This window comes from Fistularia commersonii, chromosome 30, assembly GCF_037954325.1.
Source record: "Fistularia commersonii isolate RoL2024-O1a breed Wild chromosome 30, RoL_Fcom_v1.0, whole genome shotgun sequence".
Lineage (NCBI taxonomy): Eukaryota > Metazoa > Chordata > Actinopteri > Syngnathiformes > Fistulariidae > Fistularia > Fistularia commersonii.
The window spans coordinates 10476788-10548876 of NC_141313.1; the positions used below are offsets into that span (position 1 = coordinate 10476788).

At 37.8% G+C, this 72089-nt stretch overlaps 3 protein-coding genes across 3 annotated transcripts in view; 1 reads left to right on the plus strand and 2 right to left on the minus strand.

The window, feature by feature from the left end:
- Nucleotides 1–4630: 4630 nt before the first annotated feature.
- Nucleotides 4631–14656, plus strand: LOC147216397 (gonadotropin-releasing hormone II receptor-like). Its single transcript, XM_086177774.1, has 4 exons — nt 4631–4846; nt 6010–6536; nt 12531–12726; nt 14022–14656. The coding sequence occupies exons 2-4, from the start codon at nt 6021–6023 to the stop codon at nt 14366–14368; spliced, it is 1059 nt and encodes a 352-aa protein (XP_086033900.1). The 5' UTR covers nt 4631–4846; nt 6010–6020; the 3' UTR covers nt 14369–14656.
- A 9408-nt stretch (nt 14657–24064) lies between these two features.
- On the minus strand, nt 24065–50573 carry LOC147216398 (immunoglobulin superfamily DCC subclass member 3-like). Its single transcript, XM_086177753.1, has 14 exons — nt 50459–50573; nt 44521–44826; nt 42324–42468; nt 39521–39651; nt 39098–39235; nt 38653–38811; nt 29752–29917; nt 28718–28968; nt 28379–28543; nt 26882–27070; nt 26157–26270; nt 25009–25135; nt 24754–24868; nt 24065–24142 (listed from the first exon to the last, which is right to left on the minus strand). Exons 1-14 carry the CDS (start codon nt 50505–50507, stop codon nt 24065–24067), a joined length of 2133 nt encoding a protein of 710 aa, XP_086033879.1. The 5' UTR covers nt 50508–50573.
- Nucleotides 50574–65018: 14445 nt separating this feature from the next.
- oprd1a (opioid receptor, delta 1a) overlaps nt 65019–72089 on the minus strand; it is a 15979-nt gene continuing 8908 nt past the window's right edge. The window contains exons 2-3 of the mRNA XM_086177823.1: nt 69535–69890; nt 65019–68078 (exon numbers count right to left, since the gene is read on the minus strand). Of these exons, the coding sequence (XP_086033949.1) occupies nt 67549–68078; nt 69535–69890 (886 nt within the window). The 3' untranslated portion in view covers nt 65019–67548. The remainder of the gene's footprint in view (nt 68079–69534; nt 69891–72089) is intronic.

The window sequence follows — 72089 nt, forward strand, 5'->3', positions numbered from 1 at the left end:
AGAATTATCAACTGATGTTTTTGCAACCGTATTATGTAATGTATAATTCTTCTAGTCCTCCATCTAATGGTGTTCCATCCATTCATCCATCCATCCATCTTCTCCTGCTTATTTGGGGTTGGGTCGTGGGGGCAGCAGCTAAAGCAGAGAGGCCCAGACTACACTTTCTCTGGCAACTTGGTCCAGCTCTTCTAGTGGGATCCCATGGTGTTGCGAGGCCAGCTGGGACACATAGTCTCTCCAGCATGTCCTTGGTCTTCCTCGTGGCCTCCTCCCAGATGGAAATGCCCGGAATACCTCCGGCGTCCAGGAGGCATCCTAACCAGATTTTGAGCCACCTCATCTGACTCCTCTCTATGCGGAGGAGCGGCAACTCCACTCTGAGCTCCTCCTGGATAGCCGAACTTCTCATCCTCTCTCTGAGGGAGAGTCTGGCTTTACTGCCGAGAAAACTCATTTTGGCCACTTGTACCTGCAATCTCGTTCTTTTGGTCACTACCCACAGCTTGTGACCATAGGTAGGAGCGTAAATCGACCAGTAAATTGAGAGCTTCACCTTCTGGCTCAGCTCCTTCTTCACCACGACAGACTGGTGCACACCATTGCAGACGCTGCACCGATCTGCCTGTTGATCTCTTGCTCCATCCTTCCCTCACTTGTGAAAAAGATACTTGAGGTCCTCGACTTGGGGCAGGACCTCTTCCCCGACTGGGAGTGGGCACTCCACCTGTTTCCGGTTGAACACAATAGTCTCGGATTTGGAGGTGCTAATCCTGATCCCGGCCGCTTCAAATTTGGCTGGGAATTCGGCTCCAGTGAAAGCTGGAGATCTTGGCCTGATGAAGCCAAAAGAACCACATCATCTGGAAAAAGGAGAGACTCATTTCTGTGACCACCAAATCAGATCCCCTCGATGCTGTGGCTGCACCTAGAAATTCTGTCCATAAAAGTTATGAACAGAATTGGTAACAAAGTGCAGCCCTGGCGGAGTCCAGCTATCGCTGGGGAAAGTCAGACTCACAACTAGCAATGTGTATCGAGCTCCGACAACGGTCATACAGGGACCGAACACCCTGTATAATAGGGTATTATTCCCAGAGCACCCAACACAGAATTGCCCGTGGGACATGGTCGAATGCCCCCTCCATATCCACAAAACACACGTAGACTGGTTAGGCACTTTGAATGCCCCCTTGAGGACCCTTCTGAGGGTATAAAACTGGTCCACTGTTTCACAACCAGGACAAAAATCACTATGCTCCTCCTGGATACGGGCTTCAGCGACCCAGTGGATCCTTCTCTCCTGCACTGCTGAAAAAAACCTTACCAGGGAGGCTGAGGAGTGTGATCCCCCCTAGTTGGAGCGCACTCTCCGATCCCCCTCTTTGAAAGGGGGATCATCACCCCAGTCTGCCAGTCCACTGGCACTGTCCCTGATGTCCATGCAATGCTGGAGAAGCGTGTCAGCCAGGACAGACCTACAGCATCCATACCCTCAAGGAACCCAAGGCGGATCTCATCCACCCCCGGGGCTCTGCTATTGAAGAAGTTTTTGACTGCTTCAACAACTTCAGCCCCAGAAGTAGGTGTGTCCGCTCCAGAGTCCCCCGGCTCTGCTTCCTCAACGGAAGGTGTTTCGACGGGATTGAGGAGGTTTAAGAAGTATTCCTTCCACCGATCTACAATGTCTTGAGTTGAAGTCAGCAGTGCCCCGCTCCTATTATAAACAGTGTTGACGGAGCACTGCTTCCCCCCCCCCGAGCTGCCAGATGGTGGAACAGAATCTCCTTGAAGCCCGCCAGAAGTTGCTCTCCATGATCTCACCAAACTCCTCTCTCACTCAACTTTTTTCCTCGGTGACCACCGACCATGTCGCTTGGCCTGCCAGGACCTGTCAGCTGCCTCCAGAGCCCCACAGGCTAAAAAGGCTCATTCAGTTTAATCACATTCCTTACCCCTGGGGTTCAAGGGTTGCTGCCCTAACAGGCACTGACTCAATGTCTCCTGCTTCCCTTCGGACGTGGTTGTAGTTCTGCCAGAGGTGGGAGTTCAAACTTGGCACTAGGAGCACTTAGAGCGCTTTCAAGCAGCCCCTTCAGGGACCCCAAGAAGGATAGGTAAAATGAAGTGCTGTTACCACCAGAGGTGACATTCCTTGTTCCAAAAGCCAGCTTCTGTAGTCGGGGGTAGGCCTTCCAAGGTCCCCTGCTCTGGCCACCACTCAGCTCACGCTGCAAATAACCCCATAAGCCCTTCCTATGGGTGGTCTGCCCATGTCATTCCTTTGGGCTGTGCCTTGCCGAGCCCCATAGGTGCAGGCCCAGGTGCTCGCCATCGAGCCCCACCCCTGGGCCTGGCTCGGGGGGAACGGTCACCTGCTTCCAGGCTGGGTAAAATTGGGTGTACATGTGACACATGGAATTTGTGCCAACCACAATTTTTGAAATCAATTAGTCTACTCACAATTCTTGTTTACCAACAACACACACATTAGAGTAACAAACCCCGTTCTACTCAGCTCAGTGGCCATCCCTGTCTTTAGCACTTACACATTGGGAACTCCCCACAATCTGTCAGAACTGAAGAAGCCTCTTGGGTGTTTCTGTAATGGCTCTTAAGTCAGGTCAGGTATAATTTCTATAGTGCCAAATTCCAACACCGTAGTCTTATGAATCTTTAAATGTAGAGTAGGTCTAGACGTCACTATTATTAAAATTATTTATAGACCCTGGACTGGTTGCCAGTCAATCACAGGGCCACATATACAGACAAACAAAAATGTACTCACTCATTGGGGGCATTTTTTTTCCCAAATTTTCCTACAATTAACCTACTGCATGTTTTTGGACTCTTGGAGGTAAACCGGAGGACCCAGAATAAACCCATGCAAACACGGGGAGAACATGCAAAACTCCACACAGAAATGTCCCCTCGTTGGAATCGAACAAGTGGAACTGAGAATATTTACTACTGTTGTCTTGTCTACATAGGACAATATATCTTTAGAAGTTTAGTGGAATACATGGTTCAAAGATATTTTGATGGCAAAACTGGGAACTACACAAGGTTCGGCAGAGGTCATAACATTTATAACTGCAAGGTGAATGGTGATTTAATCATATCTCAAATGCTAGAATCTGATAATATCAGGGTCAGAAGTCATGTATAAAGAAAGAAAGTGAAAAATAAAAGAAATGACAATACATTTATAGCCACATCACACTTGAAAGGGTTAAAAACTTATTTCCTCATATTTTGGGGTTATTGGCTAAGGTTCCCTGAATATATTTGTAAAAATTGTTTACAACTTTGTTGAACCTTTTTAATTTGTAGTTTTCTTTCTATTTTGCTGAACTAATTGGCAGGGATGGTTAAAAGTAATTTTCATGTAATTTTCAGTCTGTGTCATCCAGTTTCAAATTTAAAGTAATGATTTTCAGAACGGTGGCACAGTGAGCAACAGGGGAGCGTTTCTGTGTGGAGTTTACATGTTTCCCCCCACGTATGCGTGGATTTCCTCTTGTTACTCTGGTTTCCTTCCTTCGGTCCAACATGCAAAAGGTTACTTGGAAACCCTAAATTGCCCAAGCATGTGAATGAGGGAGCAAACGATTGTATGTCTCTATGTGTAGCCCTCTGATTGAAACAGGGTGGATCCTGCTTCTCACCCAATGACAGACCCTTTGACTGCAGAATAACTGGTAAAGATAATGAATAAATAAGTTTACTTTACAATTTACCAATATCCCGTTTCAAGAGTTAAACACATTTATTCATATTTTAGGGTATATTAGATCGGAAGGTTATTTTAATCAAAATAAATGCTGCTTTTTGACATCTTCACATATGTTTGGTGGAAGTTACCAATACGTAATTGAGAGGCTACCGGTCCAGGATGAACCCCGCCCGTTGCCCAGTGACAGCTGGGATAAGCTCCACTTCCCCACCCTGACTGCAGGGTAAGCAGTACAGATAATGAATGAATTAATTTTTCATAACTGAAGGTTTGCACTTTCGTTTCAGAGGACATTGTCTTATTGTCACAATTGGAGTTCGATTCTCTCCTTGAAGACATTGCTCCCGTCTTCTGAGGCTTCTTTCGTTCTAACAGATTGTGGGCAAATTCCGTTGTATAACTGCTGGAGTTTGGGTTGGGTCTTGGTCTAACTTGAAAGGTTTCATTGTGTCAATGGGTGAGTTGTTGTGCAGCATGGATCATGTGAAGTGTGCACTATTCTTTTTGCTTTATAAAAGCACAACATATTAAAAGAAACAGTTGTAATAATATTTAAATCCTCTGTGACATCTACTCTATTTTAGATAAACTGCCCATCAATACAGAACATGCCATTGCAGATATATTAATAATTTATTGTAGCAACATCTATATCCTCCAGGGTAGAATTGTACAACAGGCTATAATTTAGTCAAACTAACCATATACACAGGTATATATATACCTGTATATATAGAGAGAGAAAGAGAGAGCGAGAGAGAGAAATCCACATAAGCTGCATTTTTTTTTTTCAAGAAAGATGCTGATCCACGCATTCGTGGAATTTCCCCAGGATCATCCCTGTTTTAGTCACAAAGAAAAAAAAAAACGTGGGTGCAACACCATGCACGTCACCTTGGTAGGTTAGCGTAGGTTTACAACTCCTTGTTCACACTGAATAAATTGACTGGGGAACGTGTGTCTGCAGGCGTGCCGGATAAATAAGTAGCAGCACGTTAAAATCCGGATGAATGAAAGATTAATCAAGAAAAATGTGATTGCATATTGCGAAAAAAGGCGTTTTGGACAGCTCCGCACTGTGATCGGATCGCTTCCACATCCACTTCACCAGTAAGACTTTTATTTTGAATACTTGTGAAACATGCTTGATCGTGTTACAGCGGGAATGCGTGGTCAGTTGACATTATATTGCAGATTATTAAAAAAAAAAAAAACAAAACCAAAAAAACAACAAGAAATAAAAAGCAAAAAAGTGTAGTACTAAATCAGACGTGAGGGTAATATTCCGAACTATTAAATTATTTGTTTTGATTGCTGAAGATTTTGTTTGATTTCGTTGGACAGAAATGTGTGTTTGCAAGATACAGTGTTGCTTGAAGGTTTAAGACGATTGTTCAATTTCTTTGGTGCAGTGGCACTACTTAGATCCTCCAGCAGATGCCACTGTTATAGAAGCGCAATCTTTTTAAGGATCAGATCAGGGAGTTTTTGCGTGAACTTTCCCTTTTTTAATATTCCCACAGACTTAAATCCTCAGCAAATGTTTTATTTAACGACTCCTGAATACTTTCGTTCATCCCTGCATTTCGTCAATGTACAAGACATGTTAGTAATGGGTGATATTATTTTCTTTCATCTCAAAACACTTTACAATATTTCATGTTAAAATCGAAGTCCAATACTCTAAGTTCAATATGTGCTACTAAGTCCAAAATCGATGCTACTTTCCTTATAATTTCTTACAGTGTCTCATGATTTTTTTTTCTGTTCTATTTATAACATGTCCCCATCTTTCTAAGTTTAAAAATGTTTTAAATTACTTGTTTAAATTGGTCCAATTTCTTTTGAAATGTTGACATCTACTTCACCAACAGAGACCAAATAGGCAAGTCAAATAATAATATATATTTTCTTCCTTATTTTCTTCCTACTCTTTTTCTGATTGTAAAACAGTTTTCTTGTAATTACTCTTTGATTAACGATTTAGGCAAATAATTTGTATATCTTGCCATTTTCCCCTGGCTTTAATATTCCTTCTGTCAGTATTTTTTAAGGGATTTTTTTTTCCTAGAATTTACGTAAATGCCATTGTGACATTGTCCAGTTGAGTAACCTTGCACCCAGGCACTAAATGCCTTATTTCCCTGTATCTGTGTTTACCTCACTGACGTTGCAATATTAATGTCATATATTCTAACTGTTTGAAAGAAATTGTTTAATGCCTTTTCAATTTGATTATTACAGCATTCATTTTTTTCCCTCTCTATATTTAGATTCTTTTAGGATGACAGGAAACCTTTCCACGCCTGCATATGCGCCACAGAACAATTCTGCTTTCCCTCTGCTTAACTTTTCTGCTCCAAACTGGGAGGCGCCATCCTTCACTGTGGCTGCACGCTGTCGGGTTGCTGCTATCCTGGTGCTATTTGTCTTTGCTGCTGTCAGTAACCTGTCTGTCCTGATCAGCGTGTGCTGGGGGCGCGGTTATCGCCTGGCTGCACACCTGCGTCCACTTATTGCCAGCTTGGCGTCAGCTGATCTGGTGATGACATTTGTGGTGATGCCTCTGGATGCCATTTGGAACATCACGGTTCAGTGGTACGCTGGAGACATCATGTGTAAGCTGCTTTGTTTCCTGAAGCTCTTTGCCATGCATTCAGTGGCGTTCATACTGGTGGTTGTGAGCCTGGATCGATACTGTGCAATCCTCCATCCTTTGGATTCACTGGATGCTGGGCTCAGGAACAAACGCATGCTGCTGATGGCCTGGACTCTAAGCCTACTGCTGGCGTCACCACAGGTACAGTCAGTTCTGACTCTGAAATACATTAAGGGTTAGCAAACCTTTTAAACCACAACTACTCATGATCCTCTTTTCTTTTCAGGTAATAATATGAAGAACAATCTAGTTTATACGGCACATATATAATGTCAAAGTGGTAAAAGCTGCAGTGGGTAGTCATCACAAAAATTGAAAAAAATCAAGAGAACCAAATTCACACAGTGGTTAAAAATGACACCAAAACATACCTGTTCAATATACGAAACCACTTAGATGAACCAAAGCCATTAATTATGAATAAAATACGTAAGAATTTTAAGAATCAATTTTTCTTTTTTCTGTATTATCTAATGAATAATAGAGAAAACAGACACTTGTATTTAAGATGTTGAACACTGTGTGTGTTAATTTATATCTTCTGATCAACTGTTGCTGTCCCTTCCGTGTTTGAACCAAGGCCTAACCTTCCTTTATAACGTATACATTTTTATTTCTTTGGTCTCAATTTGCGGTTTTATGATCACCTTAAAGTACAATGAATTATACTGCAGTCCCTCCTGTACCACTATTATTTTTATCATTTATGTTGTGGTCTGAACATTTTCTTCCTCCACTAAAGACTGAATGAGCTCAGGAAATGACACTGACTTTTCATACATCCGATACATCAGTGTTACCAGTTTGGAATTGCACATTAACAAATGTCTCGGTGTACGGTTATATTCTATGTGCTTGTCATATCACAAATGGAAAAAGTGTTAAGAAGGGTAGCATGGAGTAAATTAGTCTTTATTTTCCAATTACCACAATGATTTTTGAGCTTTCATCTGATATCTGTTTAGGCCCAGTTTTAAGAAAACTCACATTTTCTTGGTTAGTTTACCAGGTAGGGGTTAAATTCTTCCAAGTAAACCTCCAACAAAATCTCCCAGTGTCATTTTGCTGCTGTTAGAGTAGGTTTTCCAAAGTTTTTTCACATTGCCTCCCCCGCCCCCCAACCAAAATGGTTTGATTTGGATCAAGACTATCTCTTTGGTTATAACTAAAACTTTGCTCCTTTGCACAGTCTGATGCAGCTTTTGCTGGACCAAACTGAAAAATTTGCTGGTCCAAACCCAACAAAATATATATAAATGGACATTGGCATAGTCCAGAGTTAAGTATTATATGCATGTGCATAATAGTTTAATGACGTCAGTGTTTCTGGGCAAAAAGCTGCTTTTCAAAGGTTACTAATAGATGAATTGTACTGAATCAGAGACTATCTTGATGGACCCTTTGTAACTTGCCACCACCTCTGAGAGCAGAGAAGCTAAAAATAGAGCAAGTAGATAGTTGGTGAATCTTGAAACAGACAGCAGGGATAGATAAAATGGCGATGGGGGATTGTGTTTAATGTTCCTCGGTAACAAACCTAGATGCTTGTCATGGTTGAATTCTGATGTGCTTATCAGCAGGGTTTCTCGATAGATCACTGATATTCCCTGAATGTACAATTTTGTTTTCCAGCAGGCGGTGAGAAGGTAACAGTTTTAGACTTTGGACAGGCACTGCACATTCCTACAATGGTATATTCAATTACAACATCTATTAAAAGCTGTCTTTCAGAGAATTAGAACAATTAAAGCAGTGCAATTATCCAACAATAAGTTGCAGATTACATTATACATCCAAATATTTGACTCATGCGGGCAGCACTACAAAAAAACAAAAACAAATGGGGGATGATTATATTATTTTGATTTTGTCATTGTGCCATTCAGTGTATTGCAGCCGCTGAACCCAGTTGCTGCTACATACTGTGATTAATTTCATCAGTCAATCAATTCATACCCATCCCTTGTGTGTGTTTGTGTGTGTTATATGTATGAGCATATACACGGAGGGGACAAAAAACTCAAGTAATCTTAACTGTACTCTGTTTTCTCATAACCTTGATAGGCATGTTCAGTATGCACTCATGAATAATTTATCTGAAGATGAGTCATCTGAGAAGATTTTCTATTGAAACACACCCAATGCATTGCTTGTGCAAGTATTTGTACGAAGGTGTTCATGATACCATCTCATAATTAACTACAGTGCTCTCAGATAAAAACAAGTCATTTCTCTTGGCCTAAATTTATCTACCTTGTAAATCCAAAATCTCATATTGTCTCAGGTCATGGTTCATGAGTACTTAATGACCTGGTCTAATCTCATTCATTTGACATGATAATAGGACTTTGAAAAAATATGGTGGCTGATAGGGATGTTCACTTAACTACCATTAATTTGCCACATCTCAATATTATTAGATATGAATAGTTTTAGATTGAGACAAAATAAAATGCATGAATAAAAAAATATTGCATGTAAAACCAACCAAATCATTTAGACTGGGCTCTAGCAGATGTTAAGACCTATGTAAAATAATATAAGAATTAAAAAATAATCATCCTAAATATGATTAGAGAATCAGAGTAAAGAACCTTTACTCTGATTTTTTTTTCTAGGCAGGAAATAGAAATACTTTCAATTGAATTGCTACTTAAAAAACTAAATCTTTTTCATTTCATTCTTTTATGCTTATCTGCATATAGGAAATTTACTACCATTTATGATGTCTATGTATCAGGAGAAAGAACTGAAGTGGTATCTGAATATAAATACTTTTGCATCTTGAAAGAGATTCCTGCAGTCCTACAAGCCTGTCGAATTTGTGTTGAGCAACACACTGAACCCCTTGCCGCTACTCTGTTGCTGCCAACTGCTTATGGTTCATCCATGATGGGCTAAATGCTGACAAAATAATTTCCCGCAAGGGATTCAAAAAGTATAATAAAAAAAAGTTAGTTACAGGCAGTCACAGTTGTGGCCAGGTCACAATCAATTAACTGGACAAGAGGATATTCTATAACCAGTGGACAATTTTACAAAATCATAACCATTAAAGTTGAGAGAACCGAATAAAGCAAATGTGTGCCTGAATTATTAAAAATTTTAATGGTCCATCTCCTCCACTCAGCCGCTGAGTGGAGGAGATGGGTAATCATCATAAATCACTCATCTTCTGACAAGAGATGCAGCAAGGGGAGACTTTGCTTTGTTCCTGTCAAGAAAAACACACCTGGTCAGCGTGAATTTTCAGTAACAGATGCACAGAAGTGAAATGTTATCCTAGCAAAATCAGAGTTGATAGATTATCTGTCCAAGAAAAGAAATTTAAAAAGGTGGTTAACATCAGTATGCAACATTTGTTGTTTGTCTCACTGCACTTCAGGTCATTTCAATAGTCTTGTGTCCTTTCCTGACCTCACCATCGTACTGCTTCTGGCCTCTTGTTATTTTAATACATGGTTATATGTTTAAATATTTTTAACTGTAAATACTGCTCATATTTTACTCCATGCCTGTTCACTGTACTGGATATGTCTTTTTTTTATACTTTTATCTTGTCCTTTGTACAAACCCCCCCTCTTTTTTTCGTCATCTTCCTGTCAGAGTGGGACTGAGATGAAAAATTGCCTTTTTACAAAGTGTGGTGCATTTGCAGAATATCTTATGAATGTATAATATCCTTGCTAAATAGAAAAAAAAAAGTAGTCAGGCCTGGAAATATTTGGACAGTGACACAATCTTCATGATTTAGTCTCTGCATGCCATCACATTGGATTTGAAGTGAAACAACTTCAACGGAATTTAAGTGCAGACTTTAAGGTTTAATTCAAGGGGTTGAGCAAAAATATAAATATATTTACACAAACACGCCTCATTTCAGAGGCTCAAGTAATCGGACAAATAAATATAGCCCGACGTAAAATGTTACTTTTAAATATTTTGTTGAGAATCCTTTGCAGGCAATGACTGTCTGGAGCCCATGGGCATCACCAAACGTTAGGTGTCCACCTTTGTGATGCTTTGCCTGGCCTTCACTGCAGCTGTCTTCAGTTGTTACTTGTTTGTGGGTCTTTTTGCTTTGTCTTGAGAAAGTGAGATGCATGCTCCATTGGGTTGAGATATTGCGATTAACTTGGCCATTGCAGAGTATTCCACTTCTTTGCTTTAAAAAACTTCTGGGTTTCTTTTGCAATACGTTTTGGATCATTGTCCATCTGTACCAGGGGTAGGCAATTATTTTGGCTGGCGGGCCACATTGCTTATTTCATTTTATGCGCGGCCCAACTAGGTATCATGTAAATTGAACAAAATGAAAATTCCAATTGAAATATTTATATTTTTTGGCGTTTTATTTCAACTTTCAATCATTAATGAGCATATAAATGTACCAACATTATTTTGTATGTAAACATCCATACCAAATTAAACAAAAGAAAAAAAATAGTTTTGAAATTCAATATTGATTGAAAATACTTGTTAAAATATTCAAAGAAAATAGTTTGGCTGGCTGGATAAAAAAGCAAAACGGACTGGATGTGGCCCACTGGCCATAAAATGCCCAGTTCTGATCTGTACTGTGAAGCGCCGTCCAATCACCTTTGCTGCATTTGGCTGAATCTGAGCCGCAAGTCTATCCCTTTACACTTTAGAATTTGTCCGTCTGCTTCTGTCTTTTGTCACATCATCAATAAACACAAGTGAGACAGTGCCACTGGAAGCCATGCATGCCCATGCCATCTCACTGCTTCCATGTTTTACAGAAGATGTGGTGCTTTGGATCATGAGCTCTTCCAATTCTTCTCCAGTTTCTTCTTGCCATCATTCATTCTGGTACAAGTTGATCTTAGTCTCATCTGTCTGAAGAATGCTGTTCCAGAACTGGGTTGACTTCTTCAAGTGTTCTTGTCTGGCCTTTCTATTTTTGAGGCTGATTAACAGTTTGCACCTTGTAGTGAATCCTTTGTATTTCCTCTCATTAGGTCTTCTCTCTGTGGTAGACTTAGATACTGATACGCCTACTTCCTGAGAGTGTTCTTCACTTGATTGGATGTCGGGAAGGGGTTTTTCATCACCATGGAAAGGATTCTGCGATCATCCACCACTGTTGTCATCTGTAGACGTCCTGGCCTTTTTGAGTTCCCAAGCTCCCTTGCACTCTCTTTTTCTCAGAATGTACCAAACTGTTAATTTGGCCACTCCTAACATTTGTGCTATGATGGATTTCTTTTTTTTCTTGTCTTTTTTTCAGCCTTAGGATGGCCTGTTTCACCTCCATTGAGAGCTCCTTTGAACGCATGTTGTGTGTTCAGTGTTATAACAGCCTCCAAATGCAAACGCCACCCCAGGAATGAACTCCAGACCTTTTAACTGCTTAATTTATGACAGGTTACAGCCTTATTTTTTTGCAGCCATCTGAGTCAATTGTCCAAATAATTTTGGTCCATTGAAAAAGAGGCGGCTGTGTATTAAAGAGCTATAATTCCTAAACCCTTGCTCCATTTTGGATTTTGGATATGAATACTCTCAAATTACAGCTGAGAGTCTGCACTTTAAGACCATATTGATTATATAATTGTATCCTAAATATGTTTTTGTAAACAGCTAAAATAACAAAACTTGTGTCACTTTCCAAATATTTCTGGACCTCACTGTATATAAAAGAATGACAAAAGGCATATTTAGCCAAGCAAATATGATACATGATTGGCATAAAAATGTAAAAAGTACACTTATTTTATTTATCAACTCAGGCAGGTTTTTCTAGCAGCTCCATAAAATCACACACCATCCATCCTTTGTGCTACTGGCAGCACTATCATTGAATAAAATCTGGATTAATTCATTATCAGCTCACTTTAGCAATGTCAATTTATGTAAACAGGAAATAACACTATTAAAGATTTTTAAAATTTCTCAATTCTTTATGATCATGCCCTAAGTTACATTAAAACTCTGTTGATGCAAATCATAGGGACTAAAGAATGACTTTGGCTTTGCCTGTTTCTGTCGATTGCTGGACATTAACAGATATCAAGTTTGTTTAATGTCAAAAAAAAACCCCAAAAAGTATGTTGTGTTTTATTATGAATGCATAATATTCATCTGTCATCTTTACCCTTTCTTCATCCTCAGCTGTTTATCTTCCGGGCTGTCAAGGCAGACGGAGGGGACTTCACTCAGTGTGTGACCCATGGAAGTTTCCCTCATCATTGGCAGGAGACAGCATACAACATGTTTCACTTTGTGACTCTTTATGTCATTCCCTTGCTTGTCATGACGTTCTGTTACACCCGCATCCTCATCAAGATCAGTGGATACAAAAGCAAAGGTGTGTGACGCTGAACAGTTATGGCGTATTTAACCCATATTCACCTAATGCTCTAAAGAGAGGCAGCCAATGATTGGGTTATGGTTAGTTTCATACAGCTATTGCCACTTGTAACAAAGCTGAATGACTCATGCACAGTATTTCAAAATTAAGTATTGATCAAGCAAACCAATAACATGGATGTCAATGCTACTGATTGACTTCTGTCCACAACAGAACTGATTCATAGGATGCACACACAAGTATGTACTGTAGATAAAAAAATAATAGCCCAGTTAGTCCATCTGTTTGATCCCCCCTCCCCTCTGGAAAAACAAACAAAAAAAAACAGAAAACTGTACTTTTTGTTTCCACCCAGCATTTTGCATGTTTTTGTACATTTTTGTAAAAATACTGCCAATTTTGTACATACTACGAAGCAATGCCAGCCCAGTAACAAATTTCTTATTCTGAACTTGGACAGTAAAATGATTCTGATTATGACAACACTGAAAACATTAAGGTTGACATCAACCTTGTGCTTCTATAATGCATTCATCCATCTTCTTCCGCTTATCCTGCACACAGGGTCGCGGGGGATGCTGGAGTCTATCCCAGCTGTCATCACATATATAGACAAACAACCACTCACTCAATCATGCATTTGGGGCAATTTTCCAAACCTGCATGTTTTTGGATTGTGGGAGGAAACCCATGCAGACACAGGGAGAATATGCAAACTCCACACAGCAAAATCCCCCTCCTTCGCGGTGTGAGACTGAAGCGCTAACCCCTCCGTCACCCCCACCTCTATAATGCTGTGTTTTATTATCAAGTGCTTTGTGACGGATCATGGCTGGATCCCTGCAATATCCACGGTACATGTCAGCCACTGTTACTTCTACATGGAGATTTAATTGCCTGCTAACATAGCAGCTACAACAGCTCCAAGATGTACAGGCCAGTTAACCCAATAGTATGTAGTCGTCTTTGACATGTTGGGCAATATGTTACATTATCTATGCTTAACTAAGGTTTGGTACCTTAATGCATAGATCTATAAAAATAATTGTAATTTAATATTGAATAATTTATTTTGCCCTCTTTCCGTAAAGTACTGGTTTCACGTCCAACTTTTGATGAAGTGAGAGCAGCATTTTCCCTGCTATCAGGGAAATTTGCAATTATCTGAATTCTTATTGTTTGTCCTGCGGGGAAAAAATATTAACTTAGATGAAATAAGTATATTACATGGTAGATATCATTTCTTTTTTTTTTAACTGCAAAACAAAAACCTGTCTTTTTTTTTTCCACAGATGGTGATCAGTGCCTGAGGCGCAGTGGAACAGATATAATACCGAAAGCACGGATGAAGACCCTCAAGATGACCATCGTAATTGTTAGCTCTTTTGTCGTCTGTTGGACACCGTATTACCTACTTGGTATCTGGTACTGGTTTCAGCCTGCCATGATTAAGCATACCCCTGAATATGTGCACCACATACTGTTTGCTTTTGGCAACTTGAACACATGCTGCGATCCTGTCATCTATGGCTTCTATACAACATCTTTCAGAGCTGACCTTGCTGACGTCGTGGCTTGCTGTTGCCGTCAGCAAAATGGCAATGCGTCACCTCGCCCTGCAGAACATCTTGCAGCTTGAGAGGGTGGAGCTACTAGGGAGATGGACTCTGATCTCTGCTTAAATCCCCTAGGGAACTCAGGATAGACTATAAGTATATAAGCTTTGTTCCTGTATACCCAGTGCCCTTAATGAAGATGTTAGTAATACTACATCATTTCTTACCCTTATCCTTTGTGCTCACACCTTTAGAGCTGGTCCAGATAATCAATTTGTTTCACATAATGCCTGCAACAAGTAGTGCCCCGATTACAATTAATTTGCTTTTCTGATGGACAAAGTAATAATAAGAGACTATAATAACTGCCAATCCGCTGACTTGATTACATGATTTTGTGTTGCCTGTCATTGTCCTCTTGAATTCACAGCTTGAGCTGAACATGATGTACATAACGAAATCTGCACTTTCAGTTCAGTATTATGATTTCTCTTGCCAGTAAACCACTGGGATCCCACTGTGGCAAGGGCTGACATTGTGAAATTATCTCAAATGAAGAACTGTCTTTGTTGTAAGTTTTCTGATCAATAACTCTTACTCATTTTAATTTTTTTCATTGTTCTAGTTTAGAGTTTTCAAGATTTTTACGGTGTAGTCAGATCAAAGGAGGAATGATGTCACTTTTGGTAGTGTTCCTCTTTTTTTTAGAATAAATTACTGAAGTGATAAATGCCTTTTTTTATATTCTCCATTCCAGAACCTTTCTGTCTTTGAGTTACATCAGACATAGGCATATATGTTGTCATTTGTAAGTTTGTCAAAGAAACTATAATTGCCTCCTCCTCTACTGAAATAATTTGCATAGAAGGCAATTTCAGATAAAAGATGGAAATAGTGTAACAGAATGTAAATTCAGTCTGAAATTAGGCAAAAGCTGAGTATAAAATACATCTGACCAGACCCAATATGTGTCCGTAGCAAAATCAGTAAATTGCCATTCCCCCACAATCTTGGCTATGTGCAGTAAATTCAACATTACATTCAGGTTGCACACCAGGCGAGCTCTAGATCTATTATAATGTTCTAATTCTGAGCCTTCTCTGAATTCCAATTTTTATCTGACAGTGACCAACTTCAACACTGTGATGGGTGGACTCAAATCCTATTTATTTTTATTTTGTTATGTTACCAGCCTTGGATGATATGGGATGATTCAAGAGGTTCCTTGTGGATGCTGATGCAGGGGAGGGTGTGAAGAGTCTGATTTTTCAGACGGTCCTTTGAAATCTGACACACTGCTTCTTCAAGATGTTTAAAATATTACTGTGGTTTGAGAATTTGATTTATTACATTGTTTTGAAAATATTGAGAACTATATATGTGAAAATCTAATCAAATGTTGTGGCACTGCCCAGTGCTTGGGCATTAAAGATGTAGCTTCTGTTTTGCTCTAGAAAAGAGCCAAGTCCAGAATGTTAGTTTTGTAAAATATTTTGGAAGGTTATTTTAGAATAATTATTAAAAAAATTAGTATATGAATGACATCTATTTTTGTTGGCTATTTTTTGATCTTAAAGTTAACTTAATGTAAACATATGCAACCCCCTGTGACAGGTGTGTGTGTGTGTGCATCTATGTGTGTGTGTGTGTGTCAGGAAATGTATGCTTCTTGATGTGGATTGAACATGCAGTTCATGCAATGTTTTTTTTCTATGGACTCGCAATCATCTGCATGGCATTGTTCCCAATTATAACTTCCACAAATGATATTTATAACCCTGCATTTTGTAATTTCTATTATAATATCAAATAATGAAGATATGGAAAATGTATTAGATAATCTCACATTTCAATTTTCCCAAGACAGTTATCCTTAAAGGAATCAGATTATTACATGATAAAGAAATTTTGTCTGAAGTGTTGTTACACATCTTAACACCTGTGCTAAAGAAGTGCTTAAAACATGAAAATCCTTGGAATTGCATCCTCCTATATGTCTGCAGCTGCCATAATGAATTCTATTTCTATTGTTAAAATGTATTAGATTGATACACATGAATTTGAGCACTTCTTGACCGTATCAGACAGATTGCTCTATCAGCTCTCTGTAAAGAATATATTGTTTACCCCTAGGAAAAAAAAAAAAAAACATTTACCCATTTTCCATATTTTTGTGAATGCAATATCCAAATTAATTTGCCAATGTATTGACATATATATTGACATTGAATCTATCTAGAAATGAAATAACATTCATGTGTGTAATTGTAACCAGGGGTGTGAGCACACATTAATCTCTTCTTGAAATGACAAGTTGGACAGATTTGTGGACGGGGTAAAAATAATAGAACTAAACATTATTGCCCGTTTCCTTTTTTGTTTCCAAATAATCCAGATGTTATGAAAACCTGGGGAGATGGGAGGTGGTACTCCCCTGTTGTATAGTACAGAGGGAACAGATGTGAGGGGAATCGCCGCCTGCGTGAGTGCACATGCAAGCACATTTATATCTACCAGCATGCACAATTACTTTTTTATTATGAACCAGTAAGCTGGTTAAATTTAACTTTCCACAACCATTAAGGCATCAAGTTGATATCACAAAACAGTAGAGGTAGCGTATCCTAAGATGTTGAATGTTAGCGGGTCAGAGGATTAACTGGGAAATAACTATTGCATGATTACAGAAAATCTACAATAAACTGCGGCTTGTACTCTTGAATCCTTTCTTGAAAATGTATTTTTGTTGATCCCAAATAAACTGAAATATTTTGCAAAAAAACATCTATCTTTATGTATGTATATCTTACAATGTCTTTAATGTGACTGTAAGATCAAGTTGGAGGATTTCAGGTACTTGGGGTCAACAGTCCAGAGCAACGGAGAGTGTGGAAAAGAGGTGAAGAAACGGGTTCAAGCACATTGGAATGGGTGGAGAAAAGTGTCAGGAGTACGAAGAGATAGAAGACCATCGGCCAGAATGAAAGAAAAGATGTACAAGACAGTGGTGAGACCAGGGATGCTGTATGGACTAGAAACTGTTACAATGATAAAAAGACAGGAGGCAGAGCTAGAGGTTGCAGAGATGAAGATGTTGAGGTTCTCTTTGGGAGTGACCAGGATGGATAGAATCAGGAATGAGTCTATCAGAGGAACAGCACATGTTAGATGTTTTGGAGAGAAGGTCAGAGAAGCCAGACTCAGATGGTTCGGTCATGTACAGAGGAGGGATAGAGAATATATTGGTAGACAGATGCTGGAACTGCAGCTGCCAGGCAGGAGGTCTTGAGGAAGACCAAAGAGAAGATTTATGGACGTAGTGAGGGATGAATGAGATTTTTTTGGTTCGATTTGCATATTTTGTTTTGGCACAAGTTTTACGCTGGATGCACTTTCTGACTAAACCCTCTGCATTTATTCAGGCTCAGAGAGACACTGACTTGTGCCCCCTGAGGCTGCATTAAAAGGTATGATCTTTTGTTATGTCCGCCGTATTCTCAAGATCAATAGACCATTATCTCCTTATCTCAGGAAAGCTTGTTTACTCTCGGTAATTTAGCTTTTTTTCCACTGCCTTATCTTCATTTAGTATTCATGGAATGGCCAGGGCCTCAAAGCTGGACAGCTATCTAGTTAACAAAAATATGTTTACATTGATTGCCCTGCCGGTAAAGGTGAGGCACTGCTGTTTTCTTAACTGCACATAAATGAGTGTTATTGCTGCGGTATGAGGCAATTTCAGTCCGCAAAATACGAGATACTTCATTAATATAGTTTCCCTGAAATTTCTACCCTAATATTATTTCTAGCATACTGAACTTGGCGCTGCTGACCTCAACTCGAGATGTTGTGGATCGGCTGCAGGAATACTTCCGAGACCTCCTCAACCCCGTTGTAACGCCTTCCAACGGGGATTCAGAACCGGGGGGACTGTTGAGCCGCATTTTGTAATAACAGTGCATTTTGTAATATCATCCAAAATGTAATAACTTTTTCATTTCATTTTGTAATAAAGCCGCATTTTGTGATAAAATGACGCATTTTGTAATAAAATGCCCCAATGCATTTTGTAATAAATTTTGCAGCATTATGTAATAAGTTATTACATTTTGAGAAGATTATTACAAAATGCACTTGCAACTTTTTTATTCTCTAGGAAATGTGATAACATGGAATTTATAGAATATTCTCTATTAATGCAACCTTCGAATAGTGTACTGATAGTAATTGCTAAGTACTGCTACTAGGCTAATACAGTGATACTAATAATAGGCCTAGCTTTTACAAATACTTTAAAGTAAAATAAAATACAATTAACAAACAAATAAACTATGCTTTAGAATTGTTATTACATAATGCACCATGTTATTATATTTCCTAGAGAATAAAAAAGTTGCAAGTGCATTTTGAAATAATCTTCTCAATATGTAGCAACTTATTACATAATGCGGCAAAATTTATGACAAAATGCGTTGGGGCAGTTTATTATAAAAATGCGGCAGTTTATTACAAAATGCGGCTTTATTACAAAATGAAATGAAAAAATTATTACATTTTGGACGTTTTACTACAAAATGCACCGTTATTACAAAATGTGGAAAACAGGGTGGACCTCATCCACCCTGTTTTACACATTTTGCATCAAGGCTCTGGATGCTGTAGGGCTGTCCTGGCTGACACACCCCTGCCGTATTGCGTGGATGTTGGGGACAGTGCCTCTGGACTGGCAGACCTGGGTGGTGATCTCCCCTTTTTAAAGATAACTAGTTAAAACAAAATAACTTCCTGCTTAAACATTTAAAAGTAGGAACTGAGTAAGTATAACCTATGATGGACAAAGACTGAAACCAATTTAAATAGAGCTCAATACTACATAGTGGAACTAAACCAGTTTAAATCTACAGAAGAATAAGACATTCATATTTGATTTTTTACCTCAGGGGAAACAAGGGTTGGAACCAAAGTCATTTGTATGTCTATGCAAATGGATTTGTGTGCTTACTGTTGGGTCTGTGTTAATGTCCATATGGTACCGACTTGTAACTACTACTATTTCCAACTACTTAAATTCTTTTGATTATTAAGCCGGCATTTAAACTAATTATCAGTCTGTGGTGTCTCTTCATCTTTTAACCATTTTGACGCTCTGCTGCTGAATCAAGGTCTGGTCTAATCCCTATTATTTTTGTAGTAAATGCTACATGATTCATCTATAACACTTTTTGACACAGTATTTTTCAATAACCTAGAGGAGCTAACCTCCTCAAAGTTTACAAAAAAATCTTAAGAGAGGTAGTAATTGAACAAAATGTCTTTATTTGGTTTTAGACATGTATGGATGTAGGAGAGGAAAGAGAGCTGAGTACAGTTCAGATATTTCAAGAAGTCTGCAGACCCAGAGACCAAGCTGCTCAGAAGGGGTAACATTTATCAGAAATTTTCGTTTTTTTCTACTTAAATAATCCTCCACTTAAATTATAGGAATTTGCTGGTGTCTTCTAGCACTGACATTCTGTTCTTGTAAGTAAAGTAAATCAGAGTGGTATTTGGTCGGTGTCCGTGCTCACAATTTTTATATAAATATCCTAAGTGAAAAGACATATTTACCAATTACTATTTACAATTCTTTCATGAAATCTTGTAGTAGGATAGAATCATCAATGACAATCATTCCATTCCCCTCAAATTTCTTTTGCGCAGTGGTGGTGTTATTCAGAACAAAAATCAGTTGGATAAATAAATAAATAAATTAACTAGTTAAAAAGTCAGTTCCCACAAATTAACCCCATTATTATTTAGTCTTTTGCTGAGCAGTGGCCATTGTGGCCACAATAGCAAACAAAAGGAATACTTGCTAATGCATTGTTGCATGAAAAAAGTCAAATATGCATGTTGATCTTTTTAACATTATGTGACAAAACGGGATTTTGTCGCAAAGTGAGTGTGTAACATTAAAAATGAAATCAATGATATAAAAATAAGTGCTTAATTATTCAGTAGTGCATTTGTAATGGGGAAAAAAACACACTTTTCTGGCTAGTAACTGAGGCCTTAAAAATTGTACGGACTGACCAGATAAGAAGAAAGTCTGTGAAAATGCACATCATCAATATGTAAATAAAAGTACCATAAAGTCCTTGCAAGGTACAGCTTGGTCTCTGTTTCCAGTTGCAGCTTATCAGTCCCTTATAGTCTGCCCTTTTTCAATTTAGTCCCAACAATAGGAGAAATGTCAGTCATGACAGTTTAAAGCTTTGGGGTTTTTTTCGGCAATACAACTGTGAAAAGCTTGGGAAACATTAAAGCATTGCTTTTCTGTGGTACTAGCAGACATTTTCTATGTTTCTACTTTTTTTTTTCTTGAAGACTTCTACAAGTGGGAGACAATTCCAACAGAATGTGAGTTTGTCTAAAAATGTTAAAGCATTATATTTACATTCTGGAAAACTCACATCACTTGTTAAAAATATTTCCATCCTCATACATGAAAAAAAAATTGACATGATCAGAGTTTTTTGTTACCAAGTCTAAAAATCAAAAGTGAGCATTCAACAAAAGCAAGTATTTTTTAGGAATTTTTGTCCTGCTCACAGCAGTGAGAAGAAACAGTTTGGAAGGAAGAAGGAGAAGAAGAAAGTAAATGTTCCGAACAGAAACAACAAATGTCTTCCATTTTAAAGTCTATCTTAATCTCTAACACACTGCACACTACAAAAAACACATTTGACTCTTTCAAACTTCTGTATAAAATATAGTTTTTGGTATCATGTTGGTTCATCAGCTTTCAGTTGCGTAAGAAAAGAGGTGAAAAAAGCCCTTAATTCATATATTGCTCTGTTTGAATAAACCTTTAACACTCATAAAGGGATGAGGCAAACTTTGAGGACAGGCAGCGGTTGAGAAACAAAGATCTGCTCCATAATTTCACTGTAAATATATAAGAAGCATTGAGGGTATAACAAGAGATAAGCTAAGCTCAGTACTGTAGTATCAATGGTGGTTGTAATACTGTAATTATATAACAATAGTGTGATCTCCAAAATTTTTTTTTTTTTACCACAATGACACTGTTATTGCTTTTATTTTCATACTTTCTTTTAAAACAGTATTTGGTGTATATGTATATGTCTGTATGGTGTCTTTGAGTGTAGAGTAAGGCACCTGAAATCAAATGTCTTATAGTTATTACTATCATATAATACTTGTGTATTTAGTTTACAGCATATAGGATTAGAATTAAATTTAACTTGAAGCCAGTATTGGCCTTATAAATCTGGAGGCTTTAGATGGATATCATTTTGTTAATAATTTCTTGTTACTTCAGAGGTAGGGATTTCGAATTTCTTATGTAATTTTTTGAATATTTTCACAATTATTAAAATTTATTTCTAATAAAATCTATGTTTTTGTTTACATTTATATGATTTTTTTAAATTTTTGTTCGCAAATACTTAGGAACTAAAAGATATGTTGCCAATCTGAAAAGCAAAAGCAAAAGAAAATGAAACCCTATCAAAAACAAATCAAACAAAAAGGAAGAGAAGGCTTACTAGAACATTTAAAAAAAGTCATAACATTTTGCATTAAATGTACCATAGGGAACAGAAGTTTTAATTCTAATTGGGTTTATCTTGTTCTCTGGTTGTTTGGGCAGGCTTTGATAGTGAGTATGGAAGCTGGTGATGTGAAATAGAGCTAGCTTTTGTTTACAGTGCATGTTTTTTTATGTTTTGTGCTGGAAGACATGCCAAGGGGGTGTGTTTCTTGTGTGTGTAGCAAATAATGCGCAAGACCAGCTTCTTGGCTTTATCTCAACCTGCTGCTGTCAAAGTTCATGTTCGTGTTGTCTCTTCATAGACATTAAAACACACCTACTTTGGTGCTTTTGTTTCTGAGAAAATGTGAAAGTGAAGACTATGAATGTTAAAAATATAGATGCATTTGGTTACATATTTCTTCAACATAGCTAATTATTTGGCAAGGATTCAACTACTTTAAAAAGAAAACTAAATATTCCATAAGGTATTGACCTAACAAGTCTTAACATCTCATTTGGCCACTCTTTGAAATGTTAAATTTAAGTATCAACAAAACTTGTTCCATGTTGAAGGGGTGAACCAGGAATGACTTCCAAATTAAGGGATACAAATTATGTAATTGTCAAACCTGGAAATTAAATCATAAGAGTTTTTTTTTTTTGGCTTAACTTCATTGAAAGCACTTTTCATGTTGGAACCCCTTCATACAGGAATAAATTGAAAGAAAAACAATTCTTTTTAAAAACACAATTAAATCAACATAAAGAAAACCATCAAATGTTAACGTCTTTGGGTATCATTTAGCTTGGTTTTCGTAGAAATTTTTTTTTGGATAGGCTGCACCAGTAAAACATAAGCCTTGTCCATGCTTTCAGGCAAGTATCATCTTTAAACCTCTTTAGCCGCCAATGCAGTGTCACTGAGGATCCAGGGCAACCAATTTGGCATCTGGAGAGCAAACAGCAGCTTGGCATCATGTCCACAAAAGTCATCTTTTTTGGCTCATCTTCTGTTGTCATCATGTTGGTCCTGCTCATACAAAATACTTGTTTCCTTGAACTTGTTGTCGTTGATGGGCATCTCGGAGAAAGAATTAAATGCTTTTTTGAAAAGGCTTTAAAAGCATTCTTTGACGTAAATGTTGTCCATGAGGACATGTTGTCCTCTGAACACTGTTGCATATTGAAAGGACATGGATGTTGACCAAAGTGTGCATATCTACAATATCCTCTATCCATGTTAATGGAAAAAAAGGCAACAAAGCTTCAATATGAGGTTTTTCTGGGGGTTTTCTGTTTTCTGGTGCAGTAAGGCTTGGACTTTTGGCAGTAGAAGTGATATCCAGACTGTGCCATGGTGACGCTCTCTATGGTAGTTATCCCAGCAAGCATTCTCGTGACTGGCCTGGTTGGCGGCTGGCATGGTACACTGGCATTAGCAATGGTAGGGGAAGTACTGACAAATGGGGAAAAAGGGGTTTTTGTGGGGGATGAGGTAGGCTTGCACAAGCAGCATCATCAGGCTAACATTGGCCTCTCAATTATGGCTCAAGTATCCTTGTCAGGCTGAGGTAGCTTTCTTTGGAAATGTGCAGCTTTCAGGCGAAGAAGACATGAATAAAATATATCAGTTTATAGGGTTCTTCTAAATGGCTTGTATGGTGATAGACAGTCATTGTTAATTAGACTCTCACCTCCATAAGGCTTTCACAAAGGCCGCTATGTTTCATTCCTTTCTTAGTGAAGAGGAATTGAAGGCAAAGTCAGGTATTCTGTCACAACAGATTCACTAAAATGCCCCTATCAGATGACATTGCTTGACCTACTTTTGTGCTCTGTGAGCATAGATTACCAGGGGAATTCTGAAGAATATTATATTTTGGTTATGGAACAGATTCCCACTGGAAAAACTGTCACGAGCTAACACATTATGGGACAGCACTGAATCTGGAGTGACAATGTTTTTTGAAGGCTGCTGTCAACATGCACATATGTACATGCCCAGGCAATAAAGGCAATATCCTTTGGTTTGAGGTAGGGGTTTGGTATAGGGATGGGACAGAAAAGGATCATGGGGTTTTCTTTTAGCATTCTGCAAAATTTCTGTTACTTTGGGTATTAGCAGCATGTTCTGGAGAAAGTTAATCTATAACTGAACTATCTCAGAGTGCAGGTATTATGGGTTTGTATTACCTAGGGGGAGGGAAGGACAGGGATGTGGGTTAGGACGTTATTAACATTGCTAGCCAGTACCGTTGCCAGGGAGATTTGAGGAGTGGTCCTCAATGATGACTTGACATTGAGCTGGACAGACCACTTGCTGAGAGGAGGAATCATAAAGGCATGAAGGAAGGAAGACACAAAGAAAGAAAAAATGAATGTAATTATGCACGAAACTTTGATTTTTTTTTTCCAGATGGATGGAATGAGATTCATGTAGAACTAAAACATTGTTAATTAAAAATACAAGTACATGTCTGATTTTCATTCTCAATCTCATTCAAATTTTTTATATTTTTTAGCTACATTTTTTAGGGAATGTAACTTATGTTATCCCATGCACCAAGAGCCAAAGAACATCCATAATAGGAAAATGACTATATAATGTATTTTAAAGGACAACATGATGTGAAATATTCATCTTAGATATAGACCAGCTGATACGAATGTTATGTAAGACTGATATTATATAGAAAAATTATTTCATTAATCATCTGAAATGATGATTTCTACCTGTTTTATGTGTGAATTTGTGCAAACCAGCAGTCCTATGCATAGCATTAACACGAGCATTAATCAATTTAGCTACAGAAACAGTATATTTTCTATGTGCTCCAGAGCATATCTATTTAATTACATAAAATGTTTTGGTTATAATTTCCGGTTTACAAAATGATTGAAATTAATTAAATTAATTAAAGAGGTAAGTACCTGAGGCACAGACTCCATTCTGGCACAATTTGCTTCATCTTTATGTATGCCATTGTGTCCTGTGTTGTCCATCGGTATAGACCAGCTGTTCTGAGTTCCCTTACTGCAAAATAAACTGAAAACAGGACCCAAAAATAAGTGAAAATACTCTATAAAATACAGCAGTTAATATAGCGGATATACAGTATATTAATGGGGAAAATGGTTGTTTAATGTGGAAAGAAACTAAATATAACCAAAAATATTTGTACTGACCTCCGACGGTATCCAAACATGAGGAAGAGAATGCAGAAGATGATACAGGCTGTTCCAATATGAATGCCGATAACAATGCTCCCCAGAGAGGCCTCACCATCCCTGCACTTGCAAGGACTGTTCCCTCCTGCAGAAAAGTTTCCATATTGTTTAGTATATTTACTATTTGGTACAATAAACTCCAGTGAAAAGTGCTTTTAGGGTTATTGGGTTGAGATCGATTCAGCAGCCAGCTCAGTGTGACAGCAATTTGACTGCCGATGCCCTATATTTTTTTAAACCCATCAATTTATTGCATATTGCATATTGCATGTAAACTTTTTTATTTGATAAAGTAAGAACATTTAACAACACCACTGGCCTGATTAAAAAGCCTGTCCTCACAATGCCGGCAAATTTGTTGTCTATTATCTTGCTTGTGTTTTGTCAAAAGAATTAAACCACCCCTTTCATCAATTAGAAAGTCGATAGTTTAGTACTGAGCAATAATTCTTGCACAAGTGGATTGTTTGACCTTTAGAATTTATGCAAGAGCAGCACTGGCTAATGCAAAGATATCTTTTCAATTCAAGTGATTTGATCATTAGAATGTCAGAGCTTTTAAAAACTTCCATTAGAATTCTACAAGGCAATGACTTTGCATGCTTTGGGCAATGAAAGGAAGTGGAATTAAGTGAAATTTTTCTTCTATTGTTCATGTAACAGCATTTTCATGACATCAGTTGTGATTACCCTGACTCTTGGCACATGTTTCAAAGGATTTATCAATGTATTCTTGAGAATTTTATGAATATGATGTATCATAATACTTCCGGTGCTGTCTCGGGCAGCTGCCTGCCAGAGTTTCTCCTCACCTTAGTGTCTCCTTTTGCTAAATTTTCTGCTTTTTTAATTTCTATTTACTTCTTCTTGCTTGAGTAACAATTTAGTTAAGGAATTTCTGGCACAACAATTTCCTTCGGGATAAATAAAGTCGTTATTACTCTTATTCTTTACTGACTTCTTAATTCCTTCATTCATAACTATTTCAATATTATCTGTTTAACACTGTATCTGTAAAATGCTTTAGTAGCCTCACTGTCTCTTCTCAGAACTAAATTTCAGTTAAGGATAAGTCAAGAAAAGTCATTTGTACAAATGACACTCACCAGTGGTTTCAGCACTGGTCCCCTCCACTGCCAGTGACACGAGCCTCTTAGAGCAGTCACTCTCTCCGTTTCCATTGTAGGCGACCAGTTTGACCTCATAAACTGCACCCAATTCTAGAGATGGAAGCAAATATATTATGACAGGGGTTTGAAGGAAAACAAAACAATGAGGTGCTATGCCAATTGAAATTAAGTAAGTAAAGATATTTTGTCTAATAATATAGATCAAAAATATAAATATAAATACTCTAAATGCAATCTAAAACTAGGATTTTACATGAACACAGTACATACAGCATAATGTAGAAAAAAACATCTACTGAAGTCATTTATTTTCTTTATGAATTTACACAACTATCTACATTTTCTTTTTATTGATTCTTTATGAAGTACTTACCATTCAAGAAGACATTGTATTATCAATTAATTCTTTTTGGCTCATTTGGCCTTTTTACACAATAATCCTCCAAGTTACCTATTTGCATAATGTTTAAAAAGTTTGTCAAAATGATACTTTTGACAATTTTATCCTTTTTTTTTCACATTTAAACTAAATTCAGTTTTACAGTTAAATGTGGATAGTGACAGCAAAGTGCAGTAAGCACAAGTATTGCCTTATAATCCAGGGACATTGTCCATTTAGAAATTGTTTTTATAGTTACAGATATTGTGCTCAAAGGTGTCTCTTAATGGGAGTTTGTGGATACCGCAACTCAGAAACTCACCCAGCTTAGAAATGGTATGAGCATTGACGTGAAATGGCAGCTGGATTGGCCCCTGGAAATCACTCTGAGGAACCTTACGATATGACAGCCTAAAGCCCTCAGCCTTGCCGGCCTTGTTTGGAAGCTCCCAGAGTACCTGCACGGCTGTGACGTTCACCACCTTGGTGAAGAAGGTGGGAGAGCTTGGCACTGGGAAAAGTAAACAGATGGATACATGACAATGAGATACAGAATCCTAGGTAAAAGACAAAAGCATTTCAGAACTTGGGGAACTTAATAATGATACTATATCTATATTATACCTTACAAAAGAAAAAAAAGCAATGTGAATTTCTCAAGGGATGAATTTCACTTTCTACTCATTTCTTGCTATGTGTTAGATACTTAAGAAACATGAACTAATATGATACAGTGACAGTGTCCCTATATTTATTATTTCCAATTTACTTACTGTAAGTAAGTATGTAAGTAAGCTGACTACTGGATTGTTTCGTTACAGTTACATTACATCCTCTGCAACCAATCCATTCTGTTTAGACACTTGCTCTTCCTCAGAAAAACTTTAGATATCTAGTCTGGAACCTGAAATATTCCCCACAAATAAGCACTGAGAAAATGTGACATAATGGGAATGGCAAATCATTTATCGGTATAGAATTCTTTACAATAAAATGATAAATATATGTCATAAACCTGGATTTACAAAGAGCATTTAGAAAATGTGTCAAAAAGAAATCTGCAATCAAATGAAAAACAGGTAATTATATGAACATGTCTTTTCCTACACACATAAATGTATTCTGATAAAATATAGTTATTTGTGATGGTTGCCTCTGTTGTATCTAACTTATAATGATTTACTTATTAGTGAATTTATTTATATTTTGTTATCCATTGATTTTTGGAAAAATTGATTTGTTTTTCTACATTTATTAACCCTCATATTATGTTAAGGGTCAACTTGACCCTTAACATAATATGAGGGTTAATAGAATAGTGATGAGTTATGTTCTTTGGTTGTTTAACAAACAGACCTCTTAAACATTGATTGCAGTAATATTTTTCCCTTTTTAAAATGATGACCTGTTTACATTGCTTTGATTCCTTGGTTTCATGTTGATGCCTGAAAATGTTTGAAACCGTGGCTTTTTTATTTTAGTGTTGAATGTGTTTTCACTGAGCGGAGAATTCAATTACACATTTTCACATGCATTTGCTTGGCATGTACTGAGCAACAACCTGGAAGTCTTATAAAGATATAATTTTTTCTCCAAAACCCTGGGCTCAGTCCAGTGTAAAAATGTACCAGACACTATTGGATATATGGAAAAGAGCCCAAAATATTGATTTTGTTGATTGCATATGGTAAAGGGACATATTTGAAACTTCTTTGCATTTTTGACAGTGACAATAATTGAATGATAATAACAATTTCTGTGATTTCAACTTCATGTGATCATTTCTGGAATGTATGTCCTCCATTCTGCATCATCTTACCGCCCCCTGATGTTGTCGCTATTATTGTTTGGGACTGCTTGCTCGCTCCTAGAGGTGAGTAGGCCTTCAGGTAGAGGGAGTAGGTGGTAGCAGGCTCCAGGTTGATCACATCATGCTGAAAGGTCTCTTTGCTGATGGCTTCCTGTAGTTCTAGACTGTCAGGTTCTGAAATACCCAAATTACATTCTGTATGAGTTTTACAGTAGGGAAATGTTGCTGAGGAATAGTAAGAATCATACATGAGGATAGGAAAACGGACAACATAAAATAGTAGAAGTCATGTGTATAAAATTAGAAAATATGCCTTCCTGATGGCACTTTTTGGTCGCTAACACTCACCTCCAAGCTTGCGGATGTGCAGGACATAGCCAATTATATTGTCAGTGACATTGGCAAGTGGCTGAATCCATGATATCTGCAAGGAGGTTGTTGACAAAACTCTGAATACAAGCCCCTGTGGGGCATCAGGCAGGTCTTTGGCCTGGGATACAGCCAAGCGGGCACTGGCCTGGTTGGTTCCAGCACTATTCTCGGCAATGCATTGGTAGATGGCCTCATCCTCAAAGGTAATGCGCGTCAGAGCCAGAGTACTGTTGAAATATCAGACGGAGGGATCAGTCACATGTTACAGGATTTTTCAAAAACTGAGACTATTATTAATTGCCATCATCGGGTTGGATATTATGTGAATGACAGAGAGGCCACTCTGTAAGAGTTGCAGAATTTGTAATAGTAAGCATTTTTGGTTACTTCGCATTGGACAAAATTATGAGTCAAAACAGGGATACTATCTCAAAATTAATTTTTTTCTGTTTAAGTAAGTCATGGATAACAAAAAAATTAAGTAACATACTTTAGTAACACCCGACTGTACAACTTCTCAATATAATTATAAATACTATACACTAATATCTTTATTGGAGCATGGTATTCCGCTATTTATGCGACATGCTATTTGAATAATATATTTGATCAACAATAACTACTGCTTGTATCTTTTTTAACATTTTACCAATTTTCCCACGGTTTCAAGGAGTTACAAATTAATGCACCTGTATAAAATGGGTAGTGCTACATATTGGATTTTAAAATGGGATGGCATTCAAACCATAATGGAGACTAAAAGTAAATGTGACCTGCTCAAAATATAATATGGAATTGTATTTGAACATTTTTCATGTAAAATATGAACACATTTCACTGGCTTCATGCTCTCAATGCAGGACTGCCACCATGTGGCAACAGCTGGTAAATTATACATTGAGGGGTTCCTCTTCTCATATTATAAACAATACAAATAAAAGCCGTCACTAAAATAAACCAGTGATCAAGTGACCACAAGTCATTTTCATTCCCAATGAGCTTTCATATACCTATTGTTGTTGGTCAACTTGATGTTGTTTCCAGGCATCAGGATCTTGCCATTCTTCAGCCAGATCAGATGAGGTTCTGGAACACCCTGAGCAACACAGGTGAAGACAGCACTGCCTCCTATGGGTTTGGAGACAGACTGCGGCCACTGCAGGAACTCAGGTGGAGCTAAGAAGTGAGAGCGAGAGAGCAGAAAGGAGACAAGTTTAAACCCAGGTGTAGTGTATCCCAAGTCCCTTGGTCACAAAATTCTGAATTAAGCATTATGCAAATAGATAGATAAGGTTGCAAAGAACAACCTATCTATCTATCTATCTATCTATCTATCTATCTATCTATCTATCTATCTATCTATCTATCTATCTATCTATCTATCTATCTATCTATCTATCTATCTATCTATCTATCTATCTATCTATCTATCTATCTATCTATCTATCTATCTATCTATCTATCTATCTATCTATCTATCTATCCAAAACAAAATATACTGCTAAAATAAATAAAGGGAACACTTAAACAACACAATGTAACTCCAACTCAGTCACACTTCTGTGAAATCAAAACAAGTGTAAATTACTTGCTTTAAGGACATTACACCAAAGTTGGGTCAGTCTGTAGTGTGTTTTTGCACTTTAATTTTGAGTGTGACTCCAAATTTAGACCTCTATGGGTTAATAAATTGGATTTCCATTGATAATTTTTATGTGATTTTGTTGTTAGCACATTCAATCATGTAAATAACAAAGTATTAATAACAATATTTCATTCATTCAGATCTAGGATGCATTATTGCAGTGTTTATTTTTTTTTGAGCAGTGTACATTATATCCACTATCTATTTGGTTTTATTTTGTTATGGCTTCATTGAATAGCCCTTGTGGTTGAACTTCACACACAGACCCACACACACACACAAACGACGGTGAGACCAGACGGCTCCTCCCGACACCGAGTTCAATAATAGTGACACAGCAGACATGCATACAAATGCAGGGATATAAGCAAAGCTTGTGAGCCCTAAAGCCCCTCCCCGGTTCAGCCCACACTCAGCATCTGATTGATCTATTGACCTCTACACCCATTGTGACCCCGGACCCCCCCGTCCCTCCCAGGGTGGGGAGTGGATGTGTCAACAAGATGACTGTCTCAATAAGAGCACGTCATCACAGTGGCTGGGGATTTCTCCTTTTTGTTTGGTCAGTTCACTATGATAAGCTCGGAGATGCACAGAGGCGGTATTGACCAGGTGACGTGACCGTTGTGTTTTACCAACAGGACCAAATACAGATGGAATAATTCATGTATCAGGGGAAACAGAGGATAAACAGGGTTTTTTTTTTAAATATAGTAATTATACAGAGGTGGTAAAGTTTTGACAAAAGTAAATGTGGTATGATCCATAAAATTTCAACATATATCTATCTCATATTTTTAAGTCATATTCTTCTAACCCTGAGCTCTAATTCAAAGACCACACATGTCTAATTTTCAGTACAATTCAGTATTGTAGCCAAACAGATTTAGACTTTTGAACCTGCACCCTAAATTTAGATGCTCATTTACTTTGGGAAATGTATTAAAACCTATTTAATTTCTGATCCCAAATATATAGATAATTTATTTTTTTCTGGTTCACTGTTCCTCTTAATTATATTGCATTTTTATCATTATTTTTTTTTTGTATTGTTTCACTCAGTGACGGTACATTGTTAGATTATAAGTGCATTAATTCCCATTTGGTAGGTATTTGCTGTGCTTTTATGATTTCTTACATTTGCTGTTATTTTATTCAGTTTATTTAAGATTAAACTGTCACATGATAGTTTTGTATCTGCAAGTGCAGCAGCACCTTATATTGTCTACAATATTGAACGATACTTCAAGGATTTAAGAATGCAAATAAATTCTACTTGACTGCTCATCAGACATGGACATAGACTCTTTGTCAACTGGGAAGCCTTCCACTCTGCATTTCTTTGTATGTGACTTATTTCTGTTGAAGACCATGGCCAATTATATTAGATATGCAGGCCTCATTGAGATTCTTAAAAACAACTTATTCTGGAAAGCTTCTTGTAAGCCTAGTGCAGTTTTATTGCTTTCATGTGTCTACTTTTGAGCTTGATCATTTGTCTTATTTTTATTAATCTCTCCAAGCCTTTTTATAGAATAGGTTGCCCAACTTTTATTCAATTATTTTCCTTTATGTCTGTTTCTTTTAATTTCTTTTTGTATTTTCATAATGATTTATGTATACACAATTTTTTCATTTTATTTATCGTACTCACTTTTGTTTGTGAATGTTGCATACCAATTTGGAACCCCCTTTGAGGTGCATTTTATGTATGGAATATGCTATACATAGTATTTTGTTCATATATTTATGTGTTGTGAAGCAGAAGGAAGTTACAGTACAATCTTAGACAGAATTATTATAATGATCCATACTATCAAAGTAATGCTTTTTCTTCAGAACTGGAAAAGAACTGCAACTTGTGATGTATGTGTGTGTCCGTGTGTGTGTGTGTGTGTGTGTGTGTGTGTGTGCGTGTGTGTGTGTGTGTGTGTGTGGCCATGACATACCAGAGGGGAATAGCTGTCAACCAGTTTGTTCAGCTGTCCCAAGATCGTGTTAGAAAATATCACACAATCTCAGCAGAACATTCATCACTCGATCAATATTTCGTATTGACCAATGATTCTGTTGATATTGACTTTTTTTTCTTAAGCTAATACATATGGTTAGACTTTGTATTGTTTGGCTGGGACATCTGTCCAAGTTCCAGAATTACATTTACATACAATTACTTATGTCCACCCTTAACTGTGTCAGCCTGGTAATGACGTCCAATGGATTTCTAGCCTATGATGAGATTTATTTTGTCAAATGGACAAACGTAGCCCTACAACAATTGTGTTTAAATATCTAAATATTTTCTATCAAACAAAGCATCTCTGGACATACATTATAGGTGTTTGAGTAATTTGGTTAGAAAAAAATTGAAAGAGATTGAAGTGACTGAATAATATTGTGAGATAGGAACATATAAGTGGTGAAAAGAGCAGCTGAATTTTTTGTATCAGAACCGACAACCTTGTTGTGAAAAAATATTCACTGATAAGGATGAGAAAAAAAATGTGACATTTGCTCTTTAACCGGTCAAGAAATTCAACTGAAATTACAGGAAATTATTGAAAAAAATCTTTATTCTTTTAAAGGACCAAAAGATATATTTAACTTTATTGAAGTTAAGTCTGAGGGAAATGTTTTGAGGCCTCTAGAGGTCAGGCACACCACTGGGGCCAGTGGTTAATCTGCATATGGATGTTTTGAAAGCTGCTCGGTGAGACTATGGGTCTCACGATGAATTTTGTGTGAGAATTGTGAGAACCGTCCCAGTCGTTGGGATCTGCATAATAGAGGCCTGCAGAATAAAATTTCAACCACATTGAGGACGAGGGAGGGGGCGTAAGTGTTTTAAAGAACCGTCCTCCACAGCGGCTCGCCATCCTTTGTGTCTCCTCGTAGTGACACCACGGTCACCATCACCCCTCTGCTGGGACACAATCCATCATCCAATCCTCCATAATTAACCCTGAGACCACACCTCCTTCCCATCCACCCACAACTTCAATCTTTTTCAGTCACATGCCTCCTCCTGGGGTCAGAGGTCAGAAGCTGCAGGTCAAAGTCACTCCCCTCTCTACCTCCTGCTCCCTGTATTGACCATCTTTGCTCTTTGTCTTTCTCTTTCCTGCCTACATTGTTCTTTCGTTACGGCCTTGACTGTGGACACACGCAGACAGATGGGGTGATGTTGACCGTGTGAAAGTCAGAACAGCAAAAACTAGACAAACCAAATCGCTCAAAGCGTTGCACAGCTGAATCACATTTAGTGACTGATTTTTTTTTTCTTTTTTTAGACCAAAAGGTGTCATACAAAAGATTACTACAAGGGCTGGTTTGTCTGGACAAGGCTTAAAACCGTTTCTTCTCTCCCAACCCCAAAAAGACAGAATGCAGATCAATAAATTAATGAATATATATTAGACATCAGGCCTTCGTTACACCAGAGGCCCCGTCACAATGGGGAGTGTCAGGGTGAAGTATCGATTGATCTGCTCAAAGACTTGCACATAACACGGATGGATAGATGTATTGATAACTCCTCTCATTTGTTTTGCATATATATTTTCCTTCTTTTAAAAGCCAAGCTTTTTTTTGAAGAATTGGCAGATACTCCTCCACATAATTTCTGCTTTTTTTCTGTCTCACCTCCATATAAATATACACTGCTCAAAAAATAAAGGGAACACTTAAAAAACACATCCTAGATCTAAATGAATGAAATATTCTTATGAAATACTTTGCTCTTTACACAGTTGAATGTGCTGACAACAAAATCACACAAAAATGATCAATGGAAATCAATTGTATCAACCCATGGAGGTCTGGATAAGAATCACACTCAAAATTAAAGTGTAAAAACAAACTCCAGGCTGATCCAACTTTGATGTAATGTCCTTAAAACAAGTCAAAATGAATCTGTGTTGCTTCCTGAGTGGACACTATGATTTCACAGAAGTGTGATTGACCTGGAGTTACATTGTGTTGTTCAAGTGTTCCCTTTATTTTTTTGAGCAGTATATATAAAACCTAAAATGAATTAAAGCCAAAAGAGAACAACAATAGGGGTTTCAGGGGAAGTTATGTTTATGAATGAATGTTGAGGCCTCTAATTCCAAAATGAGATAAAGACCCCAGAACAATACAGTTCTTAAGTGCAAGAGGAAAAAGAGGAAAAAAGGGAAAAGTTAATATAGACTCTCATCAACACACACACACACACACACACACACACACACACACACACACACACACATGCTGGGTACATAAATACTGTGTTGGTTGCTTATGTATGTATACTTGGGTATATATGTATATGTTTTTCTGCTTTCAGCTTTTCCCCCTCAGGGGTCGCCACAGCGAATCAACTTTCTCCATCTAACCCTATTCTCTGTATCCTCCTCTCTCACACCAACGACCTTCATATCCTTTTTCACTACGTCCATAAATCTTCTCTTTGGTTTTCCTTGAGACCTCCTGCTGGCAGCTACAATTCCAGCATCCGTCTACGAATATAATCACTATCCCTCCTCTGTACATGACCCAACCATCTCAGTCTGGCTTCTCTGACCTTCTCTCCAAAACATCTAACGTGCTGTCCCTCTGATGGACTCATTCCTGATCCTATCCATCCTGGTCACTCCTAAAGAGAACCTTAGCATCTTCATTTGTGTGACCTCTAGCTCTGCCTCCTGTCTTTTTATCATTGTCACTGTTTCTAGGCCATACAGCATCCCTGGTCTCACCACTGTCTTGTACACCTTTTCTTTCATTCTAGCCGATAGTCTTCTATCACATAGTACCCCTGACCCTTTTCTCCACCCATTCCAACCTGCTGGAACCTGTTTCTTTACCTCTTTTTCATACTCTCCATTGATCTGGGCTGTTGACCCCAAGTACTTGAAATCCCCCAACTTCTTCCACCTCATTCACACACATATAATGTGTCCTGCAACGACTAACTTTGATTCCTCTCCTTTCCAGAGCATACCTTTCTAGATTTCCCTCAACCTGTTCCCTGCTCTCAATATAGATGACAATAACATCTGCAATATCATCTGTCCATGGAGATTTTTTCAAGGTCTATAGAAACACAACGTAGCTCCCTCTGGCTTTCTCTGTACTTTGCATTCTCAAAGCAAATACTGCATCCATAGTACTCTTTCTAGGCATGAAGCCATGCTGCTGTTCACAAATGCTGACTTCTGCTGTCAGTCTAATTTCCAGTACTCCAGTACTCCCATAACTTCATTGTATGGCTCATCAGCTTTAGCCCTCTATAGTTGCCGCCATTCTGCACATCCCCCTTATTCTTACAAACGGGCACCATCACACTTGGTCTACATTCTTCAGGCATCATTTCACTCTCTAAGATCCTGTTGAATAATCTAGCCGAAACTCTACCACTGCCACTCTTAGACACTTCCACACCTCCACAGGTAAATCATCAGGACCCACTGCCGTTCCACTCTTCATCCTCTTCAATGCCTTGTACACCCTGTCTGTTCTCTTCAGTCCTCTCAGTATCCCACTTCTTCTTTGCTAAATGCTTTCTCTGTATATGCTCCTGCACCTCCTCATTCCATCACCTAGTCTCCTTATCTACTTTCCTTCCACATTACATACCAAGTGCTCTTCTACCTTTCTTTGACAACACGAGCTGTAGTTGTCCAATCATCTGGAAGCTCTCCCTGACCTCCCAAAGCCTTTCTCAACTCCTCCCTGAGGAGGAGGGATCTGCTCATCACTTGTCCATCCCCTCTAGTGTCTGCACCAACATGTCCATTGAAGTCTGCACCATTTACCACTCTGGGGATATTCTGCATCACTTCATCTAACTCATTCCAGAACTTCTTCTTCTCCTCAAACTCACATCCCACCTGCAGGGCATAGCCACTAATACTGTTGAGCATCACACTTTCAATTTCCAGTTTCAGACTCATAAGTCTATCTGACATTCTTTTCACCTCCAGCGCGATCCTAACATCAAGATAACCCCTATTCCATTTCTCTTCTTGTCAGTACCATGATAGTACAACTTAAAGCTTGCTCCTAAGCTTCTAGCCTTACTACCTTTCCACCTGGTTTCCTGGACACACAGTATATCCATCTTCCTTCTCTGCATCATGTCGACCAACTCTACCTTTTCCTGTCATAGCCCCAATATTCAAAGTCCCTACTCTCAGTCCCAGACTCTTGCCTCTCCTCTTCTCTCTCTGTTTCCAAACATGCCTTCCTCCTCTTCTTCTTTGACCTATATACATATACATATACATATACATATATATGTATTTATATATATATGCATATTCGTGTGTGTATGTATGTATAAAAGTGAATTTCTCCTCTTTCAGGTTTCTAAAAGAAGCAAAAAAAAAAAAAAAAAATCTGTCTCTTTAATCTCTGTGATAAGAATTTTAACAAGTCCCTATCTGTAAAATGCTTTACTTATGTTTTACTGCATGTACTCCAACACACATTATGCATGAAATTACTCTGCTCTGGAATTAATTTGAATGAGAACAACATAAAAAAAAACATTTTTTAAGAGTAACTAAGGAATCAATCAGGCAATGACAGGCGTTTTCTAATTCTTAGAAAGTTTAGAAAGGTCAAAATAGAAGAAATATTCATTCCAGTGATACATTTTTTTAACAATTTAAACTACATGCCACACTTTATTTTAATTGAATGAATGCTTTGCCTCAAGTCAGCATCACATTTTGACTACTGGAATTTGTAGTTCCACTTATATATATAATATATAATATTCCACTTGACATTATCAACATTTTTTTTGATAAGGAGCTGAAATTAATACATTTAGAGTAGACATGTGTCATCATATTAACACATTTAATGTAATAAGATTGTCATTGTTAATATTTGAGATCTGAGTTGATCGCAGAATGTAAATGTTAAGGTTAAATGTAACCAATTGAAGCTGATCATAGCTGCTGCACAATAAAACATTTTTATAACTTGCTACCGTGCATAAATTCATCATGCACTGAGTTTAAAATGACACTCAAGGCTGCTTTTTCTCACATCTTTATTTTGAATGATGATTTTAATGCACATGTATTTACTCCTCAAAGGTGCTTCATTCATAATCTAGTCAGATTTTAGTCATTAGTTCCTTGAAAATGACACCTTTACAGAGGGTCCAGGAACAAGGTGCTAATAAGAGGTGAATAGCCACTGCGTTCTTTCCTGTCCTGTCTTGCCTCCTTCCTCTAACAATGTAACAAGGATACAGATAAGCGATGAGCTGGCCTCAGAACGGGCAATTAAAAATAGCTAATGACAGTGAGAAATATGAGTGGGCTGGGACTATGCCAGATGATGGATGGGACTATGTCCCTTCCTGGACTCTCACAACCAGCTGGTGTTAATGTTCCATCATTAGAAATTAATTTTAGACTCTGGGGTAAAAACAGCATTGTTAATACATTGGCTGGTCCGTGTAATTGTTTGAAGGCTAATACTTGGTTTACAGGTTGTTTTTAATTTTATGAAGCATTAACATCTTCAGATGTAGAGAAGTATCAGTTTGTGCGTTTGTGTGCTTAAACAGAGACCATGTCTGCAGTCCCATTTAAAAGATGGAAAGAGTATTCCTGATGGATTCTAAGAAAATCACACTACATTTGATTTTTTTTAACCTGGCTTGTTTTTAGAGTGTACTTCATTTGCTGGTCTTGAGGAAGAATATCATATTCTGATTCTGATTTTGTCTGAGTAAGAAAACATTTAACATTTAACCAAATAAATTTGCATCCATTGCTTTGTATAGTTATGATGTGAATCATTCTCTGAATTTCACTAATATCTTACATTTGATATCCATAAATCAAAAATATTTTGTATTTCTTGGCTAGAATATCTGAAGCTGGAAAAGACTTTTTAATTTTTTTTTTATTTATGTAATTAAGATAAAGCCTCCTAACTTATCATGAGTTACATGTAAAAGATACAAATAAAGTAACGTAAACAAAACTTGGCATTCTAACCATTTCTGTCTCACACTGATGGGATCAAGCAAGCGGAAAATGTGTTGAAAGGTTTCTGTGACATGTGGATGGCTGCCCCCATCGGGGTGTATGTGTAAATGGCAGAATGCAAGGGTGTGAAAACATTATATAAGTGGAGACCATTTACCATAAACAACATCATATTATGAACTGAGCTAATCAATATAACCTCTGTGTGTTTACCATGAAGAAACCCAAAATATTTCTACTGGCCCAGGTGAGTGCAAATTTCTACTGACCTTGTACCACAAGTCTGCCTAGTGCGGTTCGCCTCATTCTTGTCCCAGGTCTGTTAGCAGAACACACATATACACCAGAGTGCTGAAGAGTGACATCTGATATCATCAGGTTCCCTGTTCCCAGCACTTGGATGCCCTCCACTCCAATGGAACGGCCATCTGGTGTAGAAAAGACAGGGAAATATATATATATTTTTTATCATGCTTTACTAATCCCTTGTAGGGAAATTTCTCTCTGCATTGAACCCATCATGGATGAACCATGAGCAGCTGGCAGCCACGCAGTGGCACGAAATGCTTCGACAGGCTTGGAGCGCGGAGACCGAACCAGGAATGTTCAGTTCCAAGGACGACCGCTCTAAACTTCAGAGTCAAGCTGCCCCTTGACCTGTTGGTAAAAATTAGCTTATTCAATTTATTATATTGTTCACAGTAGTGGAGGTACCTAGTCTACTCCAGGAAACAATTGGCCTTGGGTTTCCAGTGGCAATGCATTCCAAAATGGCAGTCTGGTGAACAGTGAGGGTCAGATTCTGGGGTCCGGACAGAATGACTGGCTCTTTGTAGGTTCTTGGGGCTCCACCTACAAGAGTAGGATAAAACGTGAGATTTCAAACCAAGGAGCAATAGAGATCATACATAATTAAACATGAATGGAAAATTATCAAAAATGTTGGCAAGAGACTTTTGACACTGAGACTCTGAAATTGTCAGGCAAACATTGAGGCTGTAAACTGAAAAAAAAATAAAAACTTTGGTTTCTGGTAACATGGGGCTCAGGGAAATCCAAATTGTCGTTGATGGTGAGGGGCTTTCAAGCCTGTGTAAAAAGACTACAGGTTTGGAACAACAGTAGGGCTTCACCTACCTGTTATGTTGAGCATGGCCTCGTGACTGTAGCGCGTATTGGCAATATTAGTTGCGACACATCGGTAAATTCCTGCATCGGACTGCCTCGCACCTGTCACTTGGAGGATCCCCATGGGCAACAGAGTGTACCTGGAGCGGGGCAGGGGGGAGTGATGAGGATTGGGGACAGTGATTTAAGGCTTTTATCACAGGAAGTCAGGGCAACATTTATCCCCATTCCAAATGAGACGAAAGTTCAAAAATGTAAAAGAAAACATGGCTTTCTCACTCAGATGGGCCAAAATTGGATGAATGTCAGTCAAATTAGTTCGTATTGTTGATATATGAGTGTTATATGGACACTTATAATTCATATAAATAATAAATGAAAATGTTTTACTTATGTTTATGATGACAGTCAAAAACATACTTGAAATAACAAGCCCAACAGCATGCTTGACATTGAAGTCACAGACAAAATTTGAATCATGCTTTAGTCTAAACAAACTTTGAACTCTTCTCAAGTCATTTGATCAAAAGTTACATTGGTGGAGAAAAATTAGGAGGAAAAACATCCCCCGAAGAGTCCAAAAAATCATTTATGGCAGGGCAAGATTATGTGTGTCGTCCTTAACTAAACCCATGAGGGACCACCTTAGGTTATTAAAACTAGTGCCTTAGGTAAGACATCTTACCTTTACCAAAAATGGACTTTATTCATTCCAAACAACCCGTTCACATCCATTGGAAGCCCTTTTGTAACCCACTATAAACAGTAACAATAATACTATGTTTCACATGCTCCATCCTTAGGTTACTGAATTCATGCTCATTGAAATGTAACAGGGGCCTTCCTCTTGCCAAATGGAATAATATTAAAAAGATTTTAAAAAATGTTTCAAAAATGTATTATTCAAACATACCAAGAGAGCTATCTCATTTCACTATATTCTGTGGTCCCCTAATTAATAAAACATTTCCTCCTCTGAATTTTACAATTTTGAAGACTAGCTAATGCAGGCACTGCACAATGAATGCCATATTACTGCATCATGCAAACAATAATGAAATTCACAGAACACAATATAACACAGTTGAAGATAGCCATAAGTTATACATACTTGAATAATTAAGAATAAATATTGAATGGAATTTCACAATTTAAAAACAAGTCATATTAGTAATATAAAAATGTCTAAATGAGATAAAAAGGATTAAAAACATTATTTCATATTGTTGGTAAATTAATATGTCATTTAGTTTAATAGTACTGTTGCTCTAGGAAGTGGTAGATCTATCAGCCAATCATAACGCTGATATCGATTTTGTACCGGAAGTTACGAGTGAAAAAAAAAACAACAACCAAAAAACATGATATAGAAAGTCATGCGGTCGAGTGAGTGAACAAAGAAGGGAACAAATTTTAGGTATTTCTGACGTTTATTTTGTCATCCGAAGTGTTTCATTTAATGTCTATGTTGATGGACTGTAGTTACTTTGAACATTTTCCTGCTAAGTTGGATTGCAGGAGAAACGGTGAACTGTGGCGCCCATGCGTCCCTTAAAAGAAAGATAACTAGTTTGAAACAAAATAACTTGCTGCTTATAGATTTAAAAGTAAGAACTGAATAAGAACCTATGATGGACAGAGACTGACACAGAATTAAACTAGAGCTCAATACTACATACTAAAACTAAATAAGTTTAAATCTATTGAAGAATAAGAAATTCATATTTTTTTCTTCAGTTTAAGGGCACAAGGCTTGAAAATGAAAGTCATATTTGTATGCCTATGCAAATGGTTTTGTTACTTAGTGTTGTGTCTGTAAATGTCTATTTGGTACCGACTTGTAATTACTGCTATTTCGAAGTACTTCAATTCTTTTGATAAACAAGACGGGATTTAAACTAATTATTGGTCTGTGGTGTCTCATTATCTTTAAACGATTCATCTGCTGGCCCAATTTGTTGTAAGTGCTACAATAACTTCACCATCCTCCAACTTTTACCCTCCCCCTCGCTCCTATATGCAGTAAGATGTGCAGAGCCCAACTTCAGCTAGTGATATCCTGTTCAGTTATCTGATGTATAACCTTGAAGTTGACCAAATACAAATTTAATCAGGGTGAAATCTGTTGACGCTCTCAGATTGAAAAGCAAAAATGGGAGTACAATGTCCTGGTCTTCAAGATACTATGTGGGGGTTCATCCAGGAGAATGGTTTGATGTCCCCTTTTAAAGCTACTTGATACAGTGGTGAAATGCCAAATGTTTTTATCATATATATATCATATATTAGAATTTTCGCAATGAAAAACAATTCTCTCTATCCTTCTACTGAGTCTTTGTGATGCCACGCTCTCAAGGAAAAAGTGGCTTAGAAAATAATGTTGAATATAATTGTGTACACAACATTACCATAATCTGTGATTTTGCATAAGCACGTTGCCTCTGGGTTTTGTCTCTCTGCCATATTCATCCAAAAAGCAGCTGATATTAGCTGCTGTTTCTGGCCTACAATCAATGTATCAACTTACCACACACTACACCATCATATCAAATGTGGAGAGTGGTCACACTTGGGCACCTTTCGCACCAGGTGTTTGCTCTTCATGGCCACCAAAACTAGTGGTGAATATTATCAGCATTTCTACATGACAATAACTTTATGACTGTCTTGTGATTTATGTTTTCATATTATTTACTAAGGTCACTTGATTCATTTTTTTTGTGTTTTCCACATCATCATCATCATTGCAATTTTCTCATTTTTCTTTGCATACTCCTCAAACATACTACAATATGTGTGTGGATCATATTACCTGTTGTCAATGGTGCCAATTGCTACTCTGTTTCTCTCCCAGGTGATATTAGCTTCGGGCACTCCATTGATCTGACACTGGAAACGAGCGACACCTCCCTCATCCACTGACATGGACATTGGGTGGGTATGGAACTTGGGAAGCGCTAATGAGGAAGCACAAAGATTAGCCTGATCAAAAAAGTGCATGGCAAGCAAGGGGGTAGTCATATGAATGTTTTGGAAAGATTTCTGGTGAAACAGTGACCAACCAGTTAAATGCAGGTTTCTGGGTACAGTAGGATTATAATGAGATGATGATGATAATGATGATGAGCAAGATTGCTCTATGGTTGTTAAATCTATACATCTCTTAAACTCTTAGACTATAATCTCTCAAACTATGCATCTCTTGCTCTCTTCACAGAGAATTATTATTGAGATTCTTTTTAGGTATGAGCTCAATTTGTTTACATTGTTTCATATAATTTTATAGTTTTTAGTGTATATTTTTGAAAGAAAAAACAGTATCATTTTATTGTAATGGTATCAATCCATTATCTACCTCTTATCCTGCAGTCAGGGTCGTAGGGATGTGAGAGCCTATACCACCTGTCATAGGCGGGGTACACTGTGCACCTGTTGCCAGTTGTTTGCAAGGCCACATACAGGACTGTCTCAGAAAATTAGAATATTGCGATAAAGTTCTTTATCTTGTGTAATGCAATTACAAAAACAAAAATGTCATACATTCTGGATTCATTACAAATCAACTGAAATATTGCAAGCCTTTTATTATTTTAGCATTGCTGATTATGGCTTACATCTTAAGAAAACTTAAAAATCCTATCTCAAAATATTAGAATATCATGAAAAAGTAATTTTTGTTTTTTTAATTGCATTACAGAAGATAAAGAACTTTATCACAATATTCTAATTTTATATTCTACATTTTATATATGTTATTGACATTTTACCTTATGCTCAGAATGCAGCATAATGTTACATTAGGATGTTTTACATATAACTCTATTGTTGGTCATTGCAGTAGAAGACTGTACCTGGTGTAATTCATACATCTCTCAATGTAATGATAATAATATGAGTTACTTAAGATATGAGTTATAATTCATTCAGATTGATGGTAAATATTGAGTTTCCATTGCGTGACCTATATCCATACATCTACACCTGAATATTTTCTACATTTTGATGGTTGCAATCAATAAAACATACAAGAGATAAAGGGTCTGCAAATGAATATATATCACCATGGTTACTCATTGTATCTAGCTAAGGTCCAATAGCGATAACTCTTTGGGATTAACCATAAACCTCTTGTCTTATAGACATGACCAGAGAGGTGGTCAGTGGAGGTGGGGGTGGGAAGATTGAATATTGTGTCTTATCTATCCATGCACAGTACTGTACTTGGCGCAGATGTGACATGCTTTCCATTATGAAAGGCTTTTTAATAAGCTCCCTGTGACAACAGGAGGGATCCAAGAACACAGGGGAAGAATGGTTGCCAGGTACGAAGCAGACCGTAGGTGTTCACTATGTGAAGAATTGTTTATAACAAAGACTATGGAATTTTTTGATGAAGGCGACATGATACATGTGGTGACTCTCTGTGGGATGGTCCATGCCCCCTGTGCAGGTTTATTGCCCATGCAGGATGTATGTATAAAGACAGTAAATACCACTGACAGTGACTGATTTCTTCATATCAGCAGGGTAGTGTCCGAGTTTGTCTTACCCTTGGTTCTAAATGACTTTATGAAAATCATGATGGTGATTACTTGTTAACTACTGAGCGGTGTCCACTGTGTTTGCATATAATATAGATTTTTCTGATAAATAAGTATTGCTTTCTATGACTCAAAAATGTATCTAAACCAGAAGAGATTCAGAAAGATTAAAAAGTGTTCTTGGAGCCACAGTACAACTGGTGATAAGTTATGGCAAAATGTCGTAACAATGAAGAATAATAGAAAAGAGCTCAATTAGTTATCCTTGCAATTATCTCTCACCCTCATATGGTATATTTTCATGCATGATCTCAAATATGAAACAGATGTACTTGATCCAGGGGAGGTGGATGCAGTTTGGGTTCTTAGCAACTAAAAAAAGAGATATAGTGCCAATATATCTCTATGGGACCTGTTAGAAAAGGAGGAATTATGAAAGTATTCTTTGCTAGACAGTTACAAACTTACAAGCCAGGTGGACTTTGGCCTTACGGCTGACCAGTAAACCATAGCGGTTCTGGGCAGTGCATTCATACTCGCCCACATCCGGGTCAGTCCCTTCTTTACGTTTCTGGAAGCTTTGGATCAACAGTGTGCCATTCGCCAACACATTGATCCGTGAGCCAGTAAGTAATGGCACGCCATTTTTCCGCCATGAGACCAAAATGGGTTCTTCTCCTTGAACTTGACAGGCCAGCATGAGGGGCTGGTCTCTCACTGCAATCACATCACTTGGTTCCAAAATGAATGACAATCCGGACGCCAAGCTGCCACCTGGAAAGTGAGAGATGAGTCATTAGAGATGTGAGACCAAACTTGTTTAAATGATTACATATTTTTATGCTCTGTGGATCCACAGGAATCACAACAAGCAGGATTGCATTGCTATCTTGAGCTGCTTCATGATTCCGCATCAAAGTTCTCAACTGAATATAAGGCAAGGGATTGTAGAAAAGTTATTGGCGTTCAAGTTCCTCAACTTTTGCTACTAAAAGCAATAATCTGACAGAGAAAATAACCTAGGGCAAATCCCATAATCAAATAAAATTTGAGCTGGTTGAGCCATCTTTTTTTCTGTGCAATCAAATCAAGATCAAGAGAAAATTAGATAACATACCAGAGAAGGACAACAAGATTCAACTATCTACAAAAAAAAAAAAAAATTGCCGTGATTCACATGATTTATGTGGTAATGCAGCAGGAGAGTTTTTAGGAAAAATAATGCATTATTTAAAAATTCAACCAGTCTTTCTTCTCAAACCCATAGTCGTCGAGACAAGAGCACAGAGGTTTGCCTGTTGGTTGGATATAAGCTTTGAGAGTCCCTTCCACGGTAACCAAAATACCCATCAGTGGTTACCAAAAACAACAGTTTGATTGATAGCAAATTTGGGGTTCCTGCATTTATCACTTTTACTGAAGATGAGTCACAAAAGACACTCGATGCCAGCGAGCCATCCAGCCAGAGAGGGCAACAACAATGACTGAGCTGAAGGAGAACACTAGTGAGGGTCAAGTTTGGAGATCTTCTATAGAAGCCATAGCCTATTGTGACAATAGTGTTGTGATTATGCTTATTTGCACCCAACCCCCAGTAACCTCTGTAAAAGTCCCATCAGCCACCATGCACCCAAGGGCACCATCTGCCTCTTCTTATGCATCCCCTTCACCCCTCCCATCTCTTGCCATCCATTCAGATCCATCCCTGAGGTGACTTTCCCATGCCACCAGATCTCTTGGTCCTCACCCTTGTCCTCTCTTCTCAGTGACCTCTGTGACACATTTCCCCAAAATCACTCAGTCTTTTTAGGCATTAATGCCGTTGTCTTCTTCTCATGACAAAGTAACAATCTGCACTTGAACTGGCACAATGCCTTATCAATGTCATGACCAAGTCTCGCATCTGTTCAACCCCATGCACCCCTTCTTTGAACATAGTCAGCTGTGTTCCAGCCTTGATTGTCTTGCAGCTTCAATCCCACGCAGAGAAGCCTGCAGTTGAACTTGACTTTGTTTTTCTGAAATATCTATGCTTTCTTGTTTTCATTTAAAAAACTAATGGGCATCACAGGGCCTGCAGACACTTGCTTTGGCATACAGAAGGCTGATTTATATGACTTAAAGTTAAACTTGAGTTAAAGTTGGTTCAGGTTTTCTTTTACCAGTGAACAAGTTTACATACTTGTGCTCTTTTTAAATTTGTGTGAATAATTTGGAAGTTAGATGCATCATTTGTGTGAATAACTGGCGACTGATCCAGCATGTACAATGCCTCTTGCCCAATGACAGCTAGGATAGACTCCAGTATCTTTAGTGCAGGAAAAGCAGTAGATAGTGGTTGTATGATATAATGCCCAGACTGAAGGTAGAGGTACCCAGACTGAAAGAATAGACCAGTACAAATATGGGACTTTCTGGATGTATTTCAAGAATCAAATTTCAAATTTCAGCCTCAAGACACAACACAACCACTGAAACTGCATGGAGCAACAATGTGTTGCTGCAAACACACCACATAGGTTATCCAATGGAATGGCCCATATGAATAAAAAAATCATAATAATGGGAGAGAAAATAGGAAATGTAATTAGATTATATTTTTTGAACAAAAAATCGATTATTATATATGACCGGTGTATAAGAATAAGAATAAGAACAACTCTATTTATCCCGAAGGAAAATTTCGTGCCAGAGTGACAAGAAAAACATAACAATAAGAAATAATAGTAGAAAACTGTAAACAACTATATATTGTATATATATTTGAAGTTCTGTTCAGCATATAGTAAGGCCAGTTCCAATACAGCCTCACAGCTTAGCCACAGTCTGAGCACATAACAGATCTCCCCCCTCTGTGTGATCTACGCCATTGGCTTTACTGATGTCACATCATGAAATCAGCATCTGCTGTTCTGAAATTGAAAGCTTTCTCATCCAGCAAATGTAGCCACTAGAGAGGATTCTGGGTGCTCTAGTCAGCTGTGTCTGGATGAACTGATAGGGACCCTGACCCCCCCCGAGTATGCTATCCCTCAGGGCTGAATAAAATTCAGGTTTCCCAGGGGTGAGAAGCATTGCATTTTATGGTCATTGTTAAGAAACACGTACTGTTGAAACCTAGGAGGGCAGTGCTGATGTCCGATGGAGAGAATACGAGTAGGAAAGGTATTTGGTGAAGCACAACTTCACCTAAAAAAGTGATGGTAGAGATGCATCCCTCAACGATGAATTCATGTAAACAACATTACCTATATCACAGGGGTAGGCTGTTTACGACTCTTCGTAGCTGTGCATTTCACTACTTTAAAAACCCTCACCTTTACCCTGGCATTTTGTTGGTACCAAACCCTTAGCCAGATGTTCAACCATAGCATTGAAAGAATGTTTATTATGTGTTACATTTCTTTCTTCAGGCTTTATTCTCTACAAAAGTAGTCAAATGTTGTTTATGAATGAAAAATTAATGAAGGAACCAAGCTTTTTTTTTTCAACCAAAAAGACTTTGTGCTTTAGTGACTTGCTGAGCTTAATTCTCATAAATAGTCTACATTATCAAAAAGCAATGTAGGACAAGCGTACAGGCGAACAACATAAACTGTTACTCATAGGTGCTTTTGAGCAAACAGGTTGTGCGTTTAAAGCAGTGGCACATAAAAATATGCACGTTCGAATGAGCCAAAGCTGTGTGGGGTGTGATTAAGTGCATTGGGGGTTTTCAATATGGGTATAGCATTATAATGAGATTTTTTTGAGGGAGCGGGTTGTCCAGCAACTCCCACACTCGCACCCTGTGCCTAAAACCCCTGGGCTGTTTAGGGGTCATGAGAGTGTCAGTGTCGAGCAGGATGGATGTGTAGATGAGGGTGGATGGGTAGGTGGGGGCTGTTTGTGTCCAGCCAGAGATAGTCCCTTATCCCACAGCTGCTATTGTTTAGCAGAATGCCGCCCGAGAACTTCACTGATTATTCCAACCCCCATAAAGAGAGGAAAATAAATGTGGGGGGGGATCCTAAGCACCAGAACGAGGCTTATATACCACAATCCTTTAATCAATTCTTTCTCTTTTTCATAACAAATATTTGGACTTGGAAGACTGGTTTGGATTTTTGCATTGATTTGAGCTGAAAAGTAGAAATGGGCTGGGGCCTGGGATTATTTAAAAAAAAATCAATCAATTCTGCAAACAACAACTCTGCAAACTGTCAGTGGGATCATAAAGCATTGAACTAATTGGACTGAATCTCATACAGTACATATTATGGTTGAGTCATTATTTTCCTTATGTCTTCTTTTCTACTGTGTCTGAGAAAATCATGTAGTTGATACAACAAACACGACAAGCATAAAAAACATCTAATATTGTTTTTTCTTCTGTATTCTCTAAAAAGATCTTGAACTCTTCTCAATTTAAAGCAGAGAGCTAGGTAAACGAGACTCTGGGAGGCCTCGTGTTTGGGGCTTCTGAGGGCAAGGTGTTGTAGACTGGCTTTTACAAAATTGTCAAACAATTGTTTAAAAACAAACAGAAAAATACTTATGGTGCAGGTGTCGGTTCGGAGTGTGGGTGCTACGCCTATTACTCGGAAGAGCTCGAAATAATATAAAAAAATAGCTGAAGTAGAAATATCCCTGTCTAAACGTCAGTGCAAACCAGTACCAAGTAGTGATCCAGTATCAATCTGTTTGAAAATGACTGCACCATTGTTGATTTTTGTGGCTCATCTTTTAAAAATGCTCATATTTATCACTATTTAATATTTTTGAAGATTTGTTGCATGTATGTATCATGGGTGAAAAACAAGAGAGCTAATAAGGTATCTTCCAGCTAGGTAAAAAATAGCGCAGAACTACAAAGCTTTCTAACAACAGTTTTTTTTTCAAACTCTGAAATTCAAATTCAAAATTCAAGAAATCAAAAAGACATTTAGAGCTGGGTTGTCATCAGCCAGATGAGGATTGAGGATGAAATCTGAAATCTAATGGGACAGTTAGGAGAGAAGAGGTGTGTTTAACCTAGAATTGAAAACAATAGAAAATCATCTCATATAAGGCTGGCAATAATCAAATTTTTTGTCATCCTAACCTGCATTCCTAATGCAAATGTAACAAATAAAATCAGTTAGGTGTGCCTTTTTTTTTCAAAATGAGTAGATAACTTCAATATTGCTTCCATTACAAATTAAACAGGAGCTTGGAAACATGTGACAGCTGTAGGGGGATTACCCTCATATCTCTAATACGGTCTCAATCAGAGCACAGACTGAGGGCAGTGTTATGGAGATGAGGGTGTGAGGTTCAGGTCACCAAAAACTTAAAAAAAAAAGAAGGGAGAGGGTGCATATTGTGTCCATGGTGACCCTGTCTACAGACTGCAACGCTGACCTAGATGATCTAGAGACCAACCCCCTCCAACAAAGGTCATAGGTTACTGACTTGAACCCCACAATGCAGTCTGAGCTAAAGGCAGAGCCTCCCCCTTCATTTGTGATGCTCGACTTGCCATGCAAAGCTTTTCTTCATGTCTGATAACTGTCTGGAAGTATCTTGAAAACTAAAATAAACTGACATTCAGACATTTTACATGGTTTTTAATGTTTGACATATTTTAGAACCATGTGTTGTAACCGCCTGTAAAAAAAATGGCAATTCGCAAACTTCATGTATCCAGAAAGCACTTCCAAGGCATTTATTGTTTTTGATCAATAACTCTTCAGGTTCAAGGATGTCAATAACATTATTATCTTTACTGAACGATCAATTTCACTGATTTGGAAGTGCCATTATAACAGTCTCCTGCTGTCCCTGTTCTAATGGGATTTAAGAATGCACCAAGAGTCTGATTGGTCTTCGAGGCCAGCTAGAAATTGTGAAAGTGAAGTATACTTACCTTTATACAAAACAATAATTACCATGAATTACATTTGACTATACTTGGTATCCTTGAAAATAATCCCCTCACTCTAAAAGGTATTCTGCTTCAGATGATTTGGACAGGATAAGTTAATTCAGTCCAATTACAGGCTAACAAATTCAATTTTTGACAGAACTTCTTCCTTTGCATGCTATGTGCAGGTAAAAAAAATGCAAACATTCATTTTTATGACAGTCATTTGGCCTGATACAAACTGAGTACCTGCATCAGTACTTGGATTTAGGTGACCTCTAATGCCCCAATTCAAAAATACTCTAATTCTACTTTAACTTGTGCTCAGTAAAACAAAGCAACCCTTTTGGACACATAGATCTTGTTTGAATTTTAGACATATTGCTAAGTAATGTTTGTATTTTTAGTATTTAAATATTACCAAAAACAATAGCTGGGGCTAAGTTTCCTCAGTTCCTCCTCACTCACTTTGGTCTGACAGCTGAGCTGAAAAAGTTAATACAGAAGATGATATGTACTTACGTGTACACAACAAGGCAACCAGGCAGATGAGTAAGAGTCTTGAATTCATTTTGCTGGTCTTCACTTCAGTCTTTTGATGTCAAAAATTCTGGCCCCCGGAATTAAGGAGACAAAAATAATCCAAATGGAATTGTTCCTTCCTCTCCCAGCAATATGTCTTCTTTGGTTGATAAAGCTAAATGCGCACTGTTATTATTATAGCATTTCTGTCCTTTACATTTCCCAGTCCAACGCGTGGCCCCTCCGAAAGCGGATGGTCATGTTCAAAGACGCTGAGAATAGTAAGAGGACGATACCTCAGACTGGACAGCCCTCATTAGTTATTCAGCCTCATTGTTGTTGCACACAAACACTGATACAGCGACTTGATGGCAGGTTGGTCTCCCGTGGACCAATCGTAGCCCAGGGTTGACGGAGGGATGTCAGCAGAGCCTGAGAGACATGATTGATATTCATTTAGACAAAGGGCTACTGGCCAGTCACTATGCCCCACCCCTCTGCCTGATGGGCCAGCTGTGACCTGAGCTGGACATGCTGCTCCCAGTCAGCTGTTAGCCAGGTTACAGGGGCTTATGGAGCTAGTATTGAAATAATCAGAGCCTCTTTGCTTGCAGCAAATGCCAGTTGTAACATCCAAATCAGTTTTGAATGAATGTGAATTGTACATGTAATTTCATTAGGTTTTCACCTTCAAAAATATATATATATTTTTTGTTACTTTAAAGTAAAGGAAAAATATGCCATAATTCAATTTGATTGTGAATTGTATTGTATTTGCTCTGTGTGACCAAGATGTTGCTAACTCATGGTCACTTTAGAGCAAATACACATGGGGGATAGCACCACCTTCATTAATGCAGAGAAAGTGAGATGTTTTCTTTTCCATCATCTTTTGAATCATTTCAGAATATGTTATTGACCCCAACGTTTGCTTTTCAAGATGTTATGCTAAAAAAAAAAAAAAAAAACTTGCTGATGATTAAGCTCATACATTACAATTGATATCACACCACCATTCACATTGGCTATATTCAAGGCAATTTCATGTATTCATTTATACAATTCATAAACAATTAATATTTTGATAACATTTTGTCACTATCTTTGACTTTAAGATAAAACAAGGTTTTCAAGTCAAAGAGATTTTCTTTGACACAAAATTCGCATTAGATTCAGTTTACCTGACATCACCCAACCAAGTTACCAAGGAGAATTACTCTTAAGTTAATTTCGCACAGCATACATATGCATTTTTTTTCTATCCTCAACCAATTTGTATTTGCTTTTGTTCATATTTTGGAATAAATACTGCCATGGTTATTGATAACTTTAACCAAGAATAACTCCAAAACACCTGTCTCAGTCCTTGTCCTCAGTGTCTGTTTACTAGACCTTGCTGTAAACCTGCCCTGCCTGAGACAACTGGTTATGACTACTTCATTATTTGGAGTAATATATGAAATCCAAATGAATGGGAAGAAGGTCAGAATAATCTGGAGAGTGAGATGAAGAACAAGGTTGATAGACTATCAGATGAGGATTCACATTGATACTGAACTGGATATGAAAAGGACAAAGCTTGATGTTGCTTACTAGAACCCCAGACTGAAGAACAGTTCTAAATCAGGCCAAGAAACTCAAGAGTGTAACAAACACAACAGCTTACATGTAGTCCTGCTGCTATTAAAATAGTGCACCTACATTTCTCAACTGTAGGGACTATTTGGACAAGGCTGTGTATATTATCTGTAAATGCACAGCTATGTATATGATTTCTGTAGATGCACAATACTACTATTTTCACTCTCTCCCTCAGTCTTTTAATTCTAATTTCTATATATCCTTTAATAGGTCATGTCATATTTAGATTTCTATATCTATTTATGTCTTATGTGTTCTATTCTATTCTATTCTATTTTTTTCTTAATTATTATGTGACTTTTGCAGAAAATACATTTTTTAACCATTTGCAAAGTTTGAATATTATTAACCTGCACAAATACTGACTGAACCAGAGAATTTCCAACCAGCTGCAGGAACAGCATGCTTTAGATTGCTAGCAGGAAATCCTTACAGGTCTGCGTAAGTTTCTTGATATCCAGGTACAGCATCAACTAATCAAACAATATGAATCATGCGGTATCATACAATTAAGAGGAAATGTCTTGATAAATTTTACATGAATTAAAGGCAAATTTATTTACATTCATTTGAAATTGATTTGTTTTTTTTTGTTTTTGTTTTTGTCAGAACAACAAGCCTTGGAGTGATTAATGTAATGTGATCGCGCATCAATTGGGTGGGTTTTCCTTCAATGTTAAGCAGTTGTGATTTGCTGAATTAGACATTTTGTGTTTGGGAACAGCACATAAGGCCATTCTAGTAGGAATCTGACAGGGAGACTTTCCGTGGGTTGGTGGTTCAAAGAATTTAATCCCACTGAAACTGGGGCTCAGTCCTGAGCAAGGTGAACACTAAAGGCCATTGCGGTTATTTTTTAGCTCACGTTTTCAACTATTTAATTTTTCATTTTCATTTAATTTCAGCCACGGTCTGTTGTCTGAGCCCTCAGGCCCTCGCTGGGCACATGATAACCTGTGTACAGATCTATGAGGACAAACTATCTAGAGCCAGTGACTAATGGTCATTACAGGACTTTCTCAGAAAATTAGAATATTGTGATAGAGTTCTTCATCGTCTATAGTGAGAAATAAAAAAAATAAAAAAAAAACTTTTTCATGATATTCTAATATTTGAGATAGGATTTTTGAGTTTTCTAATAATGTGAGCCATAATCAGCAATATTAAAATAATAAAAGGCTTGCAATATTTCAGTTGATTTGTAATGAATCAAGAATGTAAGACGTTTTTGTTTTTGTAATTGTATTACAGAAGATAAAGAACTTTATCACAATATTCTAATTTTCTGAGACAGTCCTGTACTTTATTGTTTGAATAACATAATAACACTGAAGTCAGACTATCTGAAGTTATATCTGGAGGAGACGAGACAAGTGTTGGTGCGTACACACCTCTCTACATATAATTATACAACAAACTTTCTACTCAGGTATGTTAATCCATCCATCCATCCATCCATTAGGTACTGCTTATCACACTCCCGGAGTCTATCCCAGCTGCCCTCAGGCGAGAGGCAGGGCACATCCTGGACTGGTCGCCAGTCAATCACAGAGCCACATACAACTGGTCACTCTCTCATTTTCATATCAGGAAAATTTTTTCCAATTAACCTTCTGCCAGTTTTTGCGGAGGAACCCAGAGAACCCCGAGGAAACCCACACAAACATGAGGAGAACATGCAAACTCCACACAGGAAGATCCGGCAGAAGCACTAACCATTGTGCCACCATGTATAATGACTGAGTCAAATAATGCCGGAAATTGTCAGAATTGTTTTGTCGTGGTGTCTTGGCTCTTTCTTTTTTGGATTGCCATCTCAGCCTATATGTGGTATGAGAGGACAAACAAACAAAGAAAGCGGATACACACACAAGCAGCAACAACACTGACAAATTCCTTCGTATGAATTCCCTCTAAAATGACGTGGAAAGATTTCCTGTCCCCAACATAGATAAAGAACTTTTTTTATATAAATTTGATACAGACTATATTTTACATTCCTATGGTATAATACTTACTAGTTCATAACCTTCTCTATATGTCAATATGGTGCCTCCACACCTGCTGCTGGCAACCATGTGTGCTGGAGTTTGTGGTAGACAAACTAGGGGTATAAGAGTATATGGATCACTAATCAGGAATAAGTGATTTTGAGTCTTCATCATGGTCAAATTCTATTTTCTGCTTTACTCAGTTTGTCTCTGGATTGCACAGGAGGGGGCTCAGGCAGTGGTGGGTCCTCTCCAGTCTGCCCTCACAGATATTTAGTCTAACTTCCAACCTTGATGCCATAGTGGCCTTGTTACACCCTCTCTTCGATTTGCCCCATGTTACTGAAATTTAGCTCTGCAGGGTGTAGCTTTATGTCCAGTGTAGGAACTGTTGCATGGATGGATTCATCAGCCCATCATTTAATGCCTCAGCTACGGTGACTTGTTCTCAAATAGCATCGTAAAACATGATGTCTAACGAAGCTGGAATCAGGATTGGTCAGATGTTTGTATGGTCCTTTTAGCCTCAGCATTAATTTTGGCATAGGAAGAGCTGGCTTAACTTGAAATGTATCAAAAAAAAATGCACGGAGTTCATGCCAACAATTTAGGAATATTAAATTCAACTTACTTTTCCTGATTTTACCTCACAAGTCCCTGGGGTAGAGTACTTTTATGTACGCTTGGATAATGTCCACAGACACCAAAAGATTTATTTATTCCTGTTTTAAAATCTCCAATTGACTTCTTAACTGTGGGCCAGTGATAAAATTCCCCCTTTTCTGTGCACTTTAAGCTTTGTTGGTTGTCTATTTATTCTCGGCATGTATGTTCTGGCTGATCTTTGATTGAGACATTATACGCCTTACTAAACTAATCTCTACTTGGTCTGAAAAATGGTGAAGATCATGGATCTCTTGTTAAAGTCACATGGTCACATGGTCTGCAGTGAGATGATGCAGGCACCCGAAATACATGCAGAATGGAGTTGTACAGATGGTCACTGATGCAAAGATGAACAAAGCTTTAAAAGCTACATATCAGGGATCGAAGAGGAAGAAATATCTTCTCCACAGTTAAGAAGACATCCTCCTGAATCCTGCAAGTGCTAATGTCTATTGTTAAATGTTTTAAATGTGAGTGTTTTTGGTAGATAGTGTACTATTACATGGGAAAGTTAAAGCCACTATGCTGAAAGACTGATCTATAAGCACCCTGAATTTTTAAACTGACACACATGGCTTAATCGTAAGTTATTCAGAAATTTCAGGGGGGGCCATGAGGTAAGAAACTCAGGAGACTCTGAAGAGCTAAGCATTAAGTAAAACCATGAGGAACGACTTCTGCGTTGACAGAAGTTTCAGTGCCTGGGACATTGTGATGAGTATGATATTCACCCAGAAGAGGTGGAGTATGTTGCAATTTATTTAGGTCAAATAGCAACGTTTGAACCTGAGAAGAATCCTTGGAATAGTTTAAGCTTTTCATAGGATCTGGGGTGGGAGTCTTCCATACAAAAGAAAAACTCTCAGGTGACAGGGGGAACGTCATCAACATGCTTCAAGATTACCATGACCCGAATGACAGAGAATCATAGATATAATCCTAGGGATGATTCACAACCGTATCAGGTAGTTAAAATCCACTTGCATTCACTAACCCTCTAAACCAGTCGGGGGGAAATGTTTTAGCTGCAGGTGCACATTTAGTTTCCCAAACTGAGCTGCATGCTGGACTTTTCTAGATATGCTAAAAGTATGCAAGCATAAACTACATTAAGTAGTTATTAAGTCAATTTCCTTTGTCCTAACTTTTAATAAATAAAGTTAGAACTTAGAGGATGACAAACAATTAATGGAATATTTTCTGCCAGCACATCAAAATCTGGATGGAGTTTTGTTGTTCTGAACAGTATTTGGATTGAGATCACGGACTGGTTGTGTTGTATGTCAATGAAATACCAAGGTGGGGATGGATGATATGCAAGGCATAGTGAGTATGATGGCCATATAAAAGCCATTTATATATACATACCATTTCATCTTACATCAACGCCAACCCTGTCATTGTCTGTGAATTGTGACATACAGTACACAATGTTTGTTGCATGACTGCCCAATACATACAAGCTATTCAAATTTATATATATTTTTTAATTTTAGACATTAATGTGGAAGTGAAAACAAGTGATGGCCTTTAAGTCCTATTGGCATGCATAATCTCTTATCTTGAATTAATTACAGAGTGATTAAAACAATGGGCAGGTGTTTTATTTTTCAATGTTCTTATTTATATGGTCTGGTGGTGTGTGTTAACCACTGCCCTCCTTCAGAGAGTAACTGTGTGTCACTGACTGAGATGTTTCTGACTAAATTTGCCTCCATTTATCAATGTGCTACAACATGTTGGATTTGTGGTAATTGTATTTAAAGAACATTTACATTTGTTGAAATAAATTGGTGGGTAAACATAAAACAAGTATAAAATTATCAAATCAACTAGAAAGTTCATTGCCCCCTTGCAATGATTCTGTTGAACCTCTGATTTTGGGTTATTGGTATTGATGTTGGTATTGATGTACACTTAGTGGTGGATAAACAATAAAACAAGTCTCCTTTTTCATTGTGCTTCAAATTACCTTTATTTCCAGATAAAGGTTTCTTAGCTGCTCTGTGCTTTTCTTTTCTCTTGAAATGGTCCTGCAGGGGGCAGCTAAGCAACCCTTTTATAATTTCACATCAATTTAAACCATATAGTCATAGTTATATATTTCTCCACAGCAGGTAAAACATTGTTTATTTGTTAATCTTTTTAATGACACGTTATCCTATGTAGATGCTATTGTTTTGAAACATACATATGTGTAACTTCTCTGAGTAAATATACTAGACACTTGTCCACTTCCCCATAGAATGCAGTAACCCCATCAACCATGCCTTGATATAATTTCCCCGGTATTTGAGCCAATTCGTATTTGTCACATGTGTCTCTCAGTAAGCACTCAACCACACCTGGAACATTTGTTTTCCTTGTGATTATTACACCTTTGCTTTGTTTTGAAATCTATTATATTAATGCTCCTTTTTCCATACATCCCAGAAAGATACTCTAATGTCAGATACTTCACTCACCTGCAGTTGGTATTAGCTTCTTGTTGTTCTTTGTAATTTGTATTGGGTGCCTTACCAGCTCAACCATCAAGCGACAAATGCAAAATGTCATTAGTTATATGTACTTTCATCGCAGAGAATATGAGACCATGTCAAAGCAATGCACTAGCGAGTGCAACAGTGCTCAGGCTGAGAATTAATTAATCTGTGTTAAAACCAGAGAAAATATATAACAATTGATTTATATAGAAGCTGAAAAGGGAGGACTGTTGTATGGTTTTCAGGGTGGAGTTGAGAAAGGCTCTGGGTGGTCAGCTCCCAGATGACTTGACAACTATAGGTAGTGCCATCAGGGAGACAATTAGGAGATTACTTGGTGTATCATCTGGAAGGAAAGAAGACAAGGAGACTTGGTGGTGGAATGAGGAAGTGCAGGAGTATAGACAGAGAAAGTAGTTAGCAAAGAAGAAGTAGGAACTGACAGAATACAGGGGGATACAGTGTAAGGTAAAGATAAAGGTAGCAAAAGCAAAACAAAGGGCATACAATGACTTGTATGCTTGGTTGGACAGTGGGGAGGGAGAAAATGATCTATACAGGTTGGCGAAACAGAGAGATAAAGATGGAAAGGATGTACAACAGGTCGGGGTGATTAAAGTTAGGGAGAGGAATGCATTGACAGATGCTAGACGAGAGATGGGAAGATGGAAAAAGTACTTTGAAGAGCTGATGAATGTGGAAAATGAAAGAAAGGCAAGGGTAGAAGATCTCATCTCATCTCATTGTAGACTGAAAAGTAGCAGAGATTAGTAAAAGTGGGATGCTGAGAGTACTCAAGAGACCAAACTGGAGTACAGGGAGATTCAAGGCTTTGAAGAGGATGAAGAGTGGAAAGGCAGTGGGTCCTGATGATATACCTGTGGAGGTGTGGAAGTGTCTAGGAGAGGCAGTGGTAGAGTTTCTGATTAGATAATTCAACAGGATCTTAGAGAGTGAGAAGATGCCTGAAGAATGGAGACAAAGTGTGATGGTGCCCATTTTTAAGAGTAAGGAGGATGTGCAGAATTACGGCAACTATAGAGGGATAAAGTTGATGAGCCATATGACGAAGTAATGGGATAAGTAGTGGAAACTGGACTGAGAGCAGAGGTATGGCTTCATGCCTAGAAAGAGTACTACAGATGCAGTATTTGCTGTGAGAATGCGAATAGAGAAGTACAGAGAAGGTCAGAGTCAGCTGCACTGCGCTTTTGTAGAACTAGAAAAAGCATATGACAGGTTGCCCAGACAGGAACTCTGGTATTGTATGAGGAAGTCTGGAGTGGCAGAGAACATGTTAGACTGGTGCAGGACATGTATGTCAGCTGTGAGACAGTGGTGAGGTGTGCTGTAGGGGTAACAGAGAAGTTCAAGGTGGAGGTGGGATTCCATCAGGGATCAGCTCAGAGCCCCTTCTTGTTTGCACTGGTGATGGACAGGCTGACAGATGAGGTTAGACAGGAATCTCCATGGATTATCATGTTTGCAGATGACATTGTGATCTGCAGTGAGTGCAGTGTACGGATTGAGGAAAATCTAGAGAGGTGGAGGTATGTGGAAAGGAGAGGAGTGAAGGTTAGTCGCAGCAAGACAGAATATATATGCGTGAATGAGAGAAACCTGGGTGGGACTGTGAAGCTACAGGGAGTGGAGATCAAGAAGTTGGAGGATTTCAAGCACTTAGGGTCAGCAGTCCAGAGCAGCGGAGAGTGTGGAGAAGAGGTGAAGAGATGGGTTCAAGCAGGTTGAAATGGGTGGAGAAAAGTGTCAGGGGTACTATACAATAGAGGGCTATCAGCCAGAATAAAAGGAAAGGTGGACAAGACAGTGGTGAGACCAGCGATGCTGTATGGCTGAGAAACAGTTACAGTGACGAAAAGACAGGAGGCAGAACTAGAGGTTGCAGAGATGAAGATGGTAAGGTTCTTTTTAGGAGTGACTAGGATGGATAGGATCAGGAATGAGTCCATCAGAGGAACAGCACATGTTAGATGTTTTGGAGAGAAGGTCTGAGAAGCCAAAGTGAGATGGTTGGGTCATGTAAAGAGGAGGGATAGTGAATATATTGGTAGATGGATGCTGGAATTGGAGCTGCCAGGCAGGAGGTCTTGAGAAAGACCAAAGAGAAGATTTATGGAGGTAGTGAGATGATATGAAGGTAGTTGGAGAGAGGAGGATACAGAGAATAGGGTTAGATGGAGAAGTTTGATTTGCTGTAGCGACCCCCTGAAGGGAAAAGCCAAAAGGTTTTGTTTTCATTAGAAACACTTGACTCAACTCGTTTCACTTGGTTCAATCTGGGCTGAAACCCTTGCACAGACCTTGGATAAAGCGCACTGCATCACACTGCCCCCAGCTGGTAACACTGAAGTACTCATTTTAATGGTAATAAATGGTAATTTTATGGTAATAACTCTCTCTCTCTCTCTCTCTCTCTCTCTCTCTCTCTCTCTCTCTCTCTCTCTCTCTCTCTCTCACACACACACACTCACACACACAAAGTACATGTATATGTATATGTATAATATATGTACAAACAGTATGTGTCAGAATCCTGTCCATATGTGTGTATTTCTATATTTGTGTATATAAAGCTTATATACACAAATATAGAACACAGTATTTAATCACAAGTCAGGATTGCAGTAGCAGGATAGACAATCAAGGATTATTCTTTTACTCAAATTTATTGGTTACATACCACTCAACAAGCACAGAAATCTCAGGGATGGTTAACAACAAAAGCTGCTTTGTCATGGAGCCTCCACATTCTGCCCTCCTGTCAGCATGGGTTTATGCATCATATATGTACCTGTATAGGATACTTCAATAAACACTTTTTTTTTATCAAGCATTAATCTGCATATAGATATGTACACATGCAAAAAAACACATGCACGTACATGCATATGAATGCGTGTGCTATTGTCACAACAGTTCAGCAGTTTAAGATACAGTCTCTGGTACAAGAGATCACGGTGCATTATTGATGGGCCAACATCCTTTACAGTTGGAAAGTCAATATATACCTCAGTATGAGTAAAACCGCAATAGACAGTGTCAGATATAATTCCTCTGATGCCTGGTTTTACAACATCCGTGTTAGGTATTGGGGGAATAAGACACTGACGAGAAGTTGGCTGTTGGCCACTTATTGAATAGGACAGAGAAGAATCCAATAATAAAGCCCCATTCAGAGGGGGTACATGAAGTGGATGTGGATAACTTGGAAGTCTTGAAAACCCACATCTCAGATGACTGCAAAAAAAATAAAGCTCTGACACAATGCTCTACTATTCAGAAGCAACAGTCGCAGCTACAGATTAATGAGGCACAATATCCATCACTTATTATATTAAGATGCTAACGCAATGGGTAACCATCATGAAAGATCAGTGAGAGGATGTAATCTTCATCTCAGAACAATGCGTTTCTTACCAAGCCCCAGAGGCTACCTTTAAAACAAAATATGTCAAGTTACAATGAGTCAAAGATAAATGACAAAAACTGCACTACAGTACAAAACAGCCGACAAGCGCAATTTATCATCATATATGAGTGTGTGATATTATCTTCATCGTGATCCTCTATCAGAAAGCATTAATGGACACAGGATAGCAACCAAAGGTACTTCTTTAATTTTTGCAGGCTATTCCTCACTCTGAAATACTAAACAACACTGTAGCGGGTCACCAATGTTGGGGTTCATGTTGATGCTTGTTTTCTCTGTGATTTTGGGGTTGCTGGGAATTTTGTGGGTGTGATTTGGTGTGCGATGAATCCTGTTTTTTTTTTATATCTATAATTGAGCGGGATCATTTAGTTGTATTGCAGGCTTGTGTGTCGTGGCTGTGGCCAACAACAGCTTTTGCTCATTAAACAGACGTATTACCATCACCCGCGTGTTTCCCTTACTAAAAAGCAACAATATGTTTAGTAAGAACACATATTCACTAAGGATGATGAGTAAAAGTTGATTATTTAACATCATTTGTCAGACCCTGAAGATGGTGGACTTATTCTGTAGACAGTAACAAACACAATGTTGGGGACTCATTCATTGTCAAAACACATATCAATCCCTCCAAAATCATTTAACTGCATAGGACACTGGGTTTTCTAGAGGTTTCCAATTTCCTTACAACCCTCGCGAGGCAACTCTAAAACAATAAAAACAAAATATCTTAGTAATCTATACCGTGCAGGAATAATCATTTGCCTTCTTCTCAAGATAGCCAACAGAGGGAGCCAGAGCTTCTTTCTGAAAACCAAAACTATGGAACTATCAGCAGTGCTAAGGTTGTTTGTTCCAAGATGATGAATAAAACAATGAAAATCAGCTACTTTACACCCCACATCTACACCAGTTAGTATCTGCAAACAAGACTCTGGAGTGTCTTGAACCTCATAGTTGATAGCAGAACAAAACCATTTTTGTAGGAAATTCACAAGAGGACATACCATAACTGTACGGAGCAGTAAGGAATTTAATCTATGTCTCAGGCATACTACACAGACCTTCATATATGGTGTCATTTAGCATATTATCACAGTTTGGAAAACTTAATCACATATGCTGACTTAGAAAAAGGTTGTGCTTTGGTGGGTTTTGGTGGGTTCCACTCTTACAAAAGACAAAGGCAATTAAATAGCACATAATAACACAATTCTTTAAGAGTAATGAAATACAACCCTGGGGGGGCACAAGCCATTGCCACTGTAAGCTGGTCCTAAGGCTGGACAAATGTCAGGTGAGGCATCAAAAAGGGCACATGGTGTGAAACTGGGCAAAACCAAATGAAGGTCTCTTTCAAAACTATAGCCTTCTGATATAAAATGTAAATAATGAACAAAAAAGAACAAGATAATAGAACAGGGTTGGAAGTGTGTCTTCTTTGTCAAGTTGATTAATAACTGTATAAGATGGATCCTGAGGTAGAGCCATTTCACACCACTGAATTAGTTGTTATCCTATGTCTTGTGACCTCCTGCCCTGCAGGTGTACACAATCTTGTGTGCACAATCAAGATACGTCCATGTATCAAACATGTTTGAATACAATTAGCATATTAGCTAAACAAAACCCTTCCAGTGTAGTTTGAAACCAATGTGGATGTTCTCGAAATTTGACAAGTGGTGTCATAGTGGTACAGTTCTGATATCAATGTCCAGGAAGAAGACTGGCAGAAATTTCACTGCTTAGGAGAAGACACACAAGATACACACACAAGACAAACAAACAATTGAACAAATCGACAAGAACAAAACAGACAAAAAAATAACAATAATGTACAATAGAATTTTTTTTTTTAAATTTCTCTCTATATGCATCAATATTTTTAAAAAGAAAATTAGAAATGTGATTTAATTATTAATCTTGGAAAGAAAAACATGTAAAATGAAAAAAAAAGAATGAAATGGTTATGCTTTTTAGTGATTTGCACAATAAGGTATTTTTCAACGTCACCAGTTTTTTATTCAAAATCCCGGGATTTTCACATTTAGTGTTCAAATACTGAGAAGAGATGTGCGGTAAGGCTGCAGACTGTTGAACCTTCTGCGCAATGATGGCTGACTGCTGGCATGCTCTGCACTAAGACCATATTGTTGTCTCTCTGTATGTTGCTACTAAAATGGCTGTGAAAAGCCACTGAGGCACGCAGTTCTCCTGCCTCATGGTAGGGGTCGCTTGTGATTCCAGAGATTCTTCTTGCAACTCTGGCTGCAGAATACAGTAACAGCAAGCTGGCGTTTGCAAGTCAAGTGCAGCCATTCATTTATTTTTTCCTGTCCTCACGTTCAAAATGGAGAATTACAAATCCAAACAAATTGACACTTCTCAGTTGGATTTGTGTGGACTTAATTTAAAAGTAGGTAAGACTGTAATAACATTTTCAAAGATTAAATGTGCTTTTTTTGTGTGCTACAGTTTGTATGTGTGAAGAAAGCTGATATGAGATTTTAAACATAACCCGTTAACTGCTGCCAAACAAATGGTGAATAAGCTACTCTGTAGGGTTTACATGTTTGTAAATCTGATTGTGATTAAGTCAGTGCCTCACCGGCCATAAACCTCACAGCATGTCACTGCTCGTGTTACAAGCATGCTCCCCTGCAATAGATAAGCATATTCAGCATAAGAAACACTACATTTGTTATTCCCTAAAGGTTTGGCTGTAGCAGGGGTGCCCAGTACATTAATCGCGTTCAATGGGTTGGTTGTAAAGGTAATGTTGGTAGATCACATGACAATCAAAGTCTGTCATCTGTCATAAAGTTTGCCAAGACATGTAGAAGGTTGATAAGTTATTGGTTAAAAAAACTTTCTTTTATTATAACAGTTACACCGAAAACAAAAAACATAACAGCAGCAGCTCTCGTACTTGCACACACCCCACTACCCTCTCCCTCTCATCCAATCACATTCGCAGACAGTAAGAAATCACAGAATTCCGAACAATACTCTCAAAATTACTGCAGGGTTGCTACAGTATTTTTATATATTTATTATTTCAAATATGTTTATGTTAAAACAAGCATTTTTGAGGGTGTTGACCAGCATAGATAGTGACAGTTATAGTGACAGCATAGTGTTCTGTATCCTGGGCTCTGATTGGCTGCTGTCCCTATCGTCTGGGCTATGCTTCTGACAAGTCATTAGGTAACTACCAAAAATGTACTCTGTTGTAGTGTCACATAAGGGTTCATGCAGTTGTGCAAAGTGCAAGCATGTGTTGTGTTAACTATTCTCAGTAGATATCAAAATAAACATATATTCAGCATTTTGTATGTAGATAGATCATTTTCACATGGTCTTTTGAAAAGTAGTTCACTGAGGGGAAAACGTGCGAACACCCCTGGGGTAGAATATGTAACTTAAATTAACTTGTTCTGATACAGTTGATAGTATTGGATTAAGGAGTTACGTTGGAGGTTAGTGTTGTGCAATCATCTGTAAGATAAATTCTGGAGGGATTATTCGTCATTACTGTTCCCCATTTAATTGAACATATACATTGCCTAATAATGGGATCCCCAGGTACTAAGATGTTATTGTAATATCTGACCAATTATTGAACCAACTACATGAAAATAATGGTAAAATCTCTCAACATATCTTGGTTTGGATTAAATTGGAAAAAAAAGAAACTTTTCACTCGTAGGCTGCCATTGTCTTTTACGTCACAATACTGTCTGGGTGCCAACGTCATATGGTTGCACTGAGCTTGGGCCCATTAATTTCACCCGACTGTGCAAAACCATGTAATTTGAGCAACCTTTCCAATTTGAACTCCAAAGACGTGAACGAGGAGGATAAAACAACTGTAAAACAACGATATAAATAGCAGCTTTTGAAGAAATTTGAATTCTTCATTCTTAATTTAACAACGCATTCTGTTATGAAACAAATATTAAAGAATATTAATGCTAGTTAGTCCTCCCAGCCTGGGTTCCCTTTAAGAATTAACTTCAAATTTTATTGTTTGTTAGTGATTTCTGACATGAGGACTGGGTCTCTGGGGGAAGGTATATTTTCTTAAGTTGGTCTGGGTGGCTCTTGACCCAACAAGGATGCGTTTTTGGGTTATTTAAGGTTAAGAGTCTAAATTGGAAAACATTTTTTAGAATACCGGAATTGAACAAACTTTATTTTGTTGTGATCAACCAACTATTTATTTACATCCACGTTGTTTCTTTGAAAACAATATCCCATGCCATTTCACAGGGAGGAAAGAAATTTGTTAAAATGAGAAAAAGGATCAAATTACATGATTTCATTTGTTAGCAAATAGCCAAGAACATCTGAAAGTCTGATTTTATAAAATATCTTAATACAATTTATCCTCACACTTAATGAATTATTTTTCTGAAATAATCCTCACAATTACAGCAAATGTATTGGAATTGAATAATTTTTTTTTATTTATAAATAAATATTGTACAAATATGCATCAAACATAACAACTGTTAGCCACATGAATCCCAAAAATCATATTTTACCCTGTACACCTGTTGTAAACCAAAATTGCCATGGCAGGATGAAATATCTACACCCAGGTAACAACAAAATTATGTACTATTACTATCATGAAATGTAAAAATCAGATTTATGAGCTTTTCAACCTGTTCACAGAGAAAATAAATCAAAAACAAACATTTTACAGAGAAAACAAAAGACAAAACAAAAAGCCTATATACATTTGATATTTCACATTGACATTAATGATGTGCAATGACATTTTTGTAGCTGTAATATGTGAGCCGAAAGGTATATCTTACACTCTTGATGTACATCTCGGTCTTGGTTTAGAAGTAATTGTATCCACTTTTGGACCTAGAGCCATTTAACTTGAATTGGCCTGAAATGATGAAGCAAGTGTGTATGATGGAGTGACATCTATCATACAAAATTCGCTGTAATATCCCTTACACACAAGCTATAATGGTTATAGCTTTTATAGTCATATATCAGCAATGCTCCAATATCATTCCCACTGAAAAATGTGTTAGTTTAACAGAAAATTGGTGGCAAGTTTTCATCAGAATCAGATCACATCATATATCAAGTTATTGAAGTTGGCACTAGGGAACAGTCTAATTCTGTCCATCCTGATTGTAGCGATTACAGCTATGATACTGATATTATCCTTTTCATAGCTCTGTGTTGTTTGAGGCAGACACTCTTCTTTCCCTCTTCACATCAAATTTTCCGGGATGTCCACTCTTGTGTTGCTTAGACAAACCAGCCTTGGAGCTACAACATGATTTTCTGTCCAAAGCTGGTGTAGTGAATCTGAGCATGAACCTGCAGCTCGATGACAAACATGCCTGAGAAAAGAAAATTATACCAGCTATGGCAGCGATATCACCAACCAGCTTCTTTGTAGAGGGCACAACAAAGATAAAATACAACACGTATACATTTCTGTAAATGTACCAAATAATAGGGAAGAAAACATATCAAGAGTCATTGTCAAGACCTTAAAAATGATCAAAAAAGAAATCATGTTTTATCAGTCTGTGATATCTGTTCTGCACAAAAGCAGGGAGGAAAGACAAAAACAAGCAAAAAAGGGCATGGTTTAGGAATATTTACAAATTAAAACTATGTTGACAGCTATTGACATAGTTTGTAACTATGTCAAGATTTGCCAACATTGTAACAATCCTAAGCAGAGTTACTTGAAATTATTCCATTAAATTTAATCTGTTGATATATATTCATAGTAAATCATACTTGATTGGTTAAGAAAAAGGCAGCATGTGTGATACAGGCACAGCTCTCATGACTTGTTCAGCCAGCAGGCAACCCTGACAAAGCTCTCAAATCCAATGATTTCTATCCAAATATTTTCCCATCTTCACTGCTGTTTGATAAAAGAGTGTTTTTTGGATCCAGGCATCAGCAAGCCACATGCTTCATTACAAAAGTGTCGTTAGCAATGACCCTTGTTATTTACTTGGGTATAGAATGTTGCAAAAAGGGACAGGAAAACTTGAATTATTTTTCTAATGTTCAAACACACATACATATTTGCACCATGCTTCCACCTCATTTGTCCACCATGACTGTCTATGTGCACCTCTGTTGTTGAGCTAATTTTGCAAAAATGATGCAACGCAATCAAGTCCTATTTGAGGTTCCAGTGTTAAAATTGAAATTTGTTCTGAAACACATCGCAATAATAGTTGTGGTAGTTTGGACCAGATTGTCCAAAATAGGATTTTATTTTAAGTCAAAACCATATTTGAAGTTTTGGTATATATTACTTATTCATTGTCTATACTGCTTATCCTGCCCCCAGGGTCACAGTGGGGCTGGAGCCGATGCTAGCTCTTCTTAGCCAAGAGGCCAATGAAGTCACCAGTCAATCAGAAGACTACATACTGAGACAATTTATAGTCCACTTAATCTTATACAGGGTTTTGGAATCTTGGGGAAACTGGAGACCCCAGGTCAAGCCCCTGCAGAGAGTATGCAAGCCACACAGAAGGGCCCCGGTCAGGACTGAACCTTAATGCTGTGAGCCACTGTCACATGGTGTTGCCCGATTTCAATTCAGACTTATTTAGCTCTCCATTTTGCCCTTTACATTTTATTGATTTTATTTATTTATTTATTTATTTTTTTTAAGATAGGAAGGCTACTGTAACTCTTTAAGGCCATATCATCTATGCTTTTGTAAAGCCTTTTTTTTTTCCAAGAGATTTCTTAAAACTCAGTTGTGGATATTTCTGTGATATCTGATGGCAAATCTTGTTGGGTCTGTCTAGTGTGAGAGCTGCTGGGGACCCGGTCCAAGCCTAGTCATGCCGGCTTCTTCCCTGCCACTTCTGGAGTGCAGATGGACACTCTCTCCCTTGTGGTATCACGGCCTCTTGTCCGACTCTTCGGCCCAAGGCCAGTACGACATGGAAGGCAGAAATCTCTAAAGCATCGTTTAAAATTTTCATCTAAAAACGCATACAGGACAGGATTGAGGCTGCTGTTGGTGTAGCCTAAAGCAATGCATAGGTGCCAACTGGCTACAACAAAGGGATTTCTGCGATCGGTCTCTATGAAGGTCTTCACAATGATGAAGATGTGAATGGGGGTCCAGCAAATAATGAAGGCTGCCACTACCACCAGGACCATACGGGTAATTCGACGCATATTTCGATCTTTTTCCTTGGAACCCGATAACAAACGCACACTCCTGAGACGCAAAATCATCAGACCGTAACATATGGTGATGACCATCACAGGAACCACAAAAGCGAAAATGAAGACGCAGATCTTTGTCACTGTATCCCAATACCACTCAGGTCCGGGAAACTTCAACATGCAAATGGTGGTACCTGGAAAAACAGGTTGAGGGGAATTACACAACAGTTATTTCTAGGGATCAATAAATAACCTTATGTGTATCAAGACAGTTTAGAAAGATATTTGACTTGAATTTGGAAAAGTAGTTGCTCTCAAAATATACAGACAGAGCCATGTAACTCAAAAGTATTTGTAATTTCTGTAGCTTTATAATAATCTTTACCTACTACAGTATTCTCATAAGGCAAAAGTGGATATCATTCAGGAATACCAGTAGATAAATATAACGATTGAAATTGGTTTTGGCAACTAAAGTGAAAAAGCCCTTAAAGAGGGAATGATGGTGTGAAAGACACAGAAAACACAGAAAATCCTCTCTTCAGATATAAGGATTCAATATGAAGGGAAGTTGTGGTTACTGGAAAAATAGACATTTAAGGAGCAGGAAACAACTAAAGCCTGACTATCTTTGACATTATATCTACTGTACAATCTTTTGAATATTCTGTGTTCCAATGTTACATGATCCTCGGAGTTTAAATATGAAATGCATTCTACACCACTTGACTCAGGGACAACTTATATGTGAATAAAACATTCCTACAAATAGCAGGACAAAAAATACTTCTAACATTCCTTACAGAGATTTTTTTCCGTTATTTCTGTGTAACTCAAACTTATTTTGCTCGCATTCAACCTGTGTACCATGGCAGTTTTGTCATATATATTCTGATATTAGAAAACCACGCTGTAAAAAAAAAAACAGCAAAATGTTCAGTTGATCAAAACTTTAAACCAGTGGTCCCCAAACTACGTCCCGGGGGCCGGATACGGCCCGCCTCCACATTTTGCTCAGCCCCTGAACAAAACCAGAGTTGCATTATGATTTTTTTTTTTTCATTCTGGCCACGTAATCGTGACTTGTACAAGCATAGAACGTAACATTCTATTCCACCCTTCTGCAGGCTGGGCCTTATTTGAAACCCCTCCCTCAAAAAAAAAAAAAAAATCCTGGACACACTCCTGTTAAATAACACGAAATAATGGTAAAAAGATTAGGAAAGAGAAAATTCAGATTCAGAATGCATGGTATTTAACCTGCAGTAGACGTATTTTTTTGTTCAATTCAAAGAAAAGGCTTTTTTGTCTCATCTGTCAAGAGATGAGACAATGACATTATTCATTAATAATGTTATTAATTATTTTCAGATTTTTTTTTTCCTGTTAAGATCCCAGAAAGGGTTAATTTTTGGTTATGTGTGGCTTTCTGGAAAACAATAAATGTTTAAGTTTAGACACCTCTGGGCTCATCACATTTTTTGTTAAAAACTAGCCCGCCCCCCCGTCAGACAAGAGAAAAGTTATTTGGCCCATGCAGGAAAAAGTTTTATAAGAATTATACTCAGGTCAGAGAAATTCCAAACTGCAAATTTTTTGTTTTGGAAAAAATGTTGGAGAAAAAAAAATGAGGAAAACAAATTTACTCACCATTATCTGCCACTTTGGTAACAGCCATAATCATAATAGGCACCCCTATCGCTGAAGACACAACCCAGATGAGGACATTGATCAGTTTAGCTTTGACTGGTGTCCGGAACCCAAGTGCCTTGACGGGGTGGCAAACAGCAATGTATCTGTCCACACTCATCATAGTAAGGGTGAAGATGCTTGTGAACATGTTGTAATAGTCAATGGCAATAATGAGTTTGCACAATACTTCTCCAAATGGCCAGGTGTTCATGAGATATTTGGCACTCTGAAACGGCAGCGTGCTGGTAGCCAAGGCATCAGCAAGAGCCAAGTTGAAGATGTAGATGTTAGTAGCCGTCTTCATCTTGGTGTATCTGGTTATGGTTAAAAGAAGAAAGTGTTCGAGGTCAGCAGAGGACAATGAACCACATACTGCATAAAAAAATGAAAGAGATGAGATGAGAGACATTCGTGAGACCTTTTATTATACACACACTTTATGGCTGCTAATACTATTAGCTGCTAATACTACTAATTCAGAGATAGGATTCTACAAGTTACAAATAAGACCTTTTCTTGTGCATATTACAACATAGCCTCAAATTTTTCTTTTGCTAGTGGTCCTAAAGCTATGACTGATTAGTGTCATTTCTGCCTTTTTAGGCCCAACCATAAACCCAAGGTATAAATTAAAGCCTGCTCTCTCCAACTTATTTAGGGTTAACACTACTGCAAGTGAAAAGATGTGCCGTTTTAGTCAATTAGTCTTTTGAATTAGTAATTGTCAGTATATTAAAAGAAATTTGCTATTGTATACTCAATAGCAATGCACCATGTGGCAGTTGTTGGTCTTCCTGCTGAGTCAAGAGAAGGCTGTTTTTATAGTGTTAGATAATGTGTTGGATACTATTATACATAAAGTGAGTAAATTAGAGTTTCACTTTCCATGCTTTAAATGGGTTGACAATATTTTGTTGCCCATCTTGATCTTCCAACTGCGTAGGGACAAAACAGTGTTGATATTATACTAGTAATGGTATAAAAAAAACATTTTAAAAGTTTAAAAAGCTAATTTTGCATGCTCTAATAATAAAAAAACGGCACCCTTTTATCTGGATGAATGGTAATCATATGAAGACCAACATTTTTTATCTGTCAGTCTGTGGTGTTTTTAGTGTTCTTGTAGATTATGCATGACCTCAAGATCAATTTTTGAGGTGTCATGAATCACAGACTATCTAAGAGCTACCAGCATATTTAATAATTTACTTTTCACCTTTATAACTCAGATTGGATGGTTATGTCCTGTTGACTCATTTGATTTTATAAAATACACCCTACCAAAGCCTTTTCTTGATTAATATCCTTACTTATTGTAAGGAAACACAACAGCACTTGAATGGTTGTATAAACTGGATATGCTTGAGCTGGATTTCAGTATAGGGCATTTTCCTATGTGGTTGTGAAAAATTAAAATGTTTCTCACTTTCTCTCAAGAAAAAGCATTTTATTTGCAAGAAAATGGGTTTATTGTGGTCATAAAGGCTAGGCTATTTTCATGTACGCTAGACCTTGCTTGTCAAAAATATGATCCACAGAAATCAAAACATTCAAAGGATGAATTTGAATGTTTTGAACTGAATCATATAGAATGGTGGAGGCAAAATTGTCATATATAATAAACTACAAAATTTCCATGATACCTTTTTAGATGAACTGCTATTCCATTAAACTGATGTTTTTTTCATACCCCTGCTTTATCATATGTTTTGAAAATTCAACAGATTTCAAAATAATAGACTGAAGAGTAAAATAGACTGTCTTTGTGCTTTTATATTTCAGTTGAATGGAAAAACTCGTCTCACAAACTGTAAGAACAGGTGTAACGTGTGCATCGTGACATTTGGGTTAATGAAGGGGAGATGCAAATAATTTCCATTACACTTTTGTACATATGATGGGTTTTGTCAAGGACAGAGGTTTTCATATCCATGAATGCAAAAAGGTAACTGCTGACAAAGAGCCTCTGCAATTTGTGTAAATCCAGATGTTCAATGAAAAATGGTCATACCTGTGTAATTTTCCAGTTAGTCATAATGAGGTTACAGAATATAATGGATTAAACACATGGTTACAAGATAAAAAAATATGAGGACTAAAGTTTTATGTATTCCTCGTGCATGTTCATCTTGAATAGATTTTGTAAGATTTTAAATGTTTAGTTGGTTAACATGAACAGACGCATGTTATCATGATGCTTGACAAAGAATGCTCTATTTATTAGTGACTCCATCCTTATGGTGTTTAATGTGCCTGATATCTGAAGGTGGAAAATCAATACATATTGATTTTTTCCCCCCGATCAGGATCCACATGGGCAGTATAGACAATGATCCAGGGGGACTGGAGGGAGTGATAAGCAGTTTACACAATTGATCCCAGCTGATGCAACAATATTGATGCAAAAGTTGTGTGAGAATGCAGTTATATGATTCAGTTCAAAAAACATGTCAAATTAGTGAAACTTAAATAAAACTACACAAAATGTGGTGCATGCACACAATTAACTGAAA

Bases quoted from the DNA above. Each gene is read 5' to 3' on its own strand.
- LOC147216397 (XM_086177774.1), top strand. From the start codon at position 6,021: ATGACAGGAAACCTTTCCACGCCTGCATATGCGCCACAGAACAATTCT. The intron at 6,537-12,530 runs GTACAGTCAGTT...CTTCATCCTCAG, and splicing joins TACTGCTGGCGTCACCACAG to CTGTTTATCTTCCGGGCTGT. The intron at 12,727-14,021 runs GTGTGTGACGCT...TTTTTTCCACAG, and splicing joins CAGTGGATACAAAAGCAAAG to ATGGTGATCAGTGCCTGAGG.
- LOC147216398 (XM_086177753.1), bottom strand. From the start codon at position 50,507: ATGAATTCAAGACTCTTACTCATCTGCCTGGTTGCCTTGTTGTGTACA. The intron at 42,469-44,520 runs GTAAGTTTGTAA...CTTCCTCATTAG, and splicing joins GGCCAAAGTCCACCTGGCTT to CGCTTCCCAAGTTCCATACC. The intron at 27,071-28,378 runs GTAAGATGATGC...TACTTTTCCCAG, and splicing joins AGCGACAACATCAGGGGGCG to TGCCAAGCTCTCCCACCTTC.